At 44.9% G+C, this 65000-nt stretch overlaps 4 protein-coding genes across 15 annotated transcripts in view; 2 read left to right on the plus strand and 2 right to left on the minus strand.

The window, feature by feature from the left end:
- Window positions 1-7289: 7289 nt before the first annotated feature.
- LOC106579518 (uncharacterized) lies at window positions 7290-12242 on the plus strand. Of its 3 annotated transcripts, none has more exons than XM_014159488.3 (8): window positions 7290-7760; window positions 8056-8113; window positions 8247-8561; window positions 8680-8700; window positions 8827-9078; window positions 9229-9360; window positions 9486-9722; window positions 9806-12242. In XM_014159488.3, exons 2-8 carry the CDS (start codon window positions 8080-8082, stop codon window positions 11215-11217), a joined length of 2403 nt encoding a protein of 800 aa, XP_014014963.1. In that variant the 5' UTR covers window positions 7290-7760; window positions 8056-8079; the 3' UTR covers window positions 11218-12242. The 3 variants fall into 3 exon arrangements, with proteins under 3 accessions (XP_014014963.1, XP_045558617.1, XP_014014962.1); XM_045702661.2 differs by having other exon boundaries at window positions 7291-7760; window positions 8056-8120; window positions 8244-8561; XM_014159487.3 differs by having other exon boundaries at window positions 7291-7760; window positions 8244-8561.
- A 1848-nt stretch (window positions 12243-14090) lies between these two features.
- Window positions 14091-29254, minus strand: spice1 (spindle and centriole associated protein 1). Of its 2 annotated transcripts, none has more exons than XM_014159486.3 (17): window positions 28835-29254; window positions 28678-28725; window positions 28442-28588; window positions 28111-28213; window positions 26294-26412; window positions 26125-26219; window positions 20928-21079; window positions 20672-20791; window positions 20225-20517; window positions 19701-19832; window positions 19441-19570; window positions 19254-19361; window positions 15215-15663; window positions 14843-15068; window positions 14674-14749; window positions 14446-14506; window positions 14091-14291 (listed from the first exon to the last, which is right to left on the minus strand). In XM_014159486.3, the coding sequence occupies exons 1-17, from the start codon at window positions 28928-28930 to the stop codon at window positions 14238-14240; spliced, it is 2409 nt and encodes an 802-aa protein (XP_014014961.3). In that variant the 5' UTR covers window positions 28931-29254; the 3' UTR covers window positions 14091-14237. The 2 variants fall into 2 exon arrangements, with proteins under 2 accessions (XP_014014961.3, XP_014014960.3); XM_014159485.3 differs by having other exon boundaries at window positions 14674-14752; window positions 28835-29253.
- A 1301-nt stretch (window positions 29255-30555) lies between these two features.
- Window positions 30556-46425, plus strand: shisa2b (shisa family member 2b). 2 transcript variants are annotated; one of them, XR_014381696.1, is made up of 3 exons: window positions 30556-31766; window positions 40336-42984; window positions 43056-46425. XR_014381696.1 is itself a non-coding variant. In XM_082965956.1 (2 exons), exons 1-2 carry the CDS (start codon window positions 31451-31453, stop codon window positions 40914-40916), a joined length of 897 nt encoding a protein of 298 aa, XP_082822082.1. In that variant the 5' UTR covers window positions 30556-31450; the 3' UTR covers window positions 40917-46425. The 2 variants fall into 2 exon arrangements, 1 of the variants encoding a protein (XP_082822082.1); XM_082965956.1 differs by having other exon boundaries at window positions 40336-46425.
- Window positions 46426-54423: 7998 nt separating this feature from the next.
- atp8a2 (ATPase phospholipid transporting 8A2) overlaps window positions 54424-65000 on the minus strand; it is a 65908-nt gene continuing 55331 nt past the window's right edge. For 7 of the 8 annotated variants that reach the window (XM_014159476.3, XM_014159473.3, XM_014159472.3 and 4 more), the window contains 8 exons: window positions 63751-63829; window positions 63596-63657; window positions 63077-63133; window positions 62387-62494; window positions 60497-60585; window positions 59900-60004; window positions 55700-55794; window positions 54424-55586 (listed from right to left, as the gene is read on the minus strand). In XM_014159476.3, the coding sequence (XP_014014951.1) occupies window positions 55492-55586; window positions 55700-55794; window positions 59900-60004; window positions 60497-60585; window positions 62387-62494; window positions 63077-63133; window positions 63596-63657; window positions 63751-63829 (690 nt within the window). In that variant the 3' untranslated portion in view covers window positions 54424-55491. The other variant, XM_014159477.3, reaches the window with a different exon arrangement.

Below are 65000 nucleotides of genomic sequence, written 5' to 3' on the forward strand. Positions count from 1 at the left end.
TCCTAGAGATGAACGTACTTTGGTGCGAAAAGTGCAAATCAATCCCAGAACAACAGCAAAGGACCTTGTGAAGATTCTGGAGGAAACAGGTACAAACATATATCTATATCCACAGTAAAACGAGTCCTATATCGACATAACCTGAAAGGCCACTCAGCAAGAAAGAAGCCTCTGCTTCAAAACCGCCATAAAAAAGCCAGACTACGGTTTGCAACTGCACATGGGGACAAATATCGTACTTTTTGGAGAAATGTCCTCTGCTCTGATGAAACAAAAATAGAACTGCTTGGCCATAATGACCATCGTTATGTTTGGAGGAAAAAGGGGGAGGCTTGCAAGCCGAAGAACACCATCCCAACCGTGAAGCACGGGGGTGGCAGCATCATGTTGTGGGGGTGCTTTGCTGCAGGAGGGACTGGTGCACTTCACAAAATAGACGGCATCATGAGGGAGGAAAATTATGTGGATATGTTGAAGCAACACCTCAAGACATCAGTCAGGAAGTTAAAGCTTGGTCGCAAATGGGTCTTCCAAATGGACAATGACCCCAAGCATACTTCCAAAGTTGTGACAAAATGGCTTAAGGACAACAAAGTCAAGGTATTGGAGTGGCCATCACAAAGCTCTGACCTCAAACCTATAGAAAATTTGTGGGCAGAACTGAAAAAGTGTGTGCGAGCAAGGAGGCCTACAAACCTGACTCAGTTACACCAGCTCTGTAAGGAGGAATGGGCCAAAATTCACCCAGCTTATTGTGGGAAGCTGATTAAATGTCAGGAGTTCAAATGTATTTGGCTAAGGTGTATGTAAACGTCCAACTTCAACTGTATGATGTGCTATCATAGTGTTGTTGTGTTAATGTGATATCATAGTATTGTTGTGTTAATGTGATATCATAGTGTTGTGTTAATATGATATCATAGTGGTGTGGCCAACACTCTACTCAACAAATTAGATGCAGTCTATCACAGTGCCATCCGTTTTGTCATCAAAGCCCCATATACTACCCACCACTGCGACCTGTATGCTCTCGTTGGCTGGCCTTCGCTTCATACTCGTCGCCAAACCCATTGGCTCCAGGTCATCTACAAGTCTCTGCTAGGTAAAGCCCCGCCTTATCTCAGCTCACTGGTCACCATAGCAGCACCCACCCGTAGCATCCGCTCCAGCAGGTATATCTCACTGGTCATCCCCAAAGCCAATTCTTCCTTTGGCCGCCTCTCCTTCCAGTTCTCTGCTGCCAATGACTGGAACGAACTGCAAAAATCTCTGAAGCTGGAGACTCATATCTCCCTCACTAGCTTTAAGCACCAGCTGTCAGAGCAGCTCACAGATCACTGCACCTGTACATAGCCCATCTATAAATAGCCCATCCAATCTACCTACCTCATCCCTATACTGTATTTATTTATTTATCTTGCTCCTTCGCACCCCAGTATCTCTACTTGCACATTCATCTTCTGCACATCTACCATTCCAGTGTTTAATTGCTATATTGTAATTACTTCGCCACCATGGCCAATTTATTGCCTTACCTCTCTTATCCTACCTCATTTGCACTCACTGTATATAGATTTTTCTACTGTATTATTGACTGTATGTTTTGTTTATTCCATGTGTAACTCTGTGTTGTTGTATGTGTTGAACTGCTTTGCTTTATCTTGGCCAGGTCGCAGTTGCAAATGAGAATTTGTTCTCAACTAGCCTACCTGGTTAAATAAAGGTGAAATAAAAATATCATAGTGTTGTTGTGTTAATGTGATATCATAGTGGTGTTGTGTTAATGTGATATCATTGTGTCGTTGTGTTAATGTGCTATCATTGTGGTGTTGTGTTAATGTGCTATCATTGTGGTGTTGTGTTAATGTGATATCATTGTGTCGTTGTGTTAATGTGATATAGTAGTGTTGTGTTAATGTAATATCATAGTGGTGTTGTGTTAATGTGATATCATAGTGGTGTTGTGTTAATGTGATAGCATAGTGTTGTTGTGTTAATGTAATATCATAGTGTTGTTGTGTTAATGTAATATCATAGTGGTGTTGTGTTAATGTGATAGCATAGTGTTGTTGTGTTAATGTAATAGCATAGTGTTGTTGTGTTAATGTGATATCATAGTGGTGTTGTGTTAATGTAATATCATCGTTGTATTGTGTTAATGTGATAGCATAGTGTTGTTGTGTTAATGTGATATCATAGTGTTGTTGTGTTAATGTAATATCATAGTTGTATTGTGTTAATGTGATATCATAGTTGTATTGTGTTAATGTAATATCATAGTGGTGTTGTGTTAATGTGATATCATAGTGGTGTTGTGTTAATGTGATATCATAGTGGTGTTGTGTTAATGTGATATCATAGTGTTGTTGTGTTAATGTAATATCATCGTTGTATTGTGTTAATGTGATGAGCATAGCATGTTGTTGTGTTAATGTAATATCATAGTTGTATTGTGTTAATGTGATATCATAGTTGTATTGTGTTAATGTAATATCATAGTGGTGTTGTGTTAATGTGATCTCATAGTGGTGTTGTGTTAATGTGATATCATAGTGGTGTTGTGTTAATGTAATATCATAGTGGTGTTGTGTTAATGTAATATCATAGTGGTGTTGTGTTAATGTGATATCATAGTGGTGTTGTGTTAATGTAATATCATAGTGGTGTTGTGTGTAATGTGATATCATAGATGATGTTGTGTTAATGTAATATCATAGTGGTGTTGTGTTAATGTAATATCATAGCAGTGTTATGTTAATGTGCTAAGTAATGTCATGACTCTGGGTTACTGAGAGGAATAAAGAAACAGTTGTTTTCAAACGCCCTCCTTTCTTCAGGTTTCTATTTTGTACAGTATTCTGTTTCAGTAACATGTTAGCTCTACGGTGTTGAAGTTATAGCGTGATCCTTGTGTGTTATCTGCTCTCGTGTCATTATAGTATGTGTGTGTTTTATGTAGTGATATGTGTGTTAATAGCATGGTGTGGGTGTGTGCTGTGATAAGGGCCCAGTATTAGTTGAGGGGGGGGGGGGGGGGGGGGAGGGTCTGCAGTTGTTTAAAAAGTCCTTCCCCTGACGGCCCCATTGTGCCTCAGACGGGGACAGAGGACGGGGGACGGGGGGGGACGGGGGGGGGGGGTCATGCTGGGAGCTCGTTTCTCCTGCCTGTCAGAACTATCTGGGATCCAGCCGGAACTAATCAACTCCTATAGGCCTCGCCATTACCCAGCCTGCACTGGGGCCCAGGCAGTGGGGCTGGGGGGCAGTCCTGTGGGAACAGAAGAGGGAGAGAGAGAGGGAGGGGGAGAGATGACCCCCCCAACACTCACACACACACATATACACTCTCTCTGTTCATACATACTCACACACATCCCCCACCAGCCCGTGCGGCACACAGACACACACAACACTCCCACTGTTTCACACTGAAGCAATAATAAACACTTGCAATAATATTTTCACAGCAAGCAACAGCTTGCTTCAGATCAGAACCTAACACAGCTGCATGATACAGTTCTCTACACACGTTCACACACACATTCTCACACACACACACACGCATGCAGACTCACTTCAAAAACACACTCTCCCTTCTTCACACACATGCGTATAGAGACATATCATAACAGTTAATGTTATGTTTCTGAAGACAGTTTGAGGTTCATTCAGACCAACTGCAACCTTTCAGACACACAAAATCTTCCTAGAACGGCCTCTATACATAACACTACATACCAAGGTTAAGAGTTACAAACCTGATGCATCGGAAAACAAGCCCACCAAAGCTGAATTCATTTAGAGAGTATGGTCAAACAAACACTATTTAGCTTCATAACAACAAACTAAACCACTCTGGTAAAACAAAGTAAATAATCAACCTCACAGTGGAAACTACATCACAAAAAATAAGACAGTCGTAGTTAGTGGCTTTATGTGTTGAGAGTAAGAGGGCACATTCCAACACAAGCCTCATACTGTGTGTGTGTGTGTGTGTGTGTGTGTGTGTGTGTGTGTGTGTGTGTGTGTGTGTGTGTGTGTGTGTTGCCCTCTGGTGGAGGAAAAGTGAAGCTACAGAGGTTAGAGAGAACTAAGGGCACGCTTCCTGAGACTGAAGGGCACTGGGCTCCAACGCTTCTATAGGAGTCAATAAGGAAAACCACACCCTGTCAAATAACATTGACAGTACAGTTGGTGCACTGAATCACATTTCTTTATCCCTCTGTTGCTAGCCTGATCCACGGTCCTCACCGCTGCGCTCTCCTTTCGTCTGAGTAGCGAAACAGAATGTAAGCTCTCAAGATCAGGATGGTACTTTGTTACATAGCTATACATATTCCATATTCTGAGTAGCCGTCCTTCTATGGGTAGGTGCAAGTCTGGAAGCCTGTCTACAAAAACCTTGGCGAACCTTTAAAGCTAAACACAACCCCAGTGGTTTTAATGTACCTTATCAGACACTCCAGATGTAAGGAACATCTCTCTACAATCTGATCGCTAAGGCCACATGTGATGCATCCACACGAGCCAATAGTCTAGAAGTCAACAAGGGGACAGAAATATAGCAAAATCAGGTATTTATATCACAAAGACAGAGTGCCTCATCATGAAATCTGTTTCATTCTGACCACCAATCTCCACCATTAACCATGACTCTAGCCTGTCAAGTGTCCCTCCCTCAAGTCAATCGTGTCAAGCAGTGACTGAGTGTGTGTTTGAGCTGGAGGGTGTGTTAGAAAGAGAGTGTGTGTTTTCGGGGCTGCGGAGAGGGGGAGACTCCAACCCCCCTTCATTAAGGTGAAGTAGGAGCAGATTGAAATGTGTTAAGAAAACTAAAGAGCAGGCCTGTGCAGTCTCCCCCCTCACATTAGCATTGTGTGTGTGTGTGTGTGTGTGTGTGTGTCTGCCTTTTCACTGTGTGTTTTAATGGTTGACCGTGTATCTGAGTGTATCAAGCAACTATAAGATTCAGACCTACTTATACACATGTAAGCATTTGTGAGCGTCACTGTCTGCATGAAAATGCCACTGTGTCTGTACGTGTGTATGCAAATGTTTATATAGTATACCCTATGTGAGTAGCTATAAACAATTTCACCCTACGTCCTAATGCTTGTGTACAGTTATGTGGAGAGGTCGGCTGGAGTAGAAGTGGCGAAGGGAGTCTCCCTTGACTGCTTAGAGGCAGATGAAGGAGAGGGTTCCCACAATGTTCCCCAGGTCTCTGGGTGGGGTGGAGGTGGGTGTGTGTGTGTGGGGGGGGGGGGGGGGGGGGGGCTATAGCAAGCCACTGGGGCAAGGTTAATCCCCATTCATCCCCTCCTCCACTCAGTCGCACAGAACACAATAAGCCCCTCCCGTTCCCCTGGCATCCCCGTGACGACCCTTAACCCTGTGTTTACCGCCGCTGCTCCAGGCCTCTTTATACTGCAGCACAGTTATTATCTGACGTATTTACTCCTTAAGATATGGAGAGCAATAGTAATGGCGTATTTTTGTAGGCACTAACTCCGCCATGGCTTGTTGGCAAAAGCCTATGTATGTATGTTTTTTTGGGGGGGGTTGGATAAACCCCAAAAATAAGGTCTGTGATAAACACAGGCTTAGGAGATCTCAAAACACTAACTATACCAACATTAAGACCACCTTCCTGATATTGAGTTGCACCCCCCCCCCCCCCCCCCCCTTTACCCTCAGAACAGCCTCAATTCATCAGGCCAATGGACTCTACAAGGTGTCAAAAGCGTTCCACAGGGATGCTGGCCCATGTTGACGCCAAAGCTTCCCACAGTTGTGTCAAGTTGGAAGGAAGTCTTTTTGGTGGTGGACCATTGTCGATACACACGGGAAACTGTTGAGCATGAAAAACCCAGCAGCATTGCAGTTCTTGACTCAAACCGGTGCACCTGGCACCCACAACCATACCCCATTCAAAGGCACTTAAATCTTTCATCTTGCCCATTCACCCTCTGAATGGCACACATACACAATCCGTCTCAATTGTCTCAAGGCTTAAAAATCCTTCTTTAACCTGTCTCCTCCCCTTCATCTACACTGATTGAAGTGGATTTAACAAGTGACATCAATAAGGAATTATAGCCTTCACCTGGTCAGTCTATGACATGGAAAAAGCAGGTGTTCTTAATGTTTTGTACACTCAGCCGATGTCACTTTTTGTGAATTTTGAAGCATTTTATGTAATCAAAACAAGCACATAAAGCACATTAAGGCTTCATAATTCATGAATGTCATGTTAACTAGCTGATATTATCTCATAGAACAAAGCGTTAAGATTTCCTAAGCCTGTGTTAACCTCAGACCTTATTTTCAGTTGATCAAAAAACACCATCACTTTCCCCATTCATTTTCCCCCATAGGAATGGCTGAACAAACCAGAGGTAACTCATTTATGTCTTTTAGGACTGACTACAAGCAGGCAAGCTCTATTCCCCTTGGCTATTATGGCATAGTCACAGCTCTCTGGAAAAAGCTCCCCTCCTTCCTCCCCACTCTATTCTACACTCAACCCTAGCCCTGCAACCTGCACACCACAGCATAATTATAGCATAGTGCACACCTGAGATGATCACCTGAGATGATCAAATAAATAGTGTCTGTTGAATTACTAGTTGATACAATGATTTGTGGCTAAAAGATCAAGAAGCAGTTTAAACAGCTATATAATCACTCAACATGTTGGAATACAAAAATACGAATCCTTTGTTAGAGTAGCTGTCTGTTTTTCTGGGACTGAACATTAAAGAGAGCAGGAAGGTTTTCGAACCTGGTCATGGTACTATCATATCATTATACTAATATTTGGGAAAAAATGTGCTTTTGGGGACATTGTAGACTTTCTTGCTTCCTCGAAATTAGCTAATACGCAGCTAATACGCAATTAGATTCCACAATATCAATTGCAGCAAATCAACTGTTGCTTTTATTTCCCTATTTTGTGCCATTGATTCCAATGAGTCCACAATGTCCCCTAAAGCCCCCCAATAACTATCCCCAAATATTTCCCCATTGACCTTCATATAGATTTGGTTTTGGTTGTAACACCCCAATCTGTTGGCAATTTAGTAGAATTGCAACATCTAGCTGCAATGTAATTATGTTCTAGGTGAAACACTACCATCTAGTGGAATAAACATTTAATGCATGTTGTGAATTATTGAGGTGGACTACTTGAATGTGGATGTCCCCTAAACCTGCTTTCTGGTGACTTAAAGGAGCTGCGACAGAGGTCAAGGTGGCTAATGTACAGTAATATTCCTACCTTTAACTTGCCCTGAAGGCCTTCTGCCTGTGTCTGTGCTTCCTGCACCCTGCCCTAGTTTTGGGGAAGTTCTCTGGATGGGCAGAGGCCAGCAGCTTGTGAGATCTGTTTCCTGAGATGCTTCCTGCTTTTCTGTGGAGTCATCTCATCTGTTCAAGACAAGGACATTCACTCTTCCCAGCCAGAGCGTTGAGAAACTGCCACACATGCATAACATTTTTTCGGCCCGTGCAAACTATCTCGCAAAAGTTGGAGTCAGAGTTGACATGTACTTGCAAATTATGTCATTGATTGTAGCTATTCATGTCAGCATTCCGTGAGAATCAAACCTTCTCACGACAGCCATGAGTCCATCTTCTTTGCGTCGCCACGTTGCTGGGCAACCCTGGTAGAGGGACTGTCTAATTGTAAAGCATGTTGGGTACCGTAGTCCTCTAACCCTGCTGAGCGCTGTAACTTCTTCGATACTCCACACATTCAGGTAGGATAATTTACTCCTTTCATTAAGTTTACTAGTGTATATTAGTTTAGAGCCAGATTATTATAGTCAGTGTTGTCATGTTTGAGGATGTAGTTTTTTTGGTGGGAAAAGGGAAAAAGGCAGACATTCTGCTGTCGATTTTAACATAAAATATGCTCATAGGCTAAACCAGGAAGTTGACTGAAGAAAGCTAGCGTTACAAGTTCCAGATGTACCTGTGATTTAAATGTAGAATTCACAATTAAAACGTTTGCTAAATAAAAAAACGATCTAAATTAAATGGTTTCTTTTCCAGGCTGCCTGCAATGGATCAGTATACATGGTGATGGAATTCCCCACAACGTCAGACCTAGGTAGAGGGTGTGTCCCCTTGTCCGTGCACACCGGTGTAGTTTGAAAAACACACTGTCCCGCAATTTAACTACCAATCTGCTTGAATAACTGCTAATATGAAGTAATGATTGTTCCAATCCTTCCTGACAGAAGACCCTGGCCCATTAGGGCCTCCAGGGGGGCAGAAGCAGCCTGTGAAGTCCCACCTGCTGGCCTCCAGAGAGCTCCTGGTGGCCTCCCTGTATAACCTGGCTCCCCTGCTGGACAGGACCCTGGCATCCGGCCTGCTCTCCCAGGAGAACTACTTTGAGGTGGGGGCAGAGAGGACCCCTCAGGGCCGGGCCCGCAGGCTGCTGGAGGTTGTCCAGGCTGAGATGGACGAGGCTGGGGCCAGAGGCTTCATGGAGTGCCTCCGGAGATGCAAGCAGCACTACCCGCGCCTCCGAGCCTGGCTCAGAACTGATGCAGGTATGGAAGGGCAAGTGTGTGAACACATGAATGTGTATGAATATAGTTACCAAATTTCAACTCCACATGCAAACTTGAGTCTTAAGACGATATGTGATGTCTTTTGTTTCCCCCACAGATATTCAGCGTGGACCCACAGGTATGGTAATGAAGAGGACCTCTTTCTGAAAGGGTCAGACTGTTGGTATGCATAGGTGTTGAATCATCTGGCATTGGTCATCTCCTATCTGATTCAGTGTTGTGCTGTACTGTTTGGCTTCCCCAGAGCGTCAGCTGCAGGCCCAGCTCAGTGTCCTGTGTGGCCGGTTGGGGTTCTCTGTCCTGCCAGTCTCCCTGGAGCTGTTCTCTAATGGCACCCTAACTCAGTTTGAACTGGACCAGGTCCAGGCAGCGCCCACATCTTACCAGCAGACCCACCAGCTCCTGTCCATCTGTCTGTCCAAGGGAGAGAGGGCCTGCTGTAGCTTCTACCAGGCACTGGGCAGCGAAGACCCACAGCTGGCCTCAGACATCAGTGGTGAATTGTTATTAACTTGTTATAACAAGTTTATTACTTTTTAATTCTGTCTTGTGTTTTGTGTCTCTATTTCAGTCAGTGGGCTGGTAGAGGCTCTGCCTGATATTTCTGTGGTCAGTGATCATGAAGTTTATATCACCTCTGTGGCAGTGGAGGATCCTGGGGTGTGTAGTACTCCTGTGGAAGTGAAGGATGATGGGTTATGTAGTACTCATACAGCAGTTGAGACCAGACAGACTGATGGGGAAGGTCTGTCTCTCCCAGACACCCACATACTCTCAGGTAAAGCTCACACCAGTTAACTACCATTATTACACAAGCAGATCAGTAGCAGAAGATAGATTCAGATTGAAAATAAACTAAACTATTGACAGTGACAACCTGTGTCATCCCCTCCTCCCTCTCAGATGTGCTCCAGCAGGTGCTGTCCCTGCTGTCCGTGGCTCCAGGTGAGGGGGCCAGGCTGAATGTGTGTGAGCTGGGGGTGGCAGTGGGTCTGCCCAGGAGGACCGTCAGAGAGTGCCTGTTGGAGGAGGTGGAGGTGGGGGACATCGTTCAGCTCAGGGCCCTGGTCACCCTCTTCCTCAGTAAGACCCAGGATGCCTCTAGGCTGCTAAACAGGGTGGCAGAGTGCACAGCACACCGTAGGTCTCACTACTTACTTATTTGTCTATTTGTATCAGGTACTTCTCTAGCTACCTATCAGTAACTGTTTTGTTGCTTTTAGGGGTGCTGCTCTCTGAGAGGGGATGTATGTTACTGAAGCTGCTGCCTGTGGCTGAGGCCTTTCTCCGCACCGGGGAACACCACCACCTGCAAGCTTGGGACCACCTCTGCACTGGGGACCACCACCACCTGCAAGCTAGGGACCACCTCCGCACTGGGGACCACCACTACCTGCAAGCTAGGGACCACCTCCGCACTGGGGACCACATAGACAAAGTGTGGAACATCTTTAGCTTGGTCCTGTGGGACATCATGGCAGAGGCTCTGGAGGATCCTGGGGCTGCAGTGGAATCATTGTGGGAACCTAGGGATGCTGTCCGTCTGTTACGAGACAGTGAGAGAGTGGAGACAGAGCTTCTCCAGGAGTTGGAGGAGTGCTGGGCAGATGGGGGAACTGAGAGCCTGTTACAGAGTGTTACAGTACTAGCTCAGTTGCTACGCGACCTCCACCCTCTCCAGGACAGTCTGTGCTTCTCCCCTCCTGACAAGGGGGCTGTGTACCCCTGCCGCTCTCGCAGACTCCATAGAGTCACCCGTTTCCAGGGACTGCCTGCACGGGTCATCCGCAAAGCACTGGGACACGGAGCTCCCTCCACACACCCAACCCCAGCTGGTCTCCCCATCCAGTACAGAGATCTCTGCCTCTGCATCACACGTCTGCTGGACAGGGTGCACCCACAAGAAAGCACTACCTCCATAGATCTCTCCCAGGCTCCTATTGCTACCATCACCCAGCACATCTGCTCAACCCTGGCCCGGCCGGTGTTCGGACCCCAGAGCTTCGATGCTGGGGTGAGACACAGGGTTCTGTCTGTGGTAAAGTATGGCCCGGTCAGGTGGGGCCTGCTTAACTTACAGGAGCTGCATAAAGACACTCTGTTGGGTCTGGAGAGGTACCTGAAGCCAGGGGAGCATCACAGCTTCCAGCTTGTCCCAGAAAAAGTACGGATCTTCGGAGGGCCAGAGATACGCTGGGGAGAAAGGGTCAGGGGCCCAGTCGCCATTGACAATGGGATAGAGGAAGTCCTCCAATTTGTCACCTCCGAGCCAGCCTCGTTTCTTATCAGTGTTAGTTGCCGCGGCTATGACAGGGGCCAGTACTTTGAGGTACGCGAGCCGCAGTGTGTGCGTGTGTCTGGACTGCAGGAGGAGGGGGTAGGTGAGGTGCAGGGTTTAGGGGGGACAGTGTTGGTTTTGGCAGTAGAGGGCGAGACGGTGTGGATGAGAGAGGAGAGGCAGGGGAGGGAGAGCGGGACAGAGCTGGAGCAGGTGTCTCAGAGACACTCTGCCACACTACAGGACGGGGGCTGCTGCTTCAGGGTCACGACCCCAGGGACACGTTGCCAGGTCAAGTTCATCTACAAGACAGGGAGGATCTCTGCTGTGGCCGAGAGGGACTGTGAAGTTTTCTAAAACCCTATTCACACGGGACTAGTATTATTATAGAACATAGGTTATGTAATTATTGCCCCAGCATGTCCGTTTTACCACATGGACGATTCGGACGGGATTAGTTATACCAAACTGCCCCTGTAAATGTTTTTTTTTCTCATTCAAAATGTACCATTATGACGGAAGCCTGGAGGCTCTACTATTGGCATGATGGTCTTCAGTTCAGAGAGTCATAATAATAATGCATATCAGTAAGAACCATGAACTGTAACCTACGCAGACATTTAATTACCTGACGGATCTGGCAATTTATCTTTTCATTGGCACAATGTCATCCACTTCATCTTCTAAAAGAGAAGCATGGCTCTAGGAAAGTTGAATTGTGAAGAAAAAAAACTGTTCATCTGTAGGCTACGTGCATAGCACTTTGTTTTACGCATCAATTTGTTCCCAAGTTCTTACCCAAACTGGGCGCAGTACCTGTTTAACTCAAAACACAGGGATGACGATTCGCACGGGATAAGTATCATCAGAGGACCTGGGAGTTTTCTGAAAAACAGTAGGTTTTTAGGGCTGGGATAACAACTTCCTTCCAAGTAAAAATGACTGACATGGCAGATTCAGACAGGACTGAAATGACAGATGTGATGATTTGTGCTTGTGTACATAATTCCATTACCTGAGTTCCCCCAGTAAAACTCATCCCATCCCAAATGGGTTTAAGTCTCACTTGGTGGGATTTAATACCAGAAACAACAAGCTGGTATTCAGGCATAGATTATGGCACCCACCTGATTGAAAAAGGTTCTTCAGAACCAGAAAGCTGTCTTCTCATGTACAGCATGATGAGGTGTGGCGGACTCCAATGTTATTAAACACAGCTATAGAACGAGAGTGTTCATTCTCTCCCTTACAATCCTTGTTCAGTTATTTATCTACCTACCTACACAGCAGCATTAGATGTTCTATTTTTGTCCAACAATGTACAGTACCTTAGCTGATATAGTTCAATCATAATGTAATAAAATAATCAAATAGAAACCCTGCACCTGACTTTTCCTACTAGCACCGACTTCGCTGATAACTGAGGAAAATGTACTTAAGACTGTGATATGTGGTTGTCCCACCTTGCTACACTTGAAGTCGGAAGTTTACATACACCTTAGCCAAATACATTTAAACTCAGTTTTTCACAATTCCTGACATTTAATCCAAGTAAAAATTCCCTGTTTTAGGTCAGTTTGGATTACCACTTTATTTTAAGAATGTGAAATGTCAGAATAATAGTAGAGAGAATGATTTATTTCTTTTATTTCTTTCATCACATTCCCAGTGGGTCAGAAGTTCACATACACTCAATTAGTATTTGGTAGCATTGCCTTTAAATTGTTTAACTTGGGTCAAACGTTTAGGGTAGCCTTCCACAAGCTTCCCACAATAAGTTGGGTGAATTTTGGCCCATTCCTCTTGACAGAGCTGGTGTAACTGAGTCAGGTTTGTAGGCCTCCTTGCTCGCCAATGCTTTTTCAGTTCTGCCCACAAATTTTCTATAGGATTGAGGTCAGGACTTTGTGATGGCCACTCCAATACCTTGACTTTGTTGTCCTTAAGCCATTTTGTCACAACTTTGGAAGTATGCTTGGGGTCATAGTACATTTTGAAGACCCATTTACGACCAAGCTTTAACTTCCTGACTGATGTCTTGAGATGTTGCTTCAATATATCCACATGATTTTCCTCCCTCATGAATCCATCTATTTTGTGAAGTGCACCAGTCCCTCCTGCAGCAAAGCACCCCCACGACATGATGCTGCCACCCCCGTGCTTCACCGGCTTGCAAGCTTCCCCCTTTTTCCTCCAACCATAACGATGGTCATTATGGCCAAACAGTTCTATTTTTGTTTCATCAGAAGAGAACATTTCTCCAAGACGTACGTTCTTTGTCCCCATATGCAGTTGTAACCCTGGTTATGTCGATATAGGACTCGTTTTACTGTGGATATAGATACTTTTGTACCTGTTTCCTCCAGAATCTTCACAAGGTCCTTTGCTGTTGTTCTGGGATTGATTTGCACTTTTCGCACCAAAGTACGTTCATCTCTAGGAGACAGAACGCATCTCCTTCCTGAGCGGTATGACGGTTGCGTGGTCCCATGGTGTTTATACTTGCGTACTATTGTTTGTACAGATGAACGTGGTACCTTCAGGCGTTTGGAAATTGCTTCCAAGGATGAACCAGACTTGTGGAGGTCTACAATTTTTTTTCTGAGATCTTGGCTGCTTTCTTTTGATTTTCCCATGATGTCAAGCAAAGAGGCACTGAGTTTGAAGGTAGGCCTTGAAATACATCCACAGGTACACCTCCAATTGACTCAAATGACTCAAATAGCCAATCAGAAGCTTCTAAAGCCATGGCATAATTTCCTGGAATTTTCCAAGCAGTTTAAAGGCACTGTCAACTTAGTGTATGTAAACTTCTGACCCACTGGAATTGTGATACAGTGAATTATAACTGAAATAATCTGTCTGTAAACAATTGTTGGAAAAATTACTTGTGTAATGCACAAAGTAGATGTCCTAACTGACTTGCCAAACTATAGTTTGTTAACAAGAAATTTGTGAAGTGGTTGAAAAACGAGTTTTAATGACTCCAACCTGAGTGTATGTAAACTTCCGACTTCAGTTGTATCTTAAGATGAATATACTGACTGTTATTCTCTCTGGATAAGAGCGTCTTAAATTACAAAAATATAAATGTAATCATATTCGTACACCAGTAATATAAAAAGCCCTTTTATACAGTGCTATTAAACTATATTGAAACTGGCCTCAAGTGAAGTTGTGCTGTGTTATTGTGTGTATACAATGACGTAGAAAATGATGTCTGCACCAGCCACAGTTAACAAAAGTTTTAATTCACAAACATAATAAAATTGCATAGGTAAAAACAGGGTAAAAAATATATATATTTAAGTCTAAAGTGACCTCTAGTAAAAGTTATAAAAGTTGCAGGGAGTTTCTGTTTTCAGTTCTTAACTTGTTCATCTTACATGTGTGGACAACGCAAACCAGCCTTCTCCTTTCAGCTTGTCCACCTGTACTGGACAAAAGGGAAAATTGTATGATCATCCTTAACAAAACATTCCACAAATAGGATGAACCAGTGTGTGTGTGTGTGTGTGTGTGTGTGTGTGTGTGTGTGTGTGTGTGTGTGTGTGTGTGTGTGTGTGTGTGTGTGTGTGTGTGTACCGGAGTCCTGCTGCCTCTGGACTGTCCTCCAAGGCTTTGTGGAGACGCCCCACCAGCAGACCTGAAACACACAGGACCTCCTCAGTCAAGATGACCTCTGATCCCTTCATCCACATCACCTGCCGAGTCGGTTACAATGAAATGTCCCAGTCACTGATCTAAAGTTAGTGTTGTATTGTTCCGTTTACGCTTCTCCCTAAATGGTTACAGTTGTTATTTCAGACTCACCGTCTACTGCCTCCGCTGCCCAGGGGGGAGGGGTCCTGTTCAGGCAGCAGCATGGACGACTCTGGGCTTAGACCTGCTGCTGAGAGGGAGAAAGTAGCAATGTAATGAATACTGTGTGGAGATGGTTACAACACACACACCCCTTGTCTCACACACACAGCTGCCTTACCTGACAGTGGAGGTATGGGGGAGACAGAGGGGGAGACAGAGGAAGAGCTCTGTCTCTGTTGTTCTATAAGCTCCAGCAGTCTGCTCCTGGCTGCTGCACTCTGCCTGTTGAGCTCTAGGAGACGCTGTTCCACACTGCTCTCACAGCCTGGGCCCTCACTAACCACAGACTGTAGGAGACGCTGTTCCACACTGCTCTCACAGCCTGGGCCCTCACTAACCACAGACTGTAGGAGACACAGAGAAACATCAGGTACTTCACCTGTCATTCATGCAAAACTTGAAGACACCAGTATGTTCATCTCATGGAATGTTTATCACGCCGTACTGTTCAGTACTCAAGAGACCTGAAGTCTGTTCGATGTGACCTCACCTGCTGTCCACCACAGGACCATGTCCCTCTCTCTCTCCCTGCCTCACGCTGGGGTGTTGTTCTGCCTGTACTGCTGGGAGCCAAGCCTCTCTTCTCCACACACTGCTGGGGAGTCAGTCTCCCTGTGCTGCTGGAGACAGACCCCCTGCCTGAACTCGGACCTTCACAAATCTCTGACCCGGAGGGAGGAGTAGCGGGGTGGAACTGCCCCAGCTGATTCCGTATCAGGGCGTTCTGACGGGTCAGCTCGGCAATCTGAGACAGCATGGCACCCTGGGACGGATCGCAGAGGAGAGGGAGGGGGTCTGGGGTGGCGGCTGGAGGGGGTGTAGGGGCAGGGCGGGGCAGGCTGAAGAGAGAGGGGGCGGAGCTGATGGTCTGGAGGTCATCACAGGAGCCCCGGGTCACAGGGAGAGAGGGAACATTGTGGAGAGACAGGGAGCGAACAGCTGGGGAGAGAGGAGAGCAACATGACAGAATGAAAACATGAAGAAAGAGAGCAGATTAGAGCCAAATAGACAACCCATAAAGAGGTAGAGAGAGGTAGAGAGAGAGAGTGAATGAACTGAGAGAGAGTTAGAGAGAGATACAGAGAGAGATACAGAGAGAGGGAGAGGTACAGAGAGAGGTACAGAGAGAGAGAGGGAGAGGTACAGAGAGAGAGAGAGGTACAGAGAGAGAGAGGTACAGAGAGAGAGAGGTACAGAGAGAGAGAGGTACAGAGAGAGAGAGGTACAGAGAGAGAGAGGTACAGAGAGAGAGAGGTACAGAGAGAGAGAGAGAGAGGTACAGAGAGAGAGAGAGAGAGGTACAGAGAGAGAGAGAGAGAGGTACAGAGAGAGAGAGAGAGAGAGAGTGAGAGAGAGAGAGAGAGAGGTACAGAGAGAGAGAGAGAGAGGTACAGAGAGAGAGAGAGAGGTACAGAGAGAGAGAGAGAGGTACAGAGAGAGAGAGAGAGGTACGAGAGAGGTACAGAGAGAGAGAGGTACAGAGAGAGAGAGGTACAGAGAGAGAGAGGTACAGAGAGAGAGAGGTACAGAGAGAGAGAGGTACAGAGAGAGAGAGGTACAGAGAGAGAGAGGTACAGAGAGAGAGAGGTACAGAGAGAGAGAGGTACAGAGAGAGAGAGGTACAGAGAGAGGTAGAGAGTAGAGGTCGACCGGTTATTTAGGGCCGATTTCAAGTTTTCATAACAATCGGAAATCTGTATTTTTGGACGCCGATTTCTTTTTCTTTTTTTAACCTTTATTTAACTAGGCAAGTCAGTTAAGAACACATTCTTATTTTCAATGACGGTCTAGGAACGGTGGGTTAACTGCCTTGTTCAGGGGCAGAACGACTGATTTTTTTACCTTGTCAGCTCAGGGATTCAATCTTGCAACCTTACGGTTAACTAGTCCAACGCTCTAACCACCTGCTTTACATTGCACTCCACGAGGAGCCTGCCTGTTACGCGAATGCAGTAAGAAGCCAAGGTAAGTTGCTAGCTAGCATTAAACTTATCTTATAAAAAAACAATCATAATCACTAGTTGACTACACATGGTTGATGATATTACTAGTTTATCTAGCCTGTCCTGCGTTGCATATAATCGCTTAGGTACACGTTGCTCCAACCATAAACATCAATGCCTTTCTTAAAATCAATACACAAGTATATATTTTTAAACCTGCATATTTAGTTAATATTGCTTGCTAACATGAATTTCTTTTAACTAGGGAAAATGTGTCACTTCTCTTGCAAACAGAGTCTGGGTATATGCAGCAGTTTGGGCCGCCTGGCTTGTTGCGAACTGTGAAGACTATTTCTTCCTAACAAAGACAGCCGACTTCACCAAAACGGGGGATGATTTAACAAAAGCACATTTGCGAAAAAAGCACAATCGTTGCACGACTGTACCTAACCATAAACATCAATGCCTTTCTTAAAATCAATACACAGAAGTATATATTTTTAAACCTATTTTTAATCCTATTTAGCTAAAAGAAATCCAGGTTAGCAGGCAATATTAACCAGGTGAAATTGTGTCATTTTGCATTCACTGCACGCAGAGTCAGGGTATATGCAACAGTTTGGGCCGCCTGGCTCGTTGCGAACTAATTTGCCAGAATTTTGACATCACATTGAAGGTTGTGCAATGTAACAGCAATATTTAGACTTAGGGATGCCACCCATTAGATAAAATACGGAACGGTTCCGTATTTCACTGACAGGAAAAACGTTGTTTTCGAGATGATAGTTTCCGGATTCGACCATATTAATGACCTAAGGCTCGTATTTCTGTGCATTATTATAATTAAGTCTATGATTTGATAGAGCAGTCTGACTGAGCGATGGTAGGCAGCAGCAGGCTCGTAAGCGTTCATTCAAACAGCACTTTCGTGCGTTTGCCAGCAGCCCTTCACAATGCATTGCGCTGTTTATGACTTCAAGCCTGTCAACTCCCAAGATTAGGCTGATGTAACCGATGTGAAATGGCTAGCTAGTTAGCGGGGTGCACGCTAATAGCGTTTCAAACGTCACTCGCTCTGAGACTTGGAGTAGTTGTTCCCCTTGCTCTACATGAGTAACGCTGCTTCGAGGGTGGCTGTTGTCGATGTGTTCCTGGTTCGAGCCCAGGTAGGAGCGAGGAGAGGGACGAAAGCTATACTGTTACACTGGCAATACTAAAGTCCCTATAAGAACATCCAATAGTCAAAGGTACATGAAATACAAATCGTATAGAGAGAAATAGTCCTATAATTCCTATAATAACTACAACCTAAAACATCTTACCTGGGAATATTGAAGACTCATGTTAAAAGGAACCACCAGCTTTCATATGTTCTCATGTTCTGAGCAAGGAACTTAAACGTTAGCTTTTTTACATGGCACATATTGCACTTTTACTTTCTTCTCCAACACTTTGTTTTTGAATTATTTAAACCAAATTGAACATGTTTCATTCATTCAGTATTGTTGTAATTGTCATTATTACAAATAAATAAATAAATTAAATAAAACATTTTTAAAAAAATAATAATAATTACAAAAAATTTAAAAAAAAGAAATCGGCCGATTAATCGGTACGGGCATTTTTTGGGGTCCTCCAATAATCGGTATCGGCGTTGAAAAATCATAATCGGTCAACCTCTAGTAGAGAGAGGTACAGAGAGAGAGAGAGAGCGAGAGAGAGAGAGCGAGAGAGAGAGAGCGAGAGAGAGAGAGCGAGAGAGAGAGAGCGAGAGAGAGAGAGCGAGCGAGAGGTAGAGAGAGAGAGGTAGAGAGCGAGAGAGAGAGAGGTAGAGAGCGAGCGAGAGAGCGAGAGAGAGGTAGAGAGAGAGCGAGAGAGAGCGGTAGCGAGAGAGAGCGGTAGAGAAAGAGAGCGAGGTAGAGCGAGGTAGAGCGAGAGAGAGCGAGAGAGAGCGAGAGAGAGCGAGGTAGAGCGGAGAGAGAGCGAGAGAGAGCGAGAGCGAGAGAGAGAGAGAGAGCGAGAGAGAGAGAGCGAGAGAGAGAGAGCGAGAGAGAGAGAGCGAGAGAGAGAGAGCGAGAGAGAGAGAGCGAGAGAGAGAGAGCGAGAGAGAGAGAGCGAGAGAGAGAGAGCGAGAGAGAGAGAGCGAGCGAGAGAGAGAGAGCGAGAGAGCGAGAGAGAGAGAGCGAGAGCGAGAGAGCGGGAGAGAGAGAGCGGAGAGAGAGGAGCGAGAGAGAGGAGCGAGAGAGAGAGCGAGAGAGAGAGCGAGAGAGAGAGCGAGGAGAGAGAGCGAGAGAGAGAGCGAGAGAGAGAGCGAGAGAGAGCGAGAGAGAGCGGAGAGAGAGCGAGAGAGAGCGAGAGAGAGCGAGAGAGAGCGAGAGAGAGAGCGAGAGAGAGAGCGAGAGAGAGAGCGAGAGAGAGAGCGAGAGAGAGAGCGAGAGAGAGAGGCGAGAGAGAGAGGTAGAGAGAGAGGTAGAGAGAGAGGTAGAGAGAGAGAGCGAGAGAGAGAGGTAGAGAGAGAGAGGTAGAGAGAGAGAGCGAGAGAGAGAGGTAGAGAGAAAGAGAGGTACAGAGAGAGACACCTGTTACCTGAAGTGAGACCGTGTGGCCGGTTGTCTCTCTGACGTGGTGGAGAGAGCAGCACAGCAGGGTTGAGAGTGAGACCAGTCTGGTTCTGTTCATAGGACCACTCACTGCCTGCATAGGGACACAACTCTTCACTCATAACACGTTGAGGAAAGTATAGTGACCCCTGTGTGTGTTTGTGTGTACTGACCTGTAGCTACGCTGCCAGTGTTCTGGGGCTCACAGTCCCCGGCTCCTCCTAGTACTCCCAATCCCCCCAGAACCAGCACCACTGTGTCCAGCCTCTGTTCCAGATCACACGCTCGCTGCTGCAGACCTGCCTGGAGGGAAATCACTATTAGAGATCTCTTCATCACACATAATGATATGAAGAGACATGAATTAGCCTTAGAAGCCATTCTTAAGGTAGATGTGATGTAGAGAGATAGTGTGTGTGATGTCTGTTCTGACCTGCAGGGCGGCGCTCTCCTCTCTCAGGGTCAGGGTCTCTGCAGTGAGGGCGTCTATCAGCCCTCTCTGCTCCTTCACCTCCTCCTCCAGCTTCCTCCTCTCCTTTCCCTCCCTCTGAGCCTCCTCCTCTCTCTGACCCACAGGGGACGCAGTTATCAATCATACTGGCAGAGCAGAGCAGAGCAGAGCAGAGCAGAGCAGAGCAGAGCAGAGCAGAGCAGAGCAGAACAGAGCAGAACAGAGCAGAGCAGAGCAGAACAGAGCAGAACAGAACAGAGCAGAGCAGAGCAGAGCAGAGCAGAGCAGAGCAGAGCAGAGCAGAACAGAACAGAACAGAACAGAACAGAACAGAGCAGAGCAGAGCAGAGCAGAGCAGAGCAGAGCAGAGCAGAGCAGAGCAGAGCAGAGCAGAACAGAGCAGAACAGAGCAGAACAGAACAGAGCAGAGCAGAGCAGAACAGAGCAGAACAGAGCAGAACAGAGCAGAACAGAACAGAGCAGAGCAGAACAGAACAGAGGCATACCTGTCTGAGCAGTCTAGCCAGGCGGCCCAGGGTAGACACCAGAGCCACAGAGAAGCCTGTGAGGCCGTGTGTGCTGTGCTTCGGCCCCGTCGTCCCCTCTCCTTCCCCTGCTCCTGGGGCTCTGGGAGGCTCCTCTGGCCCTAGGCCATCCAGCTCTGTCTCCACCTGACCCAGCAGGCCCTGCAGCAGCCCCAGGCTGGACTGGTTCCCACTCAGAGAGCTGAGGGTAGAGCCATCCAGACCTGACTCAGTACTGTGCCCCCTACTGGCCTTCGAGGACCGGCTCTTCCTGCCTACATAGAAACAGATACATAGGAGAAGCATGTTAACATATGCCTTTATGAACCAATTACTGCACTACTATGCATTAACGTGCACTAATTCAGTCAACTCCACACAATAGTACCTGATGAATTGACTGTTGTTGTGATGCACTCTGAATCGTACCTGAGCGGGTGAGAGGAGGGTCTGGGTTCAGGACCTGAGTGACCAGGGTGAAATGCTCCTCAGGTTCAGGCTGGGGCTGTCTGGACCGCAACCGCTGGACTTTTACTGTGGCATTCAGAGCTGGAGAGAGAGGAGGAAGAAAGAGGGGGAAGGGAAAAGAGAATGAGGGTGAGAGAGAGAAAATAGGGGGTAAGCGTTGATGTATAGTACAGCACATTATCCATCCTTTCCCCAGTTAAACAATCTGCCCTCTTACCTGCTTGTACTTGGGTTCCCCCTGAGGCACTGGGAGTCTGAGGGGGGCTGTCTCCCCCTGCCCCCTGGAGGTTGGAGTAACACTGGGGTCTTTGCTGCTTCCCACCTCTAGTACAAGGCTTGGCTTTCACCTTCCGGGTATGCACCTTGTAACTGACAACAGAAAATGATGTGAGCTTATGATAGAAACATTAGAACAGATAAGGGGGATACCTAGTCAGTTGTACAGGGAAAGGGGGATACCTAGTCAGTTGTACAGGGAAAGGGGGATACCTAGTCAGTTGTATAGGGAAAGGGGGATACCTAGTCAGTTGTTAAAGGGAAAGGGGGGATACCTAGTCAGTTGTTAAAGGGAAAGGGGGATACCTAGTCAGTTGTTAAAGGGAAAGGGGGATACCTAGTCAGTTGTTAAAGGGAAAGGGGGATACCTAGTCAGTTGTTAAAGGGAAAGGGGGATACCTAGTCAGTTGTTAAAGGGAAAGGGGGGATACCTAGTCAGTTGTTAAAGGGAAAGGGGGATACCTAGTCAGTTGTTAAAGGGAAAGGGGGGATACCTAGTCAGTTGTTAAAGGGAAAGGGGGGATACCTAGTCAGTTGTTAAAGGGAAAGGGGGATACCTAGTCAGTTGTTAAAGGGAAAGGGGGAATACCTAGTCAGTTGTTAAAGGGAAAGGGGGATACCTAGTCAGTTGTTAAAGGGAAAGGGGGATACCTAGTCAGTTGTATAGGGAAAGGGGGGATACCTAGTCAGTTGTAAAAGGGAAAGGGGGGATACCTAGTCAGTTGTTAAAGGGAAAGGGGGATACCTAGTCAGTTGTAAAAGGGAAAGGGGGATACCTAGTCAGTTGTTAAAGGGAAAGGGGGATACCTAGTCAGTTGTTAAAGGGAAAGGGGGATACCTAGTCAGTTGTTAAAGGGAAAGGGGGGATACCTAGTCAGTTGTTAAAGGGAAAGGGGGGATACCTAGTCAGTTGTTAAAGGGAAAGGGGGATACCTAGTCAGTTGTTAAAGGGAAAGGGGGATACCTAGTCAGTTGTTAAAGGGAAAGGGGGGATACCTAGTCAGTTGTTAAAGGGAAAGGGGGATACCTAGTCAGTTGTTAAAGGGAAAGGGGGATACCTAGTCAGTTGTTAAAGGGAAAGGGGGATACCTAGTCAGTTGTTAAAGGGAAAGGGGGGATACCTAGTCAGTTGTTAAAGGGAAAGGGGGATACCTAGTCAGTTGTAAAAGGGAAAGGGGGATACCTAGTCAGTTGTTAAAGGGAAAGGGGGATACCTAGTCAGTTGTTAAAGGGAAAGGGGGGATACCTAGTCAGTTGTTAAAGGGAAAGGGGGATACCTAGTCAGTTGTTAAAGGGAAAGGGGGATACCTAGTCAGTTGTAAAAGGGAAAGGGGGATACCTAGTCAGTTGTACAGGGAAAGGGGGATACCTAGTCAGTTGTTAAAGGGAAAGGGGGATACCTAGTCAGTTGTTAAAGGGAAAGGGGGGATACCTAGTCAGTTGTTAAAGGGAAAGGGGGATACCTAGTCAGTTGTTAAAGGGAAAGGGGGATACCTAGTCAGTTGTTAAAGGGAAAGGGGGATACCTAGTCAGTTGTTAAAGGGAAAGGGGGATACCTAGTCAGTTGTTAAAGGGAAAGGGGGATACCTAGTCAGTTGTTAAAGGGAAAGGGGGGATACCTAGTCAGTTGTAAAAGGGAAAGGGGGATACCTAGTCAGTTGTTAAAGGGAAAGGGGGATACCTAGTCAGTTGTACAGGGAAAGGGGGATACCTAGTCAGTTGTTAAAGGGAAAGGGGGATACCTAGTCAGTTGTTAAAGGGAAAGGGGGATACCTAGTCAGTTGTATAGGGAAAGGGGGATACCTAGTCAGTTGTAAAAGGGAAAGGGGGATACCTAGTCAGTTGTTAAAGGGAAAGGGGGGATACCTAGTCAGTTGTTAAAGGGAAAGGGGGGATACCTAGTCAGTTGTAAAAGGGAAAGGGGGATACCTAGTCAGTTGTTAAAGGGAAAGGGGGGATACCTAGTCAGTTGTTAAAGGGAAAGGGGGGATACCTAGTCAGTTGTTAAAGGGAAAGGGGGATACCTAGTCAGTTGTTAAAGGGAAAGGGGGGATACCTAGTCAGTTGTTAAAGGGAAAGGGGGGATACCTAGTCAGTTGTTAAAGGGAAAGGGGGGATACCTAGTCAGTTGTTAAAGGGAAAGGGGGGATACCTAGTCAGTTGTTAAAGGGAAAGGGGGATACCTAGTCAGTTGTTAAAGGGAAAGGGGGGATACCTAGTCAGTTGTTAAAGGGAAAGGGGGGATACCTAGTCAGTTGTTAAAGGGAAAGGGGGATACCTAGTCAGTTGTTAAAGGGAAAGGGGGATACCTAGTCAGTTGTTAAAGGGAAAGGGGGGATACCTAGTCAGTTGTTAAAGGGAAAGGGGGGATACCTAGTCAGTTGTTAAAGGGAAAGGGGGGATACCTAGTCAGTTGTTAAAGGGAAAGGGGGGATACCTAGTCAGTTGTTAAAGGGAAAGGGGGGATACCTAGTCAGTTGTTAAAGGGAAAGGGGGGATACCTAGTCAGTTGTTAAAGGGAAAGGGGGGATACCTAGTCAGTTGTTAAAGGGAAAGGGGGATACCTAGTCAGTTGTTAAAGGGAAAGGGGGATACCTAGTCAGTTGTAAAAGGGAAAGGGGGATACCTAGTCAGTTGTAAAAGGGAAAGGGGGATACCTAGTCAGTTGTTAAAGGGAAAGGGGGGATACCTAGTCAGTTGTAAAAGGGAAAGGGGATACCTAGTCAGTTGTTAAAGGGAAAGGGGGATACCTAGTCAGTTGTTAAAGGGAAAGGGGGATACCTAGTCAGTTGTTAAAGGGAAAGGGGGATACCTAGTCAGTTGTTAAAGGGAAAGGGGGATACCTAGTCAGTTGTTAAAGGGAAAGGGGGATACCTAGTCAGTTGTTAAAGGGAAAGGGGGATACCTAGTCAGTTGTTAAAGGGAAAGGGGGATACCTAGTCAGTTGTTAAAGGGAAAGGGGGATACCTAGTCAGTTGTTAAAGGGAAAGGGGGATACCTAGTCAGTTGTTAAAGGGAAAGGGGGATACCTAGTCAGTTGTTAAAGGGAAAGGGGGATACCTAGTCAGTTGTTAAAGGGAAAGGGGGATACCTAGTCAGTTGTTAAAGGGAAAAGGGGATACCTAGTCAGTTGTTAAAGGGAAAGGGGGATACCTAGTCAGTTGTTAAAGGGAAAGGGGGATACCTAGTCAGTTGTAAAAGGGAAAGGGGGGATACCTAGTCAGTTGTTAAAGGGAAAGGGGGATACCTAGTCAGTTGTTAAAGGGAAAGGGGGATACCTAGTCAGTTGTTAAAGGGAAAGGGGGATACCTAGTCAGTTGTATAGGGAAAGGGGGATACCTAGTCAGTTGTTAAAGGGAAAGGAGGATACCTAGTCAGTTGTTAAAGGGAAAGGAGGATACCTAGTCAGTTGTTAAAGGGAAAGGGGGGATACCTAGTCAGTTGTTAAAGGGAAAGGGGGATACCTAGTCAGTTGTTAAAGGGAAAGGGGGGATACCTAGTCAGTTGTTAAAGGGAAAGGGGGATACCTAGTCAGTTGTTAAAGGGAAAGGGGGATACCTAGTCAGTTGTTAAAGGGAAAGGGGGATACCTAGTCAGTTGTTAAAGGGAAAGGGGGATACCTAGTCAGTTGTTAAAGGGAAAGGGGGGATACCTAGTCAGTTGTTAAAGGGAAAGGGGGGATACCTAGTCAGTTGTAAAGGGAAAGGGGGATACCTAGTCAGTTGTAAAAGGGAAAGGGGGATACCTAGTCAGTTGTTAAAGGGAAAGGGGGGATACCTAGTCAGTTGTTAAAGGGAAAGGGGGATACCTAGTCAGTTGTTAAAGGGAAAGGGGGATACCTAGTCAGTTGTTAAAGGGAAAGGGGGATACCTAGTCAGTTGTTAAAGGGAAAGGGGGATACCTAGTCAGTTGTTAAAGGGAAAGGGGGATACCTAGTCAGTTGTTAAAGGGAAAGGGGGATACCTAGTCAGTTGTTAAAGGGAAAGGAAGATACCTAGTCAGTTGTAAAAGGGAAAGGGGGATACCTAGTCAGTTGTAAAAGGGAAAGGAGGATACCTAGTCAGTTGTTAAAGGGAAAGGGGGATACCTAGTCAGTTGTTAAAGGGAAAGGGGGATACCTAGTCAGTTGTTAAAGGGAAAGGGGGATACCTAGTCAGTTGTTAAAGGGAAAGGGGGATACCTAGTCAGTTGTTAAAGGGAAAGGGGGATACCTAGTCAGTTGTTAAAGGGAAAGGAGGATACCTAGTCAGTTGTTAAAGGGAAAGGGGGATACCTAGTCAGTTGTTAAAGGGAAAGGGGGGATACCTAGTCAGTTGTTAAAGGGAAAGGGGGATACCTAGTCAGTTGTTAAAGGGAAAGGGGGGATACCTAGTCAGTTGTTAAAGGGAAAGGGGGATACCTAGTCAGTTGTTAAAGGGAAAGGGGGATACCTAGTCAGTTGTTAAAGGGAAAGGGGGATACCTAGTCAGTTGTTAAAGGGAAAGGGGGGATACCTAGTCAGTTGTTAAAGGGAAAGGGGGATACCTAGTCAGTTGTAAAGGGAAAGGGGGATACCTAGTCAGTTGTAAAAGGGAAAGGGGGATACCTAGTCAGTTGTAAAGGGAAAGGGGGATACCTAGTCAGTTGTTAAAGGGAAAGGGGGATACCTAGTCAGTTGTTAAAGGGAAAGGGAGATACCTAGTCAGTTGTTAAAGGGAAAGGAAGATACCTAGTCAGTTGTTAAAGGGAAAGGGGGATACCTAGTCAGTTGTAAAGGGAAAGGGGGATACCTAGTCAGTTGTTAAAGGGAAAGGAGGATACCTAGTCAGTTGTTAAAGGGAAAGGGGGATACCTAGTCAGTTGTAAAGGGAAAGGGGGATACCTAGTCAGTTGTAAAAGGGAAAGGGGGATACCTAGTCAGTTGTAAAGGGAAAGGGGGATACCTAGTCAGTTGTTAAAGGGAAAGGGGGATACCTAGTCAGTTGTAAAAGGGAATACCTAGTCAGTTGTACAACAATGCATTCAACTGAAATGTGTCTTCTGCATTTAACCCAACCCCTCTGAATCAGAGAGGTGTGGGGGCTGCTGTCTGGCAAATAATCATTTGTAATGGCTGTGTGGGCATTGGTAAGTGTTTGGCAGAATGGCAGCGTTGTTACCTGGTATCCATGTTGGAGTTGAAACTGATAGAGGCAGAATGGCCAGTTTCCTCATCACTATGGTCTTCAACAGAGTCCTCCAGCTCATTCAGAGCCTGAAATAAAAAATATGTTAAGAAATGGAAAAAGACACACAAACACACAGAGAAAGAGAGCGAGAGAGTTGTACCTGTGGGTCCATCATGGACTGGCTGAGGAGGGAGAGTTGTGTTGGGGCCTCTGGTTTCTGCAGGACAGGCAGGTCTGAGTCAGAGCCACAGTCTGGAGCCATGGTAACACTGGGGAACCCTGAGAAAAATAAAGAATACAAATCACTCACAACAACACTTTAGGGCTTCCGTTAACCGGTCGGGAATAACCAGCTTTTAGACAATAAAAAAATGTAAAAGCTGATTGACCGGGAGAAAAATAAAAATCCCATTGTGAAGTAATGCCTATTAGGCTAATTGATGGAAATACATTTGACCGGTCATACTTACCGGTCTGAAGGTGCATTTGCATAATTTAGTGGAATTAAAATTGCCACGTGTATACTCGTTAGGTATGTTATTTATCACACATACAGCGTACAGATACAGAGCCTTCGCGCAGAAAACATGTCAGACAGCAGGAGAGCTGCTGTTACAGCATCTCAAACAGCCGTTTCATTGCTGCTAGACTGAAACCTGCCTTTATAGGCACAATCATTGCGCAACAATTCTAAATGCAATCGTGTGTTAAAAACAGTTTTGATGGCCACAATTAAAAATAACTACTGTTTGTATTTTTCAACTGGTAATTGAAGCGCTCTTTGGCTTCATCAGTGCATCACACATCACTTTGCAATGAAATGGAGGCAGTATGCATTTTGAAAACAAACTTACCATTGTTTGAATCCTGAACATTTTGCTACATATGAGGCATGTCTAACCGTGCTTCAAAGCAGCCTAGCCAAAATCCGACCATATCCGTAGAGGTAATTATTTTATAAAGACTTCCATATACCATTGAAACCAGTAGCCTATTTCTCTCATGTTCTATTGGTTTTCAAATCAAATGTATTTATATAGCCCTTCTTACATCAGCTGATATCTCAAAGTGCTGTACAGAAACCCAGCCTAAAACCCCAAACAGCAAGCAATGCAGGTCAACTTGTTTTTTTTCATTGTCCAGTAGCCAAAGGCACAATCCTAGTCATATTAACAACCCATGTTAGTTGTTACATATTAGATCTCCCCTCTTTCTACATTCTAATGGATATTTCCTTCCCTGTCACATGAAACGGCTTGCATGTGTGGTGTGCTTTTGACAACGGTGTTTTCCCACTAATTGTATTATGGAACGAACATTCTCACATAGCCTCCTGCCTTGTGTTCATTGCTGCACTGATAATGTGAAGAAATAATAGTTTATCAACATTTTAGGCAAAACGTTCTGATCTGTTGCATCAGACTCATTGCTTTTTAAAGTTTTGTTATGTAGTCTAGGCCTACTGGTTGAATGTGGGATCTATCATCCCACAACTGTCCCAGAGTGTTTGGAGTAGGCCATCCGTTTCTCAACAAGCTGACCAATAGAATAGGTTTCTACTATGGGGGATAGTAGATTGACAGGCTTGTGATTTTGCTGTTTGTTACTCGTCTTGTTGGCTGAGGAAAAGTAAATGTGGACAGTTATTCTAAAATCTTCAAAGTGTGCATCGGAATGTGGTAAGGATGCACGTAGTTCCTTCCTCAAGTTGCATGTTAATATGAATTACCATAATCTAAATGTGCTTTCTGTCATTCGGAGCACCGCAGGTGGACGCCCTAATCAAGTTATGGGTCCAGTAAATTTCTCAAATGTTTGGTAAATTAAAATGGTGCCGGTCAAATGTCCGGCGCCACAACAGAAACCCTGTAAAATGCATAGAGAACATTCAAACACAGACATACAATAACCAGCACATGGTCAAACACATTGAAAAGCCATTCCTTAATCCATAGCAGGATAAGAGCAGTATCATACCGGTCTGCCTGCGAGGTGCGTCACCAAACAAGTCTTTGACCACAGCCATGGCTCTGTCTGACCGGGCCAGAACGTCCTGCAGTTGAAACTGATCTGAGAACACCTACAGCACAATGAGATAATAAGCCTTCAGCGTGAAGTCAAAGGTTTAATCTGCAGTTATGTAATATAAACAACATTCAAGCAACATCTGTGGGGAATCAAGGGGATGTAAGTGATCACTGAGTTGCGAGCTGACTTGAGTTCGCAATTTCAAAGCAGTTTCATATCAAATTAGATTTACGTGAGATACCCCTACAATCTGCGCATGAGGTCTGTCTGTGCTCCTCACCTCTCTGATGATGTTGAGGCTGGCGCGATCTAGTGGAGCTGGACTACCAGGGAGGCCCTTCTTCCTCCTGTGTCTCAGAGCTCTCTCTCTCAGCTCCCACTGAGCCAGCACTCGGTTCTGGGACCGGTGCATCTCATGACGACGACTCTGAGGAGGAAGAGAGATGAGGAGGCATACTGACCTAGGATAACTAACATCACACAATAAGAGAGAAAACAAGAACATGTATCTCTTACCAGCTCCTCCGGTGAAGCCTTGTGTACAGAGAGGTCATGGACGGTGCTCTGAAATCAGCAGAAGATGGTAACTTAGTCATCATAATTTCATAAATGTAAATGCATTCTCCCCTGGTGGCAAAGTTGAGTCCATGACAGTAACTACTAGCACACTCACCACCCACTCTCTCTTCGGGGCATTGGCCTTCTTGGGACGCACAGCAGGTCGTTTTCCTTGACCGTGCTGTAAGCGGCCCACCCTCGTAAACGACATCTGGGAATAAAACGATAACTAGCTAGAAAATGTCTGATTAGCTGGCTAACGTTAGCCTACCTAGCTATGTTGTTTGCCAGTTTAGAGTTTTTTCAATGAAAGTCATACGCAAGCTACTCTTAAACCAGGTAGTTGTAGCTAGCTGGCAAACTAGGTTATTAACTGGAGCAAAGTGTTTAGTTAGTTTGCTGTATTCATTGCTTTCTTTCCGTTGTGGAGTGGCGCTGTGTTCAACAGTTGTTGCGCGCTTCTGGGTTAAATGTGTAACTTCCTAGTTACCAATAAAATGACACCACAGATAGAACAATGAGACAGATATTTCACTGGTTGTATAAATGTGAAGCATCCGCTTGCCGTTTCCACTCACTACCAAATATGGGAGTGAAAGGAAGCCCACAGTGGGAGAGGATGGATCGAGATGGATTTTTGCCGACATTCTGCAAATGTTCTCATCGATGAAATATTTGATCTCAATACAGTTTTCTGTTCCCAAAACTACAATCTGGTATGAACAGAGTGGACTAAGTTTAGTAGAATTTGCCCTTTGCAAACTTTTTACAACATCGCGTTGTTTAGAAGAAGCGCTAAGGCGAATTTAGTTATTGCACACGCGTACTTCACAAAGTCGGCGTTCCCTAACGGAAATATGCAGATGTGCTAGAACAACCCAATAGGATCTCGCTAGTTCGTGTTTGGCTCTGCCCACTTCCTTGCTTGTTCTGCCACTATGACTCATTTGTTCCCCATTGTAAACGACAGGCTGTTGTCTATCTTGGTTTAGTTATAAAACATCTTTGAGGACGCTCTTTGGCCGTAGAGCATAATGGGAAATGTAGTCTTCAACAACAAGCAAGGCACACAGAGTTGTTTTGCAAGAGATGCAGATGTATCAAGAAAGAACTTGAGATAGGGCTAAACGCTATAAAAAAATGACTTGAAACATAGGTCCACTCTTCATCACGTTCAAAATATAAAATGACAACAATGTATAGTATTTGCATAATCAGTAATGGGAAAAACACAAGTGGTTCTATGGATTTGTGCTAATACGTATGACCCCCAGGTGGCAATGTCATCTTACAAATGATTTTCAGCTCCCATATGACAGAACAGACAGTAGACCTACTCACCTTGAACATCGAACAACAATCAGGACAAAGATGTAATGTAGCCTAACAGAAAAAAAAAGTAGCTAGTTAACCTCACATATTAGTTAGTATTCACCATAGAGATCCTATTCAATTCATATTAGTATTCTAATTCCTAATTATATGGTATTCACTCGAGAGGGTCAATTCATTTCCGTGTGAGAGAATGCGCGTGCGTGCGTCCTGGCCATAGTTTGTATGCACAAAAGTCAATTTAATGTGATAATGTGTGACTGCCGCCCCGCCAGCAGATAGTGGGTGCGCTCCATTTAACGAGCGGGGCTTACATTGTGCGCGCAGGGGTCCCAAGGGGGCACCCACACCCAATGCCGCACCGGGGCTACCCTCAGAAAGCGGAGGGGTTCCTCGGAACCGTACGCAGTGACACTTCTTCACACTGACAACTGGCTGAGCTGAGCCCTGAAAAGTCTAGAAAAATGTCAGTAACCAATGCGCAAGCGCATGGCTGAACTAGTAGCCCACCTCTCATTCGAGGCACTCTCGCCATAGATGGACTCGGAGTGAGAGCATGGGAGGCAATACTGTATGAATGGGTGAAAAGTTTACATCTCTTGCACGTCTCTTTATGGCGTAGCCTATCCTTAATGAGCACCAGAGACTGTGACTGCCATGCTCTATTCGATTTTAGTCTCATGGTCTATTTTCCAAAACTTTAGTCTACTGTAGAACAGTTTTGAGAAGTTCACCTCATGACACATTAGAAGAGGATAAAAACAAATTGCTGGGCTGGTGGACTGGACAGAGGGACAGGGGGAGAATCCGTGAGAATACTCGCATGGCACGTATGGATTACATGTAAGGCCAGTGTTGCTTTCGCTGCATCTCTGGGGGAAAGTCATCCGAGAAGCGTATTTTCAGGAGACCATGGACAGCCTCGCTTCCATGCCAGAGGGATTCCGCTCAGCCTGGATTGATGTTGGATTTACCCGGGGCTCCGAGAGCTCACAACCGTGAAATTGAGATTGAAAGACGCGCTATGAAATAATAGGCTATTTGTAAGATTGGAGCCAAATGTAGTCTATTTATGTTCTGGATATTTGATAATGTTTTATTTTCTCAACGAGCGTTACTAACGCTACTTGGAATCTTGTGATCAACTTCAAACAGTGGACACTTTTAAAGGGAGCGCTTTGGTGACAAATTTGTGGATCTATTGAATTAGGCTGTAGGATTACCCACGGAATTCCACTGTCAAATGATAGTTTCAAAGTCGTTAGTTTTGTTTCCATTTTGTCGCCTCGCTCTTTCATTTCATTCATTCACCGTATCACTTTGTTAACCAGGTTAGAGCCTGAGAGTAAGAGAAAGAAAGCCTCTGTCTCATAGCGCGCCCAGTGTGCACACGGACACCATGGTCGGGATGTGGGGTGGCGGAGGTCTCCCAATGTCTGTCACCGTGGTTGTGACTCTGCTCCTGGCTATTATTGACGTGAAGGCGAGTGGGGAGTACTGTCACGGTTGGCATGACACCCAGGGCACATGGAGAGAGGGCTTCCAGTGCCCGGAGAAGTTCGATGGTGAGGATGCCATCATCTGCTGCGGGAAATGCGAGCTGCGGTACTGCTGCTCCAGGAATGAAGCACGGCTGGACCAGGGGACTTGTGACAACGACAAGCAAGCCCAGCAACCGGGCACCGACAGCAAAGAGAACAAGGAGACGGGCGCAGGTAAGAACTCTGTCTGGCCCAGCACGGCCAGCTTTAGGGACCACAGCAGCTGTGCCAAACGCTCTGCCTCAAGGCTGAAAAGCTCTCCTTGTCTGCTAAAAATTATAGTGTAATTTCTAAATTAGATTTTAAACTGGCTCAGTTTAAATTGTTTAACTTAATAATAGGCTACGCCAGCAATATTGCATTTTCAAGGAGATGAGTGAGACGGAAAGAGAGGGCCTAATTGCCTAATTTTAATAAAAGTTTAGGAACAGTGGCCCAGGCCTAGAAGAAATGATACTTAATTGAAAGTTTGAGTTATGAGTTTCTTCCCCATTTCAAACATTAAGGTATGTTCTAGTTTTTTCAACCACTATCCATCTGGGAGATTAAAAATCGCTTAGATTTAGCGTAGCGGTTCAGTTGGCAGCAACAGCTGCAGAGAAGACAGTTGACACCATAAAGCCAGCTAACTGCCCACGCACCTACAAATGGAAAATTGTGCTGCGTGGCGTTATAAATAGCTGTGTTTGTTTTAGCTCCAACACACGCGCGCCGCGGGGACTGCAGAGCCCGAGCAGCGCACTGTCCCCACGAGGATCAAGTTTGGACTTGACCGGATCTTTAGGCCATTGGCTCGCGACGGCGCTGACAGCTCTGTTCATAAAAACAAATCGCGTTATGAATCATTTCCCTGCGCTTGCGTGTTGATTCCGCTGAGGTATAGGCCTATGTGAACGGTTAATTCCCATCCCAAACACATTAGGAATGAATCCCCTGTATGGTCCTGACCTTTACCGTCTAGTTTCATTCACATGATTTCAACGCACATTTTTACTTTATCCAGGCCTTTTTTTTACGTTGCTTGGATAGGGTGTCCATGACCAATTGCGCATGGAACGGAAGCGCCTAACAATGTCACATTGTAAGCTCATCTATGTCTTAGCAGTGAGTTAGTACTAGCCTAACAATTGGGTGTGATTGGAAGAACAGATGTCATAATTCTTCATTGTTTTTATTGAAAGCAGATTTATTGAAAATCTTCAAGGTCCAAACAGGTATTAGTTATTGATCTCTTTGACATGTTTCCAACACATTTCCATCACCTTCTCACTACAGTTGTAACACAGAAAGCTGCTGCATATAGGAAGACGAGACATTCCAGTGCACATATTAAGTGCTGAGGCGCATTTACTATGAGTCAAAAATCTTGCAATGGTCATTTTTCAAAGATAAATAATAGTTGGCTACATTTAGTCCAGATATTACACATTAACAGAGCATGCCTTTCTTGTAGAGTAGAATACAGTATGTTTTATTCTTGGCATTTGTTGAAACAGTCATCCCTTATCACTCCAGAAAGAGCCAAATACATTTTCATATAGTGGACAACGGCCAAAATAACTTAAACCGGGGACGGTTTTCCTCCAAAGAGCAAAAAAATGAAGTATTTTGTCATGCAAGGCACCGCTTGTACATTTCATTCATTTTTTATGCACAGGGCAACCAATTAATCACAAAGCAAAGATACACACAGCCATGTCAATGAATAACCCAAAGGATACTGTATATGCATTAAGAACAATAAACAGAGCCTCACATTCAACATGAAGGAACATGTGTGGGATTCAGGAAAGGAGAAGACCCCAGGGATTTGAATGGGGAGAGGAGGAGCAGTCAGTTACACATAATATGCCCAAACAAGAACAGAGAGATGGGGGCTAATATTACTGCAGACAGAGTATGGCTGTCCCAGCCCCAGTCCAGCAACAGGTGTGGAATAGACTAGTGGGCTGAATGGAAACAATAGATACTCTCCAATAGATAATGTCTCAGCAGGATACTGTCATTACTACACTTCTCCGATCAGCCATCATTACTACACTTCTCCCATCAGCCATCATTACTACACTTCTCCCATCAGCCATCATTACTACACTTCTCCCATCAGCCATCATTACTACACTTCTCCCATCAGCCATCATTACTAGACTTCTCCCATCAGCCATCATTACTACACTTCTCCCATCAGCCATCATTACTAGACTTCTCCCATCAGCCATCATTACTACACTTCTCCCATCAGCCATCATTACTACACTTCTCCCATCAGCCATTTTACTTGTGTCTGTGTCAGACTATATACTATTTTCACATATCATGTGATGCTGTTAGGAGGACATTAGATGACGTTCTGGAGCCTTACGCACTAACTCATATCCATAGTAACTACGTAACTCTCTTAAAGAAAAGCTCCTCTAAACCTGATCATGGTATGGTTTGGCTGTGAGGTATTGAAGCTAACAGCTGTTCAATTAAGCAATAAGGCCAGAGGGGGTGTAGTATATGGCCAATATACCACGGCTAAAGGCTGTTTTTATGCATGACGGAACGCGGAGTGCCTGGACACAGCCCTTAGCCATGGTATATTGGCCATATACCACAAAGCCGCAGGGTGCCTTATTGCTATTATAAACTTGCTACCAACATAATTAGAGGAGTAAAAATAAATGTTTTGTCATACCTATGGTATACGGTCTGATATACAATGGCTTTCAGCCAATCAGCATTCAGGGCTCGAACCACCCAGTTTATAATAGGAAATAGGTCATGGGCTCAGAATATTGATGTCATAGTGCCTCAGCTTCTACCTCTTTTGTACTGTATCTAGACTGAATCTAGTCAAGTTGACTGTTGTCCCAGAATTAGTCTTATCTAATGAGTGCCTATAGCTTCAAACTTTAGACACCTTGAAATGTCCTTTGAAAAGCTGGTGACTTTTGATGTTGCTCAGAGGGAGAGAAAGAGTGTGTGTTAAGGAGAGAGAGAGAGAGAATGAAAAAGGAAAATGACAGAACGAGTCACTGCCTCTCTCAGGGTTACAGTTACACCCCATAACACTTTGGAATATTCAAACTGGAAAATGAGTAACTTAACCAGAGGAACAATAAATCACATGAAATCAGTTGTCATATAACAAGTTCCCCATTGTGCTCCAAACGGGTGTGTGCATGTGTGCGTGTGTACATGTGTGCGAGGAAGCACCTCAACTCTGCCCTGATCCTGCCACTCGGACCATTGCTGCCAACATTCCCCATGAGCGCTCACTGTTGGGTCAAAAGTTAACGAAAAACCCAAAGAACACTTACGTTTACTATTAACCACTTTCTGTATGCTGTAGCAGGCTACACTGCCATTCTCTACCTTCACTCTGTAAGAGTTAGCCTGCTGCTTCATTACCAAGACATCTTAACATGATTAATCCAGCATAAAACTTTTGATTCCTTGGAAGTTGTCGGAACGTAGGTTTTTGGTTTCACATTGGTTGTGGGAACAAAGGCATACGTAATACGTTTTTTAAACGTTCTGAGAACAGAAGTGACATTTCTTTTTAGGTTGGAGGGAGGTTCTGAGAACATTTTACTCTGGTTCCTTGGAAGTATTCCTGGGAGGTTTTATTAACGCTCTGAGGCTTATAAGTTATTTGGAAGTTTTTGAATAACTTCCTTAAAACTTTCACATGTCAAACTCATTCCACAGAGGGCCAATTGTCTGCAGGTTTTCACTCCTCCCTTGTATTTGATTGATGAATTAAGGTCATTAATTGGTAAGGAACTCTCCTCACCTGGTTGTCTAGGTCTTCATTGAAAGGAGGAAACTAAAACCAGCAGACACTAAGCTCTGCATGGAATGAGTTTGACACCCCTCCCTTAGGCCTTAATCATGCAAATACATTTATTTTTTATTGTGAGACGGCATCAGTGAGATTCAAACCTATAATCTTCTGTTCTCTATCCATGGAATTAGTCAATTGTGCCACGAGGATGGATCTAGCGTTCCATGTTTTTTTTACACATAAAAAGCTGTTCATTTTAGTCAAACAGTCCCCATTTCAAAGGAAACAAGCACTCATTAAGATCAGATTTGACCAATTAGCGGGCGCCGCCACCACACCTGAAACACTTAACAAGATAGAGGACAGAGAGAGTTTTGTTGATGCTGATAATGGAATGTATATGTTTTTAAATAACAAAAAACAAAAGTTTTCATGTGTTTTTTATGGAAAGTTGTCTTAACATTCTCGGAACAATTTGAGAACATAACTTTAAATAGAACCATGAGCAAACCTGTAGGAAACGTGATTCCCACAGAATAACGTTTTTTCTTACCGCTCTCTGAACTATTGAAAAATATTCCCAATGTCAAACCAGTTGGAGAACGTTCCTAGAATATTACCAAGATTGAAATGAAATGTAACCATGTTGGAACTTTTAGGAAACGGTCTGTTAAAGTAATGAAATAGCAAGAAAATATTTTGGGGGGTCAAGTTCCTTAAATGTGCTGAGAATGTTCCAAAGCCAAGCAACTATCCTGCACCATTCCCAGAATGTTCTGGGAAGGTTGTATGCAAAATAACCATAGAACAACCACACTCTCACCAAGCTTTAAGAAACACATGGTTCTCAGAACGTTATGTGCTAGCTGGGTACTGTACTTCCTGGAACTGGTTTACACTAGACAGATGGCAGAAAAACAGCTGTGTACTTTGAGGGGTGAATTACATGCTAATCATGCGAGAATCATGCAGATGATCGGATTTAACACACAGTAGCCTGCTTTATCTCCAGAGTTACAACTGTTATTATGGTTCAAAAGTTACAGTAAGAGAGATGTAGTATGCATTAGAGCCCCACTGCAAGGTTGGCCTATATAATGTTGAAAAGATGTATGGAATTAGGCCTTTAATGTGATCTGTTGCATTACTCCAAACCAGCCATCATTAATGCCACTCTCAATATGTCTTAATGCTGCCTCTATACAGTATAAGGGACTATTCTGGCTTAAATGCCATAGCGGGATGTGGATTTATATAGGAGAAGAGGTCAGGAATACCCACATAAGTTCTGGCTGCATAACTTTGGTATGAGATAGAATCCCCCCCCTCACAGACAAACACAGATCAAACACACGCACGCATAAACTCACTCAGACAGATAGGTACAGGGTTGGCGCGGAGGGGGGTTGGGGGGTCACAGCTGGGCGCGCAGGATAAGAACAGATCAAAACAAAGTTAATAACTTCTAATGAGGGACTGGGGCCCCCTGGAGACACGCCACTAGTCCACCTCTGTCTCTGCCTTTCTTCCTCTAATTTCGTCTCTCCCTCTTTTCTCTTTTGTCTCACCGTCTCACTCCATTTCTCTTTCACTCTCATTTGGGTTTGTGGGTGAGGTGAAAACACGTGAGTGTAACAGCTCTTGCTTGAACTTTTAGACAATCTGTTTTTCTCACTGCAGTTCACTCTTGGTCTCTCAACTTTACTAATTCAAGCAAAGAGGGTATTTTCCAAAATGATGTCAAAAGTCTTGATGGTAGGATAAACCACTTCATCATGTTGCTGTTGTAGTTTGTTCAGTTTGTTTTCTCTGAGGGCGTAAGTGGTTATGGTCTGAGGAAGTTCTGTCCTCGCTCTGCTCTGCTTGTTATAGAACAGCCCTGTCTTAATGTAGACTACATGACCGAAAGTATGTGGACACCTGCTCATCGAACATCTCGTTCCAAAATCATGAGCATTAATATGGAGTTGGTCCCCCCTTTGCTGCTATATCAGCCTCTACTTTTCTGCGAAGCCTTTCCACTAGATGTTGGAACATTGCTGCTGGGACTTGCTTCCATTTAGTCACAAGAGCATGAGTGAGGTCGGGCACTGATGTTGGGAGATTAGGCCTGGCTCGCAGTCGGCGTTCCAATTCATCCCAAAGGTGTTCGATGGGGTTGAGGTCAGGGCTCTGTGCAGGTAAGTTAAGTTCTTCCACACCAATCTTGACAAACCATTTCTGTATGGACCTCGCTTTGTGCACAGGGGCATTGTCATGCTGAAACAAGAAAGTGCCTTCCCCAAACTGTTGCCACAAAGTTGGCAGCACAGAATCGTCTACAATGTCATGTATGCTGTAGCGTTAAGATTTCCCTTCACTGGAACTAAGGGGCCTAGCCCGAACCATGAAAAACAGCCCCAGACAATTATTCCTCCTCCACCAAACTTTACAGTTCGCACTATGCATTGGGGCAGATAGCGTTCTCCTGGAAAAATCCAGGAGACGAGACCTTACAGTGAAATGCTTACTTACAAGCCCTTAACCAACAATGCAGTTTTAAGAAAAAAAAGAAAGAAAAAAATAAATAAAAGAAACAAATAATTAAAGAGGAGCAGTAAAATAAAAATAACGATGCTATATACAGGGGGTACTGGTACAGAATCAATGTGCGGGGGCACCGGTTTGTCAAGGTAATTTAGGTAATATGTACATGTAGGTAGAGTTATTAAAGTGAATATGCATAGATAATAACAGAGAGTAGCAGCAGCATAAAAGGGGAGGTGGGGGGGCAATGCAAATAGTCTGGGGAGCCATTTGATTAGATGTTCAGGAGTCTTATGGCTTGGGGATAGAAGCTGTTTAGAAGCCTCTTGGACCTAGACTTGGCGCTCCGGTACCGCTTGCCGTGCGGTAGCAGAGAGAACAGTCTATGACTAGGGTGGCTGGAGTCTTTGACAATTTTTAGGGCCTTCCTCTGACACTGCCTGGTATAGAGGTCCTGGATGGCAGGAAGCTTGGCCTCTGTAGTGCCTTGTGGTCGGAGGCCGAGCAGTTGTAACCCGCCAGGATGCTCTCGATGTTGCAGCTGTAAAATCTTTTGAGGATCTGAGGACCCATGCCAAATCTTTTCAGTCTCTTGAGGGGGACTAGGTTTGTTGCGCCCTCTTCACGACTGTCTTGGTGTGCTTGGACCATGTTAGTTTGTTGGTGATGTGGACGCCAAGGAACTTGAAGCTCTCAACCTGCTCCACTACAGCCCCGTGCAGTCATGAGTGAACAGGGAGTACAGGAGGAGACTGAGCACGCATCCCTGAGGGGCCCCCGTGTTGAGGATCAGCGTGGCGTATGTGTTGTTACCTACCCTTACCACCTGGGGGCGGCCCGTCAGGAAGTCCAGGATCCAGTTGCAGAGGGAGGTGTTTAGTCCCAGGGTCCTTAGCTTATTGATGAGCTTTGAGGGCACCATGGTGTTGAGCGCTGAGCTGTCATCAATTAATAGCATTCTCACATACACTAGGTGTTACTTTTGTCCAGGTGGGAAAAGAGTGCAGTGTGAAGTGCAATAGAGATTGCATCATCTGTGGATCTGTTGGGGCGGTATGCAAATTGGAGTGGGTCTAGGGTTTCTGGGATAATGGTGTTGATGTGAGCCATGACCAGCCTTTCAAAGCACTTCATGGCCACAGATGTGAGTGCTACGGGTCGGTAGTCATTTAGGCAGGTTACCTTAGTGTGCTTGGGCACCAGGACTATGGTGGTCTGCTTGAAACATGTTGGTATTACAGACTCAGACAGGGAGAGGTTGAAAATGTCAGTGAAGACACTTGCCAGTTGGTCAGCGCATGCTCGGAGTACACGTCCTGGCAATCCGTCTGGCCCTGCGGCCTTCCTTGTTAATGTGACACAGTCGCCCGGAACAGCTGATGCTCTCATGCGTGTTTCAGTGTTACTTGCCTCGAAGTGAGCATAGAAGTAATTTAGCTCGACTGGTAGGCTTGTGTCATTGGACAGCTCTCGGCTGTGCTTCCCTTTGTAGTCTGTAATAGTTTGCAAGCCCTGCCACATCCAACGAGCGTCGGAGCCGGTGTAGTACGATTCGATCTTAGTTCTGTATTGAAGCTTTACCTGTTTGATGGTTCGTCGGAGGGCATAGCGGGATTCCTTATAAGCTTCCGGGTTAGAGTCCCTCTCCTTGAAAGCGGCAGCTCTACCCTTTAGCTCATGCACTTATTGATGAAGCCAGTGACTGATGTGGTGTACTCCTCAATGTCATCGGAAGAATCCCGGAACATATTCCAGTCTGTGCTTGCACTGCTGCTCCAGAGTCCAATGGCGGTGAGCTTTCCACCACACCTGCCGACACATGGCATTGCGCATGGTGATCTTAGGTTTGTGTGCGGCTGCTTGGTCATGGAAACCCATTTCATGAAGCTCCCAGACGAATAGTTCTTGTGGTGACGTTGCTTCCAGAGGCAGTTTAAAACTTGGTAGTGAGTGTTGCAATCTAGGACAAGACAATGTTTACACGTTACGTGCTTCATCGCTCTGCGGTCCCGTTCTGTGAGCTTGTGTGGCCTATCACTTTGCAGCTGAGCCTAGACGTTTCTTCACAATAACAGCACTTATAGTTGACCGGGGCAGCTCTAGCAGGGCAGAAATTTGATGAACTGACTTGTTGGAAAGGTGGCATCCTATGACAGTGTCACGTTGAAAGTCACTGGGCTCTTCAGTAAGGCCATTCTACTGCCAATGTTAGTCTATGGAGATTGCATGGCTGTGTGCTCGATTTTATACACCTGTCAGCAACGGGTGTGGCTGAAATAGCCGAATCCACTAATTTGTCCACATACTTTTGTATATATAGTGTATATTTGATAATGGAAGAAAGAAAAAAATATTTTTTCTCTTGTTTGTTAAAAATGTGTTATCGTCAAACCACTGAAAACCTCCCTCCTACTCTCTCTCCCTTCTTCCTTCCTCTCTCCACAGTACCCATCTACGTTCCCTTCCTGATCGTGGGCTCTGTGTTCGTGGCTTTCGTCCTGGTGGGTTCTGTGGTTGCCGTTTGCTGTTGCCACTGTCTCCGCCCCAAACAGGAACTGTCGTCAGGGGGCGGGGGAGGAGGTGGGTCTGGTGGCGGCCGTCTCCTTGAGACCATTCCCATGATGGCTAGCGTGGGCACGTCTCGCGGTTCCTCTTCCCGCCAATCAAGCACGGCCACCTCGTCCAGTTCCTCTGCCCCTCCTGCCCAGGTGCCTCGCCCGGCCCCCCAGCCCATGATGCGTGCCCAGGCCTCCTGCTGTCTCCCTCCAGACGCCAGTGTTTTCGTCAACATGCCGACCAACTTCTCCGTGCTCAACTGCCAGCAGGCCACCCAGATCATGCCCCACCAGGGACAGTTCATCCACCCCCAGTACATCGGCTACGCCACCCACCACATGTCCCCGCCCCAGGGGGTCTACCTGGACCCCACCCAGGGGGGCTACAGACAGCTGCAGTCCCCCTACCCCCCACCCACCAGTGTGGCCAGTGTCACCAGCGAGCAGAAGTACCCTCCAGTAACAGTTTAAGCCATTTTGGGGACTGTGTGTAACAGACCTTGTGAGGGCTATGTGCCTTATGGGGACTGTATGAGAAACCTTATGGGGACATTGGGAGCTCGCCAACTTGGAGAGAGAATGATATGGACTCAGGCTCACACACAGGACTCGTAAAACCGAAGCTGGGATCTGTGCCTGACCAGCCACAGTGTGTTGCGTGTGTCTGTCCTACATGTGTGTGATATGTAAAGGTTTGGCAGATTTGCCTCAGGGTAATGATTGTGAGTGAGCTGACCTCACCCCAAGATGGAGGCAGTGGTATATCTGTCTGGTTGTCCTCATTCAGCAACACACAGAGGGGTGATGCTGCCCACCAGGGCCAATGACTCGCAGCAGTGTGGGTTTAACGTCTTGAAGTTTGTCAGTGTAGCGTTTGTTGTATGTGTTTGTAAATGAGTGAGTGTGTGTATGTACAGTACGAGTGAGGGTGCTGTGTCCAGTGTGGCTATGTGTGTATGTGACTATATGTACAGAATGTGCTGTGTGTGTATTACTGTCAGTATATGTGGTGGTGAGTGGGTGTATGTTAACAGATGTACTAGGTGTGTGTGCTGGTGTGTGTATTACTGTCAGTATATGTGATGGTGAGGGTGTATGTTAACAGATGTACTAGGTGTGTGTGTGTATGTGTGTGAGGACGTGTGTATATGAGTGTTTAGTATGTAATGGGAAATGCAGGCGGTGTGATGTGAAAAACAGTCCCTCTCTCCCTGTAGGCCGGTTGATGTCTAATGAAGTGAACACAGGACACAGACTGTGACGCCCCAGCCTTACCCCCCCCCCCCTCCCCACACACACACACTCACTGCCTTGAGCGGAAACATACACACACTTGCATATACACAAGAGTACCCCCAAAATTAAAATACACAAAACACTCACGCAAGGACTTGGAAGTAAATGTGCCTGAAAGGAGGTGTGTGTGTGTGTATATGTATGTGTACGTGTGTGTGTATATGTACGTGTAACTGTGATCGGCAACCTTCTGAAGATTGCAGAAATAATAACGCAGTAAAAGCTGTCTGCCAACTGTTCCACCTCACTGATTTTCCCTCCTGAGAAAGAGGTGTTGTATTACTGTCAGTATATGTGGTGGTGAGTGGGTGGGTGTATGTTAACAGATGTACTAGGTGTGTGTACTGGTGTGTGTATTACTGTCAGTATATGTGATGGTGAGTGGGTGTATGTTAACAGATGTACTAGGTGTGTGTGTGTGTATTACTGTCAGTATATGTGGTGGTGAGTGGGTGGGTGTATGTTAACAGATGTACTAGGTGTGTGTACTGGTGTGTGTATTACTGTCAGTATATGTGGTGGTGAGTGGGTGTATGTTAACAGATGTACTAGGTGTGTGTGCTGTGTGTGTATTACTGTCAGTATATGTGGTGGTGAGAGGGTGTATGTTAACAGATGTACTAGGTGTGTGTGTGTGTATTACTGTCAGTATATGTGGTGGTGAGTGGGTGTATGTTAACAGATGTACTAGGTGTGTGTGCTGGTGTGTGTATTACTGTCAGTATATGTGGTGGTGAGTGGGTGTATGTTAACAGATGTACTAGGTGTGTGTGTGTATTACTGTCAGTATATGTGGTGGTGAGTGGGTGTATGTTAACAGATGTACTAGGTGTGTGTACTGGTGTGTGTATTACTGTCAGTATATGTGGTGGTGAGAGGGTGTATGTTAACAGATGTACTAGGTGTGTGTACTGGTGTTTGTATTACTGTCAGTATATGTGGTGGTGAGTGGGTGTATGTTAACAGATGTACTAGGTGTGTGTGTGTATTACTGTCAGTATATGTGGTGGTGAGTGGGTGTATGTTAACAGATGTACTAGGTGTGTGTGTGTATTACTGTCAGTATATGTGGTGGTGAGTGGGTGTATGTTAACAGATGTACTAGGTGTGTGTGTGTATTACTGTCAGTATATGTGGTGGTGAGTGGGTGTATGTTAACAGATGTACTAGGTGTGTGTACTGGTGTGTGTATTACTGTCAGTATATGTGGTGGTGAGTGGGTGTATGTTAACAGATGTACTAGGTGTGTGTACTGGTGTGTGTATTACTGTCAGTATATGTGGTGGTGAGAGGGTGTATGTTAAGATGTACTAGGTGTGTGTGTGTATTACTGTCAGTATATGTGGTGGTGAGTGGGTGTATGTTAACAGATGTACTAGGTGTGTGTGTGTATTACTGTCAGTATATGTGGTGGTGAGTGGGTGTATGTTAACAGATGTACTAGGTGTGTGTACTGGTGTGTGTATTACTGTCAGTATATGTGGTGGTGAGTGGGTGTATGTTAACAGATGTACTAGGTGTGTGTGTGTATTACTGTCAGTATATGTGGTGGTGAGTGGGTGTATGTTAACAGATGTACTAGGTGTGTGTGTGTATTACTGTCAGTATATGTGGTGGTGAGTGGGTGTATGTTAACAGATGTACTAGGTGTGTGTACTGGTGTGTGTATTACTGTCAGTATATGTGGTGGTGAGTGGGTGTATGTTAACAGATGTACTAGGTGTGTGTACTGGTGTGTGTATTACTGTCAGTATATGTGGTGGTGAGAGGGTGTATGTTAACAGATGTACTAGGTGTGTGTACTGGTGTTTGTATTACTGTCAGTATATGTGGTGGTGAGTGGGTGTATGTTAACAGATGTACTAGGTGTGTGTGTGTATTACTGTCAGTATATGTGGTGGTGAGTGGGTGTATGTTAACAGATGTACTAGGTGTGTGTGTGTATTACTGTCAGTATATGTGGTGGTGAGTGGGTGTATGTTAACAGATGTACTAGGTGTGTGTGTGTATTACTGAAGGTAGACTGGAGCTGTGCTGGAAGGCTTCAGGGTATTTCCAACAGTTCTTTTCACTTCAGCAGGGTAGAAAAAGAACAGCTAAAAATCGACAAGACTCACTGGGCACACCACGTCATTTCAATGTGGATTATTGGGTAATATTTGGTTGCGACGTTGATCGAGATTACCCGTTAGGCCTCTATTCACTCAAAAAGACAGCCAAAGTTAGTTGAATTTCCAATGTGTTATCACTATGCTTTCAACCATCTAAAAGCACAACCACATTCTAATGGAAAGACAATGTCTGATTTTTGGTTACAGATTAACTTGACATCACTGTGTTTCATCTAAAAGCCGAACCAAATGACCCTGATGGCAGTTGAGATTACATTAAAAGTACATGGAGCTGTTCGAGATTCTGCACAGATTATTAAAGCAATTGTGAAGATCTCCACAGACCTATGATGATCGATGAATGCTATCTTAAACATGCATACTTTATCTAATTACATAATGTATAGTTACACTAACCTAAAAATGTGGCCATGGATGTGTTACTCATTTTAAGGTTGAACTTTACATTTGTTTGTAAAATAGAGTAACTATCCTTAAGTTAAGGTTATTACAAAAGTAATATTGAATTGTTTGGTTGACAATGCAACCAAATATCAATATTTTAAAGGAGATGTATCTACTGCTTGGAATGTTCCATTCTTTAACTTTTATATATGGTTGAGTTGCGACGTGAATCCAACATATAATTTGTTAACTTGTCGACAAATAAATATGTTATTTATTGTATTTCAAAAGTGATATTGAATTGTATTTGGATGTCAACACAACCAAATATCTTGCCTGATGACTCACATTGAATTCTTCCACTGCTCTATCAATCGCTACATACTTCATTGCGGAAAAGAAACAAACATTTGTGGCGTGGCGTTTGGCCGGAGCAAAGAGTCTGGGTAGTCAGGCAACCAAATATCAACATTTGAAGGAGATTTATCTGCTGCTTGGATAGTTCCATCTGTGTTACTAATTTAGTCTGGCTTTAATTACAGTTTGTCTACAAATTAAGTTTGTCTCCATCTCAACCAAAAATCTAAGTTAAAGAATAGTACTAAATCAAATCGAACTTTAAATGCACTTTAAATACATTTTGATTTGATTTAGTCCTATTCTTTAACTTAGATTTTTGGTTGAAATGGAGACGTGAATCCAACATATGTTTGCGTTGACAACTAAACACAATTCAATATCACTAAATATAATTTCATTTTGATCAACTAGAGCTTGAAACTAGAGGTCTTTTTCGGCTCCAAAAAGTTGGACCTTGAACCCAAACGGACCCGAAAACAATCAGACCCAAACACGAATGGACACGACAACAACCAGACCTAGACCGGTCCGGTTCTGGACCAGACTTGATTGGAGCCAAGTTACCAAAAAATGTATGTTTGCTAGCCAAGTAGCTCTTCTGGTTACAAATAGATCCTTATATGTTGGATAGGCCTTATCAGTGTAAAATAAATATGCTACAGGCTATGCAGAGCCGAGGTCGGGTCCATTCAGGTCCACTCAGGTCCATCAGCTGTAGTTACATAGACCTGAGACCTGATGTCAATCAAACAGGACCTGACCCGGACCCGAGGGAAAAGTTAGAATTTTGGACCCTGACTCGCTCAGGTCCTGGATCTGGTCTCGGGTCTGGTACCGGGTCTGGACTCGGACCCGTTAGGCCTCTGTTCTAAACCCTATTCCTATTCTGCTGTCTTTTTTTGTTGCTGAATTCTGATTTGAATTGAAACAATGGCTGTTGATGACTTTGCAAATGCCTAAATAGCATCATTGAGGATAAATGAGTATGGTCACATTTCATTTGCTCTGTTAAACCTACCCTTTGGAATGACTTCGATAGCAGCATTGAATTGATCTAGTTTCTCTCAACAATCATTCTCATTATAGTACATTGGTAATAGTCAGTGACATCATAGCTAAGCTGGGCTTGGTTAAACCCTGGATGGGAGACTAAAGGGTTGCTGTACATAGATTAGTTCTCCAGCAAGAGGTGCTGCCCAGCCCATTGTTTTTTTTATTCTGAGTAGATATAACGTTGAAGATCTGACGGTGTTTTAACGGTACAAATTCAACATATTTTACACAAGGTTTGTCTATGTTGAAATTTGGTTACCATGATGACATAATTCTGTGGTTGAAATTTGACCCTCGAAACAGGTCGATGACAAAAAAATCCTATATATTTTCCACGTCACAGTCACAATACATTGACAAATTACGTTGAAACAACGTTGATTCAATCAGTTTGTGCCCAGTGGGAACACTTCTCACTATGTTGGGTAGCTGGTCTTAAAGGGGGCTTTCGGATTTTGGACTCACTTCTGCTTTGTTCCCTGTTATAGAACTGTCTCTGTATTAGGACTGTACACAACTCACCCTAAGTTCCAGTTGATGAAATTGCAGAAATGCATAGGTGTCCCAAAGTGAACTAACTTGACTGTGTGTTTTGTGTATTTCAAGCACAATGTCTGTATGATCAACTGTGTGTGTGTGTGTGTGTGTGTGTGTGTGTGTGTGTGTGTGTATCCTGAGGTTGAATGTGTACCTGCACCCTGTGAAACACAGTGTCCTTTTTCATATGAATTATAATAAATCAATATTAAACAGTGTCCATCCTGTCATGGAGTCATCTGTCCATTCTGTCAGAGTTTCTACCGTTACCATCCAATACTTTTCTAGAATTAGGAAAAAGCACATAGCTGAGATTTTGGCGGCTGGCTTAAGAAAGGATATATTACTAACATCACAGTTGTTTGGGCAATATCTGTTCTTAAACCATCCATGTACAGCACCCCCTGCCCCCCCACCGTAAATTCACACAACACAAATGTTCCATGGTTAAGTTAGAGAGGTCAGTTGCCATAGTGCTGGTCTTATGTCTGACTCGGTCGCAGCAGGAGTTGTGAGATTTACACACGCTTAGAGACGAAACCCAGAAGAACAGAAACAACACTCCAAGTGTAAAAACTGACACCCAAGCGGGGGCCAAACCACAAAACAGTCTTGGGGAATGAGCAGCCAACATACACACTACATACACTGAGTGTACAAAACATTAGGAACACCTTCCTAATATTGAGTTGCACCCCCCTCTTGCCCTCAAAACAGCCTTTCATTTGTCAAGGCATGGACTCTACAAGGTGTCAAAAGAGTTCCACAGGGATGCTGGCACATGTTGACTCCAATGCTTCCCATAGTTCCCATTTTTTTCGTTCAGCCTTTGAACGTTGCCCGGTTGGAATATTATCGCTATTTTACGAGAAAAATCGCAAAAAAATTGATTTTAAACAGCGTTTGACATGCTTCTAAGTACGGTAATGGAATATTTTGAATTGTTTTGTCACGAAATGCGCTCGCGCATCACCCTTCGGATAGTGACCTGAACACACGAACAAAACGGAGCTATTTGATTATAACTATGGATTATTTGGAACCAAAACAACATTTGTTGTTGAAGTAGAAGTCCTGGGAGTGCATTCTGACGAAGAACAGCAAAGGTAATCCAATTTTTCTAATAGTAATTCTGAGTTTAGGTTGTCCCAAACTTGGTGGGTGTCAAAATAGCTAGCCGTGATGGCCGAGCTATGTACTCAGAATATTGCAAAATGTGCTTTCGCCGAAAAGCTATTTTAAAATCTGACACCGCGATTGCATAAAGGAGTTCTGTATCTATAATTATTAAAATAATTGTTATGTATTTTGTGAACGTTTATCATGAGTAATTTAGTAAATTCGCCGGAAGTTTTCGGTGGGTATGCTAGTTCTGAACATCACATGCTAATGTAAAAAGCAGTTTTTTGATATAAATATGAACTTGATTGAACAAAACATGCATGTATTGTATAACATAATGTCCTAGGAGTGTCATCTGATGAAGATCATCAAAGGTTAGTGCTGCATTTAGCTGTGGTTTGGGTTTATGTGACATATATGCTTGCTTGGAAAATGGCTGTGTGATTATTTGTGTCTATGTACTCTCCTAACATAATCTAATGTTTTGCTTTCGCTGTAAAGCCTTTTTGAAATCGGACAATGTGGTTAGATTAACAAGAGTCTTTATCTTTAAAATGGTGTAAAATAGTTGATTGTTTGAGAAAATTGAATTGTGGTATTTTAGTTGGTTTTGTATTTCGCGCCGTGCGATGCCATTGGCTGTTGGCTAGCGGAACGTCTGTCCTCAACAGGTTAAGAGAGGTTTAATGCCTTAATATTTAATAGTTTTAACCCTCGAAACTCATGTTTGCTATATACAGTGCATTCAGAAATTATTCAAACCCCTTGACTTTTTCCACATTCAGTTACGTTACATTCAGAGACTTGTCCCAAAGCCATTCCTGCGTTGTCTTGGCTGTGTGCTTAGGGTTGTTGTCTTTTTGGAAGGTGAACCTTAACCCCAGTCTGAGTTCCTGAGCGCTCTGGAGCAGGTTTTCATCAAGGATCTCTCTGTACTTTGCTCTGCTCATCTTTCCTCATTCCTGACTAGTCTCCCAGTCCCTGCCTCTGAAAATCATCCCCACAGCACAATGCTGCCACCACCATGCTTCACCATAAGGATGATGCCAGGTTTCCTCCAGACGTGACGCTTGGCATTCAGGCCAAAGAGTTCAATATTGAGACCAAGATTGGAGCTCTGTCAGTGACCATTGGGTTCTTGGTCACCTCCCTGACCAAGGCCCTTCTCCCCCGATTGCTCAGTTTGCCCGGGTGGCCAGCTCTAGGAAGAGTTTTGGTGGTTCCAACCTTCTTCCATTTAAGAATGATGGAGGCCACTGTGTTCTTGGGGACCTTCAATGCTGCATACATTTTTTGGTACCCTTGCCCAGATCTGTGCCTTGACACAATCCTGTCTCTGAGCTCTAAGGACAATTCCTTCGACCTCATGGCTTGGTTTTAGCTCTGACATACACTGTCAACTGTGGGACCTTATATAGACAGGTGTGTGCCTTTCCAAATCATGTCCAATCAATTGAATATACCACAAGTGGACTCCAATCAAGCTGTAGAAACATCTCAAGGATGATCAATGGAAACAGGATGCACCTGAGCTCAATTTCGAGTCTCATAGCAAAGGGTCTGAATACTTACAGTTGAAGTCGGAAGTTTACATACACTTAGGTTGGAGTCATTAAAACTCATTTCTCAACCACTCCACAAATTTCTTGTTAACAAACTATAGTTTTGGCAAGTTGGTTAGGACATCTACTTTGTGCATGACAAGTCATTTTTCCAACAATTGTTTACAGATTATTTCACTTATAATTCACTGTATCACAATTCCAGTGGGTCAGAAGTTTACATACACTAAGTTGACTGTGCCTTTAAACAGCTTGGAAAATTCCAGAAAAATGATGTCATGGCTTTAGAAACTTCTGACAGGCTAATTGACATCATTTGAGTCAATTGGAGGTGTACCTGTGGATGTATTTCAAGGCCTACCTTCAAACGTAATGCCTCTTTGCTTGACATGGGAAAATCAAAAGAAATCAGCCAAGACCTCAGAAAGAAAATTGTAGATCTCCACAAGTCTGGTTCATCCTTGGAAGCAATTTCCAAACGCCTGAAGGTACCACGTTCATCTGTACAAACAATAGCACGCAAGTATAAACAACATGGAACCACGCAGCCGTCATACCGCTCAGGAAGGAGACGCGTTCTGTCTCCTAGAGATGAACGTACTTTGGTGCGAAAAGTGCAAATCAATCCCAGAACAACAGCAAAGGACCTTGTGAAGATGCTGGAAGAAACAGGTACAAAAGTATCTGTATCCACAGTAAAAACGAGTCCTATATCGACATAACCTGAAAGGCCGCTCAGCGAGGAAGAAGCCACTGCTCCAAAACCGCCATAAAAAAAGCCAGACTACGGTTTGCAACTGCACATGGGGACAAAGAACGTACTTTTTGGAGAAATGTCCTCTGGTCTGATGAAACAAAAATAGAACTGTTTGGCCATAATGACCATCGTTATGTTTAGAGGAAAAAGGGGGAGGCTTGCAAGCCGAAGATCACCATCCCAACCATGAAGCACAGGGGTGGCAGCATCATGTTGTGGGAGTGATTTGCTGCAGGAGGGACTGGTGCACTTCACAAAATAGATGGCATCATGAGGGAGGAAAATTATGTGGATATATTGAAGCAACATCTCAAGACATCAGTCAGAAAGTTAACGCTTGGTCGCAAATGAGTCTTCCAAATGGACAATGACCCCAAGCATACTTCCAAAGTTGTGGCAAAATGGCTTAAGGACTACAAAGTCAAGGTATTGGAGTGGCCATCACAAAGCCCTGACCTCAATCCCATCGAACATTTGTGGGCAGAACTGAAAAAGCGTGTGCGAGCAAGGAGGCCTACAAACCTGACTCAGTTACACCAGCTGTCAGGAGGAATGGGCCAAAATTCACCCAACTTATTGTGGGAAGCTTGTGGAAGGCTACTCAAACGTTTGACTCAAGTTAAACAATTTAAAGGCAATGCTACCAAGTACTAATTGAGTATATGTGAACTCCTGACCCACTGGGAATGTGATGAAAGAAATAAAAGCTGAAATAAATAATTCTCTCTACTATTATTCTGACATTTCACATTCTTAAAATAAAGTGGTGATCCTAACTGACCTAAGACAGGGAATTTTTACTCGGATTAAATGTCAGGAATTGTGAAAAACTGAGTTTAAATATTTAGTATTTGGCTAAGGCGTATGTTAACTTCCGACTACAACTGTATGTAAATAATGTATTTCTAAAAACCTGTTTTCGCTTTGTCATTATGGGGTATTGTGTGTAGATTGATGATAATTTTTTGTCATTAATCAATTTTACACTAAGGCTGTAATGTAACAAGATGTGGAAAAAGTCAAGGGGTCTGAGTACTTTCTGAATGCACTGTAGGTATGGTGACAGAGGGCAACATGAGAGGTAAACCTGTACGTGTTCATTTACAAAGATTCCTCTTTACCTCTGTAGTCTGGTCTCCTTCACCACCAGCAGTTACCATACCCGGTCTGCTAGGTGGTTTGTACTTAAAAGTCCCCAGGACATTTACAGTATTAGGCAAGACTGCAATCTCTTCTTGTGCACCAGATGCATGGAATAGTCTACAATCCATGCTTCATCTTGATATGTTAGTGGCACTGAATTCATTTCAAATGTTGATGGGAGACTGTTACAGAAGAGTTTAAATATATATTTTTCGTCCGGATCATGTTGTTGTATGTTTTAATTCTGTAATGTATTGATTGTTACTGCCTTCTTGGCCAGGTCTCCCTTGAAAAAGAGACTGGGTCTCAATGGGCTTTTTCTTGTTAAATAAAAACAACTTGTTTTACGGCTCTTGACAATTCAAAGTTCTCAAGAGAAGTTACCCTTACTTATTATCTTACGTGAAGGATTGTTATACATTACTTTATCAAAATCTGCTCTAAAGATTAAACCTGTTTTCCTTGCATTCTCATAGTTTTCCATTATTTACAGTAGTTGTCTAATGTTGTCTCCAATATATCTCAAGATATATATCAACATAACATATCTTAGGAATCCTGATTAATAATGTCCGGTAGGACCTTTTCTATTCTGAGTAATACATTTTGCCAATATTTTTACATCACAACATTGAAGGGTGAAGGAGGTGTGTTCTTGGCACATCTCTATGGAAACTAGTGGGACTAGAATGTGGGGTGGGGAAGTGTAGGTGGAGAGAGGGAGATTAAATGGATCTAAGGCTCCTACTAGGGAGAAGAAATTGATTCCCCACATTGGAGACGAGCGGCTGCAGGTTGGAGCTGGGCTGGAGGCTTGGAGACATCCAGGAAGGTGGGTGTGGGAACCCCATGCTGCTCCATGCTGATCAGGAACGGGAGTTTAATGGAGATGCTAACAGGTAATGAATGGCTGGCTTGTAGCGTATTCACAGTTTACATCTATAATGTAGATTCATCACATTAACTTGGAGTATATGTATTCCATCTCTTTCTGTGAAACTGGCCGTATGTTGACTATTTTGACTGTTTATCTCGTGTTCTCCTCCAACATGCTCTCAGCCTTCACTTTGACTGTGTATTTACTGACCCTACTCTCTTTCTCAATGTTCTCATTGATTAAGTAACCTAAACCTGAACTGCTAATCTGTCTTGCATGAGACCATTCAATTGTGCCTTTTCTTAAATTATGATTTATTAAGTAAAAGTCAAAAAGCATTGGAGTAAAATCCCCTGACCTTAGCATTCCTGCTCTCACGTGTCCTTAACACAGATTTGGCAGACATTGCTTTCACACAGACCACAACACACCATATAGGGTTGGAAGCAACAACACACATTCTACAGAATATTTATTGAAATGTTATCTATGCGGACTTTCCAATATACTGCTTATTGATTGTCAAGTTGTGTATGGTTCACACTGCAGCTCTTTGCCCAAACTTGAAAAAGGCCTCTAAGGACTGTAGGACGCAAGGGACAACTCAGTTTTCTTCTGACTTCTTTTATTTCTTTAGTCAGTTAGTTAGTTAATTAGTTCTTTAGTTAGTTAGGTTGATAACCTTTAAAAGGCAAAACACAAAAAGAAATATACATTACTTCAAGTAAGGTCATTTCAAATTAAATATATAATCTTAATGTAGTCATATTATCTAAATTATACTATATACTAAATTAGACAATTGGTCTCAATTCTCAACACAAATAAACACCTAACTGGCAACAATTTTACACAACAATGTCCATGTGCCTACCGGTTGAGTCTCCAGAATCCTAAATGAGCTGAATGTGTATGGATGAGAGTCTCCTCTTCCGTGAAGGACTTCCAGTGAAATGCTTTTCCACCAAACATTTCACCACCTGCTATCACAAAGGTGCACCAGTATATATGTTCCCCAGGGAAACACAAGCTAATGATGGGTTCCACAATGCATACAATCTTTCGCCCCCTGCTGGTGTTTTATCTTTGAAATCAGTTAAATCTGAACGCCTTGAATATGAATACCTGTCTTTTGACGCAACATTGATGGAGTTGAAATGAAATTTCATTTAAGTACACTACCATTCAAAAGTTTGGGGTCACCTTGAAATGTCCTTGTTTTCCTTGAAAACATACATGAAATAAGTTGCAAAATGAATAGGAAATATAGTCAAGACGTTGACAAGGTTATAAATAATGATTTTTAATTGAAATAATAATTATGTCCTTCAAACTTTGCTTTCGTTAAAGAATCCTCCATTTGTAGAAATTACAGCCTTGCAGACCTTTGGCATTCTAGATGTCAATTTGTTGAGGTGATTTGAAGAGATTTCACTCCATGATTCCTGAAGCACCTCCCACAAGTTGGATTGGCTTGATGGTCACTTCTTACATACCATACGGTCAAGCTGCTCCCACAACAGCTCAATAGGGTTGAGATCCAGTGACTCCATTATAGACAGAAAATCAGCTGACTGCTTCTTCCCTAAATAGTTCTTGCATAGTTTGGAGCTGTGCTTTGGGTCATTGTCCTGTTGTAGGAGGAAATTGGCTCCAATTAAGCGCCGTCTACAGGGTATGGCATGGCATTGCAAAATGGAGTGATAGCCTTCCTTCTTCAAGATCCCTTCTACCCTGTACAAATCTCCCACTTTACCACCACCAAAGCACCCCCAGACCATCACATTGCCTCCACCATGCTTGACAAAAGGCCTTAAGCACTTCCCCAGCATTTATTCATTTTTTCTGCGTCTCACGAATGTTCTTCTTTGTGATCCGAACACCTCAAACTTAGATTAGTCTGTCCATAACACTTTTTTTCCAATCTTCCTCTGTCCGGTGTCTGTGTTCTTTTGCCCATCTTAATCTTTTATTGGCCATTCTGAGTTATGGCTTTTTCTTTGCAACTCTGCCTAGAAGGCCAGCATCCCGGTGTCGCCTCCACTGTTAACATTGAGACTGGTGTTTTGCGGGTACTATTTAATGAAGCTGCCAGTTGAGGACTCGTGAGGCATCCGTTTCTCAAACTAGACACTCGAATGTACTTGTCCTCTTGCTCAGTTGTGCACCGGGGCCTCCCACTCTTTCTATTCTGGTTAGAGCCAGTTTGCGCTGTTCTGTGAAGAGAGTAATACACAGCGTTGTACGAGATCTTCAGTTTCTTGGTAATTTCTTACATGGAATAGCCTTCATTTTTCAGAACAAGAATAGACTGACGAGTTTCAGAAGAAAGTTCTTTGCTTCTTGTTAATTGCAAAAGGGTTTTCTAATGATCAATTAGCTAATCCAAGTTTATCATTTTAAAAGGCTAACACAACGTGCCCTTGTAACATAGCCTTCCTTCTGATGGTTGCTGATAATGGCCCTCTGTACGCCTATGTAGATATTCCATTAAATTAAAAAAATAAAAAGCCATTTCCAGCTACAATAGTCATTTACAACGTTAACAATTTCTACACTGTATTTCTGATCAATTTGATGTTATTTTAATGGACAAAAATGTTGCCTTTCTTTTAAAAACAAGGACATTTCTAAGTGACCCCAAACTTTTGAACGGTAGTGTAGATATGTAGCACCTGTTTATTTGTTATCATCAACAATAACTCCAGGTAAAGTATAGTGGGTAGTCCAGAGAAAAGTAGAACAAACATAGGCATTAAAAGACAGAGACACAAGTCCATTTTATTCAACAAAGAATAAGTCCATAGATTAATTGAGAACCCAACAAACAGAGGAAGCACTACAAGCCAGGCTGCTGCTAACTCGGCCTCCTGGGGCGACAGGCAGGATTGCAGGAATCACAGCAGTGGCGGAATACAAGGGAAAATAGATTCAACCGAGCAGGAAGAGGAGACGTGCCGCAGATGAGGGGGGAGAGAGACGAGGAGGTCACTGATCCAGAGAGAGCGAGAGCGAGAGAGCGAGAGAGAAAAGCAGAGAGAGATAGAAAAGTAGTGAAAGGGAGAATAAGAGCTAAAGAAGCTGATGGAGGTCTACAGGGTGCCCCCTCCTCTCCAATCCCCCTCTTCAGCTCTGAGAGGAATCCCTCCTAGGCCAGTGTGTGTTTGGTGTTTATGTTAAAGTGCCCCCCTCCTCTTCCTCCCTTTCTCCCATGGCCACGGTGATGACGGATGAGTTAAACCCCTGCTCAGGAGAGGGAGATGTGAGGGAGTGTGGACACAGACACACGCGAGCAGCACACACACACACACAGACAGACAGGATGGCAGATACATACAGAAGCACAGCCATGCACACGGACAAAGACGCACAGGTGGATAAACTAAACCCAGTCCATGCTATGATTAGATACACATTAGTCTCTGTGGTTGATTTATTATGCCTGTTTGTGTGGTTGTGATTACTCATGCCTGTGTGTCTGCTCTGTCTGTGTAATATATATATATATATATATATATATATATATATATATATATATATATATATGTATGTGTGTGTGTGTGTGTGGAGACCAGGTTTGACAGTATAGACGGGTCTGGTCCCTTCCCTTTAGTCAGTGTTCCATGCCTAGCAATGATCTCCAGGGGTCAAGGTCAGAGGTCAAAGTCAGTATAAGTTCCAGTAAGGCCACAGCAGGGTCGGTCACTCAGCATAGTCTGTCTCCGCTGTCGCCTTGGCAACCGTTGTGGCCACCTTGGCAACTCTCGCCAAGCACCCCGTAGCCAGGTGGGCTGAGGGCGGGGCGGCGGGGCAGTGGGAGGGGCTAGATGCTGGGCCGTTGGCGGGTGGTGTCGTAGGATCGACACACCTGTGACTGAGACACCACCCCATGTTCCTCCTGGGAGAAGGCATAGCCATCTAGAGATAGAGAAGAGGAGGGGAGAGGGACAAGTACAGTAAGTACACCACTGTATGTTTACCTACCTATATAGAAGTAAATCCAAGGCTGGGACAAGGACAGGGATACTCACGGGACACGTTGCTCTGCTGCACAGAGTTTTTGCGGCCCACGTTGGAGGGTGTTTTCCTAAAGACCCGCGTCAACAGGTGGGCACGCTCATTCAGACTGGAGAAGAGACGGACAGGTAAGTCAACCAATCACAGAATACACAGCCACTGATTGACAGGTTATAGCGCCAATCACAGGGAAAATCTCTATATCTCTATGACAGGTTAACACAACAGGTGGAAGTACTACTCTGAGGGATAACCAGTCCGACAAATGTGGATCACCTTTTAGTCAGGTCAATTTCTATGGCAACGAATCCTTCAGAACTAACCTGCTCCGGGGCAGGCTAACTCAGGGCTAACTCCATTTATCCTGAATGAAGTCTCTGAGCCGCGAGTTGAGGACCAAAGTAAATCAGATTCCCTCCCTCTTACAAAGATTGCATCACCATCATCATCCCCTTAATTTCAGGAAGACTGATTCCATATTTTATTAATCAAAAAGCTATGTGTTTATTTTTATGTTAAAATACCTAAACACATTATTAGTAATGAGAGGAAGCATTTGAAACTTCTGTATGACTACTACTACAATTATTTTAATCGATAGGAGTGGGAAGAAAAGGTGCTCATGCATTGATAAGCACACCAAAGTAATAAAGTAAAGACGGCCCTTCTAAAAGCCTATTTCACACCATAGCCTGCTGAATTTCAAATATAACTTTTCCTTCATTTTGATTTCAGCACAAATGAACATGTGCCACCGACTCGCCCATGGATTGATGTTTCAGCATTGTCTCAATGAAGACTTTGGCGTTTGACTAGTCGTGTGCGACATGTAGCAGGCTTGTAACTGTGCGTACGCTTTGATCACACTGACAGGATCATTGTATTTTGGTACACCAGAATTACATTCATTTCCAATGAAACCGCTGCGTTTGCAGCATTGCGTTGCAGAGGCAGTTGCTGTGCGTTCGGTGTGGTGCATACCATACGTTGGATTTATGGAACGTATGCGTCAAACTGTATGCGTTAACAGCCTGACAGAAATGGTAGCAGAAAGTGAATATTGACATTTTGTTGCATACATATCCAGATGATGCTGCGGACTATTTTGCGCCATAACGCTGTCAGTGTGATTGAGCGCTAGAGTTAACAGCAGACGGTCCAGCAATATCCACCGTCGTAGTATGGTTGAAGCCTGAGCTGGTATGTGAAGCTAACTGAAGCTGGCTGGCTTTAGAAAATCCTGAGTAGATCTAGCTTGCTTCGTAGTATAACCCTCAGGAGTCTTTGATTGTGACCGAACACTCTCTGAAGCTTAGCCTGAGTGTCACTGGCCTGCTACACTATTGGTGAAACGTTTACATAGCGTGAGACGATTCATCTGAAATGAAACCTGGGAGTAAGCAGCGAGGCTCGGCTCGAGGTTCGCAGCGCGGCTCGGCTAGAGGCTCGGCTAGAGGATCGCAGCACGGCTCGGCTAGAGGCTCGGCTAGAGGATCGCAGCACGGCTCGGCGGAAAATTACACTCTAGGTTCTGGTCAGATTACGACACACAGCTCACCTCCGAGAGTCTTGATCAAGTGACTCACGCTCTGCTCATGCGGTCCAGAAGTTACACGGCCATGTCATCCTGTCTGTGCTATCATGCCAACTCCTTGTCACTCATTCTCATGCCAATGACTTGACAATAACAACATTAGGCATTGGCAAGAGCACAAACAGATCTGGGACCAGGCTATGATTTCCTTCCCTTTATGAACACATATAGGTGAAACCAATGGATAGGCCACCCTATTGCTTACACCTTGAAGACCTGCAGATCTGAGGTCTTGAAGGAAAGGAACAAGGAAGTGAGAAGAGGAGATCATTTTGTACTATTAGGGCATGGTATAGGCACTTGTCTTTCCCACTAACACGGACTTTGCTGATAAAGGAAAGGAGGGAAAATGTACAACTGTGATATGTTGTTGTCTTCAGATGAATTGCACTAGTTGTAAGTCTCTCTGGATAAGAGTGTCTGCCAAATGACTAAAATGTCCATGTAAATAGCTGAGTCCTGTTAGTATTATTGAAGTCAACCCCTGCCTAGACCTTACCCCAAGACAAGACAACTTGTTGATGTGACTACCAGAGCCAGACCTGGTAGGGTAGGGGCTAGGGGGCTGGGCATATGTCTTGGCTGGTACTGAAGAGCAGATTGACATTCAGTTAATCCAATCCCATCTCATTATGTGACTGCAGGGCAAACAGCCAGCCATGTTAGCGCCCCCCCCCCTCCCTCTCCAGAGGAAGACTACACCCTCTGTTTTCCAGGACAGTCATCCCTCCTCTACTCTAAACATTCACGCTCACATGCAAACACGTACAAATTCACAGACAGACACGCATACATCCTCAGCCTTCCTCTCTCTCTCAATCCTCCTCCTCACTAATGACAATGCTAAACTTTCTGTTAACAGTCAGTATCCAAACAGAACAGAATGTTTCCTTCTAACAGAATGCTTTCACAGAATTCTTCCCAGATTGTCTGATTCCGCTGTGGAACACGGTAGGTTACTTCTCTAGATCAGGCAGCCAATGAGGCATTAAATCACATGAGGGGTTTCCCTGGCACTGGGGCAGGGGCCCTGATCCGATCCACAGAGTGTGTGGACCCGGGCCAGCCTCCCCAAGGTTACACTTCTGAGCAAGCAGCTGGGACCTATTCTTTATGGTACCACAGGGAACTTAGACCTGGTGTGTTTGGAAAAGCCTGAAAAACCGTTCTGAAGTTTTGCAACGGTATCGTACGCCAAAGAAAATGAGGTCTGCTAAATGGATGACAAGGTGAATGAATGAAGAACAAATTGATAGCCTAAAAAATCAATATATAAATAGCACATCTGTAAAGTGATGACTGAATCCGCCGCACGTCGCCCCTGTAGTGTCGCTGTCTGAAAGGGGAGTGAGACTCCAAACAGTCCAAGGACGCGCCACATCTAATTACTTCCCCAGAGAAACTTTGGTCCTCTACCTTTCCCATCCTTGTCCCAATCCTCTCCCGTTATGAAATACAGATGTGTGCGTTTCTCCTCTGTGCCTCTCAAACTCCTCAATGCTTTCCATGGTCGTCGCTGGGGGCTCCTACCCATCTCTGGGAGAAGGTTCAGCCCAGGCCATGGCCTTCACTTCGAGGCTAGGGAAGGCTGTGTGCGCCCATCCGTCCAAAAACAACGCCCTTCCTCCCCTCCCTGTCCCCAAGCACCTCCCCAGCCCACCTCTGTCTGAGCCAGTTCTCTGTTCTGGACTGTTGGCCTAGCCGTCTCACTGGATGATTGAGGACTATTGTTCCTGCCCAAAGCCCACCAAAGAGCCCCATACACAGCCAATATCCCACACAACCATCCCTCAAATGGCCAAACCTCAGTCTTCCATCTCCCACTCCATTCCTCAACCTAATATGGCCAAATACCTCCGATGTTTTAAAGCCCCTTCTAACATGATCAACCCTGAATGGTTCTACTTCTTATCTTATGATAGATATACTGACTACAACCCACGATACAAAACAAACACACACAAACGGCTAACTCTAACACACAATCACAGAGGCTACAGCACACCCAGTCCTTACAGCAGTGCAAACCTGTCCACTTCCTGACTCGACACAATCAGATAGAGAGATAGGAAAAAGAAGATGGGGAAGGAAAAGAAAGAGATATGATGAAACATGAGTGCTGAGGTGGGTGAGTGAGTGTAGGATGCAGTGAGAGAGACGGGGGAGGAGTCTTGCAGAGCGGAGCAGGGGCAGACAAACAGGTCAGAGTTCACACAGTGAGCCAGGTCAAACCAAGCCAAGGTGCTACCTGTGTCTGTCTGTGCCCTGAGCTCTGGGGCTAGGGGACCTCAGGGTTGGCTTTGGCTCTGTGGATGGGTCAACCATGTTACCAACAGGTTAGCTGGCCATGGTTACATCACTATCATATATGGTACACGCTAGACTTTAAAACACTGGGACATAAATCATAATAAACACATCAATCTTACAGACTTTCTAACAAAATATTTAAATGGGGGGGACCCCTCAGTCCAAGCAATTATCATTATCTCATGCTATGAAAATGACATGAACAATGTCACAGTAAGTTCAGTAAAGATCCCGTCTGTGTGCCCCCCCTCCAACTGTGATCCCTTGATGCAGTGTGTGTGTGTGTGGTGTGTGTGTGTGTGTGTCTGACCTGCGTCCGCTGGCGTCTCGGAGCACGGCGGCCCCTGGGTCTACAGCCCTGGCCTCCAGCTCCTGGACCTCTTCCAGAAGAGACTTCTTCACAGTGCGACGACCCCTACAACACATTCACAGGATTATGTTGACACATTCACAGGATTATGTTGACACATTCACAGGATTTGATGATATCTGCGGGCAGAAATGCTTGATTTCTTTGGTATCGCAAATTGCTAACTTTTCTGTCAGGGAAATAATATTTGTTGACGTGTGGCTTGACTGAACCAAAATATGTGGTAAAAGTATGGTGATTGGTTAAAATTGCGAGCCCACTTTTTGTAGTGTGGTGTTCAGACAGTTATATGCAGTAATTTGACCGTTTTATGCGGTAATAGTGCGATGAATGGTCAAATTTGCAAGCCCTAGCATAATATGCGGGAATGGTTGATTTTGCAAAAAAAAAATCGCCAATCGCAGAAGTCGCAAAATCTGGGTACAGCGGGACTGTGTTTATACACACACGTGTATATGTTCGTATTGAAATGTGAAAAACATCGCTGTTCATATGCATTGATTTAAGTGGTATTTATGCAGTGTGAGTGTTACTCACGCGTTCCAGGCAAAGTCTTTGAGTAGACAGGCTGCTGGCACCAGGACCAGCCCCAGCCAGAAGTGCCAGCACTGCATCACTCTGCTAGCCTACAACACAACGTCAACACAACGTCAACACAACACTCCAGGAACCCAGGAGAGAGACATACAACACATTTCAGCCACATCAAGAGACACGTTAGACAGACACTCCACAGGGTCTCCACCCTCTGTTGTCCAGCTGCAGACAGCCTCGTTGACCTCTAACCATGAGTCTGTCTCCAGGGGTTAATCCCCCTCTAAACTACGGTCTCTCCCCGTCCCCCTCTAAACTACGGTCTCTCCCCGTCCCCCTCTAAACTACGGTCTCTCCCCGTCCCCCTCTAAACTACGGTCTCTCCCCGTCCCCCTCTAAACTACGGTCTCTCCCCGTCCCCCTGTCAATCAGCTGCACTCTGTCTCTCTTTGTCTTTCTACATGGTAGCCAATTCTGCCACCATATGCCAAATGCCAGTAGCAGTTTGCTAAATATGCCCTGACATATTTCTGGTAACAAAGCCCATCTCTCTACTATACTATCTACATTCATACAAGTGGACATTGACTGTGCTGTAGTCTACGCTGTACTGGCTAGCTAGCTACATTCATAGTAAGATTACAGTTTTCCCTTAGTCCCTGTTATGAGGCTGTAGTTCAGAGATGGTCAGAGGGAGATACTTTGGGCCGGACACAGCTGACATTCCCAAGGGGATTCTCCGGACTGAATCGGAAAACCATTATGAGCCATTCCCAATGACAGCTGGAAACACAGCCAGAGAAGCTCAGACTACACACACACACACACACACACACAGTTTGACAAACAGCCACAGACAACAGGACAGACTGTCGGTCTCACACAAACACACCAAAAACACACACATTCTTTGTCAAAAACCCCACACGCACAAATACAGTCTCAAACAAACAGCCACACACAGACACACACAAACATAACTCAAACAATTATTTGAAGCGTAAACACAGAGCACTCAATGAATAGCCCAGTATTCATCCCCTATGGGCAGATGAATGTAGAGATACAGGGGATGAGAACGGGTGAGAGAGCAAGGGGAAGTGAGGAGGAGAAAGGAGGTGATGGGGTTGTCTGAGCGGGCTGATGGAGGGATTGGAGACGGGAGCGTTTCCCCCAGTTCCCTAGTTGGACGGAGCAGCTGCAGGGTTTATTCACATTCCTCATTTCTGACACAAATTGAATGAATGGTCTGAAAGAGGCGGAGACTCCCTCCCCCAGTCTCCCTGCACATTGTGGTACCACTGCTCCCTGTACCTAGCCCCCTAAAAAACCCAACATGGGACCCTCAATCAGGGGGTCCCCCATATACACACACCCGTCCTCCTCCAGCCCTGCCCAGCCCGGCACTCAAGCTATAGTCAACACCACCAGAGCAGGCCGTAAAAGCCTGGGGCTCGGGTGACCGCGCAGCAGGTGCAGAGGGCCTGCAGAGTAGGCTGGAAGGGCATAAATCTCCCAGGGGCTCCAGCAGTGCTGACATGGAACACCCAGAAGGCCAGCCGCCCAGGCGCCGTGTGTGTGTGTGTGTGTGTGTGTGTGTGTGTGTGGGGGGGGGGGGGGGGTATTACCCCCCCACCATCAGAATGACTGACACATGTATGGGGAGTGGTGGGGGGGTGGAAAGCATTAAGTCCATATAGAACACATCCACAGAGCTGCCATGGTTTCTGGCCTATTAGGACATATTTACAGCCTGGTCTGAGGCTGGGTTTTTTGGTGCTGACCGCACACCTCTGCAGCGGTGCCTCAGCTTTTCTAACCAACAGGGCCCTGTAGACACGGAAGAGTTCACTACAGTCGTAAGTAGTAACAGAAGAATCAGAGGAGACTTGCCTGGCCCTGCATGTCAGGAGCGATGGGGATGGACGGCCAGAAAGCTGAGTAGACAGTGAAGAACAGCATCCAGAGAATCATACTGCCCCATACTGCCAGGTGGGAGAACTACAGGGAGGGGAGAGGGGGGGTGGGAGAGGGGGGTGGGAGAGGAAGGAGAAAGGGTGAGTAATATAGAGCGAGGTCACATAGTTAATGTACAAACACTGAATATAGACAACCTTGTCCCTGAGAGTCCCCCTCTTTCCCTCTCTCCCTCCCCTTCTGTCCCTTTCCCTCCCTCTTTCTTTTCCTTTGTCTATCCCTCCTTCCCTCTCTCTCTCTCTCCCCCTCTCTGTAAGGGGACACTGTGTGAATAGCTATGGGACCCTGCTTCATTACCGGGGGGGTGTTGTGTGGACAGCTGAACGGACGGGGCGTGTCAACGCCCCCCTCAACCCTGTCCCTGGAGTGGGAATGCCCTGAAATGGCTGTAACACATGGCAAGGAGCGAGAGTGTGTGTGTGTGTGTGTGTGTGATCTCTCTACACTAGTATACCCTACACTGCCACCTATACCTGTACACAACAGTGTCAGCTGTCAACCTGTAGGCCACCAGTCATGTGGTACTATATGTCAGCGTGGTACATAGAAGCAGTCTATAGGGCTAGTGAAGTGGGAGGGTGTATTAGAGGGGAAACAAAGTCTTACCCTGGTCCAGGCAGTGGTTTCCATACCAGCTTTTAAACACACTGTTACTACCACATACTGCAGATAGAGAGAGAGAATGAGAGCGAGAAAGAGAGCGAGAAAGAGGAATGGTTAGTTCACAAACGACACCAGAGATAAAACATCCATAATGATATACTGTAAACTTAACAATTCCTGTTAAAACCCTCAGCGTGTACCTGCTGCTCTCAGCCATCTAAACACAAACACCATGATAAATATAAGGAACAGAGTGATGGAGAGAGAGAGAGAGAGAGAGAGAGAGAGGGAATAAGGTAGATGAGTAGAGCGATTGCTGAGGTAGACTAACTGCAGTCCCATGAGCACTTCATTACTGATTTAAAATGGCCAGAGTCTAGCATCTCTGTAGCAGGATCCAAAAAGTGTAACTGACACACACATTTCATCAGACTGGGCATTACATTAGTGGGATGAGTCCATGTTAATGTTCAGAGTGTCAGCGCCAACATAAACGAGACACGGTGTAGGGCATCTGCTTACCGTGTAGACCATGTTCCCCACAAACAGGTAGTCAGTTCCATGACCGTTGTTGAAAGGACTGTCTGGGGAGAACACACACACAAATATTTACCACAAGATATTAAGTTAATGAAGAGTGTGTGTCTAGCAGGGAGGATGTAGGGACCACTACTTACCATGTTCTAGAACTTTGAGTGGAAACCAGAAGAGAATAATGGAATGGATCAGAGCATTTATACAGTGACCCCAAAACACCTGAGAGAGAGAGACACACAGAGACAGAGACACACAGAGAGAGAGAGAGAGAGAGAGAGAGAGAGAGAGAGAGAGAGACACAGAGAGACAGAGACACACAGAGAGAGAGAGAGAGAGAGAGAGAGAGAGAGAGAGAGAGAGAGAGAGAGACAGAGAGACAGAGACACACAGAGAGAGAGAGAGAGAGAGAGAGAGACACAGAGACAGAGACACACAGAGAGAGAGAGAGAGAGAGAGAGAGAGAGACACAGAGAGACAGAGACACACAGAGAGAGAGAGAGAGAGAGAGAGAGAGACACAGAGAGACAGAGACACACAGAGAGAGAGAGAGAGAGAGAGAGAGAGAGAGACACAGAGAGACAGAGACACACAGAGAGAGAGAGAGAGAGAGAGAGAGAGACACAGAGAGACAGAGACACACAGAGAGAGAGAGAGAGAGAGACACAGAGAGACAGAGAGAGAGAGACAGAGAGAGAGAGACACAGAGAGAGAGAGACAGAGACACAGAGAGAGAGAGACAGAGAGAGAGAGAGAGAGAGACAGAGACACACAGAGAGAGAGAGAGAGAGAGAGAGAGAGAGAGAGAGACACAGAGAGAGAGAGACAGAGACACACAGAGAGAGAGACAGAGACACACAGAGAGAGAGACAGAGACACACAGAGAGAGAGACAGAGACACACAGAGAGAGAGACAGAGACACACAGAGAGAGAGACAGAGACACACAGAGAGAGAGACAGAGACACACAGAGAGAGAGACAGAGACACACAGAGAGAGAGACAGAGACACACAGAGAGAGACAGAGCGAGAGGATGGAGAGAGCGAGAGAGGGCAGTAGTAGTAAGTACAAACCAATGCCAAAACACACAGAGGCCACATACAAAAACAGTGTTTCCCCTCACAGTAATACAACTACCACTGTGTATTCAGCATCTCTACCAACCAACTGCCCTGCTCCTGCGCACACACATTACACACACCTTCCACCCCCTAACTGAATGACTTCCTTATTCTGGCCCTCTGAATATCATTAGCGTTGCCATGGAGACGGCCCGGACTCCCTGCCACCTTGTTTACCCGCTGGGGTTCCAAACAAACACCAGGCCTCTCAAATCCATCATAGAGAGAGACAAGCCCCAGACATGACCCATCAAACACAGAGCATGACAAT

This window comes from Salmo salar, chromosome 19, assembly GCF_965601325.2.
Source record: "Salmo salar chromosome 19, fSalSal1, whole genome shotgun sequence".
Lineage (NCBI taxonomy): Eukaryota > Metazoa > Chordata > Actinopteri > Salmoniformes > Salmonidae > Salmo > Salmo salar.

What these genes read in the sequence shown, in the direction of transcription:
- LOC106579518 (XM_014159487.3), top strand. Translation starts at nt 8,080, where the DNA reads ATGGTGATGGAATTCCCCACAACGTCAGACCTAG. An exon ending in TATTCAGCGTGGACCCACAG is followed by an intron (nt 8,701 to 8,826) that starts GTATGGTAATGA and finishes TGGCTTCCCCAG; the next exon opens with AGCGTCAGCTGCAGGCCCAG. An exon ending in AGACACCCACATACTCTCAG is followed by an intron (nt 9,361 to 9,485) that starts GTAAAGCTCACA and finishes CCTCCCTCTCAG; the next exon opens with ATGTGCTCCAGCAGGTGCTG.
- spice1 (XM_014159485.3), bottom strand. Translation starts at nt 28,930, where the DNA reads ATGTCGTTTACGAGGGTGGGCCGCTTACAGCACGGTCAAGGAAAACGA. An exon ending in AGTCCATGATGGACCCACAG is followed by an intron (nt 26,220 to 26,293) that starts GTACAACTCTCT and finishes TTTTTATTTCAG; the next exon opens with GCTCTGAATGAGCTGGAGGA. An exon ending in CCCTCCTCTCACCCGCTCAG is followed by an intron (nt 20,518 to 20,671) that starts GTACGATTCAGA and finishes GTTTCTATGTAG; the next exon opens with GCAGGAAGAGCCGGTCCTCG.
- shisa2b (XM_082965956.1), top strand. Translation starts at nt 31,451, where the DNA reads ATGGTCGGGATGTGGGGTGGCGGAGGTCTCCCAATGTCTGTCACCGTG. An exon ending in GAACAAGGAGACGGGCGCAG is followed by an intron (nt 31,767 to 40,335) that starts GTAAGAACTCTG and finishes CTCTCTCCACAG; the next exon opens with TACCCATCTACGTTCCCTTC.